Genomic DNA, 72,089 nt, shown 5'->3' with positions numbered 1-72,089 from the left:
ACATTGCTGGTGACCTCCTGAAAAATTCAACTAGATTAGTCGACGTGACCTCACTTTGACAAATCCAGCTGATGCTTGTCTCAGCGATCAATCACTCTGTCTTGAATGATAGATTCCAGTAACTTCTCCATAACAGATGTTAAACTGATGGATCTGTAGTTACTGAGTTTCTCTCTCCCAACCTTAAATAATGGAGTGACTTTTGCAATTTTCCAATTCAAAGGTAGAATTTCTGAATCTAATGTGCTTTGGAAAATTATGTCCCAAGCATCTGCAATTTCCTCACCTTTTTTATTTAAATACTCTGGGTAGGAAACTATCAGGTCCTGGAGATTTGTTTATCTTAAGTCCTATTGTCATTGAGAGACAATGCCCGGGTATCGGTGAGAGACACTTAATTGTATTTCATTGGCTGTAAAGCGCTTTGGGATGTCCTGAGGTCATGAAAGGCGTGATATAAATGTAATCAAAGATTCACCAGACTGATACCTGGGATGGCAGGAATGACGTATGAGGAGAGATTGGGTCGATTGGGCTTATACTCGCTGGAGTTTAGAAGAATGAGAGGGGATCTCATTGAAACTTATAAAATTCGAACAGGACTGGACAGACTAGATGCAGGAAGGATGTTCCCGATGGTCGGGGAGTCCAGAACCAGGGGTCACAGTCTAAGGATAAGGGGTAAGCCATTTAGGACTGAGATGAGGAGGAATTTCTTCACCCAGAGAGTGGTGAACCTGTGGAATTCTCTACCACAGAAGGCAGTAGAGGCCAATTCATTAAATATATTCAAGGAGTTGGATATATTTCTTAAGGCTAAAGGGATCAAGGGGTATGGGGAGAAAGCAGGGACAGGGTACTGAATTTGGATGATCAGCCATGATCGCATTGAATGGCGGAGCAGGCTCGAGGGGCCGAATGGCCAACTCCTGCTCCTATCTTCTATGTTTCTATGTAATTTTTCCTTTAACTCACAATGTGGAGAATTTTGAGCACGAGCTTGTGTGCCTAGCCTCTGCCAGCTGTTCCGAAATTGCCGGATGGTATAACCAGCGATTTATACCAACTTCCCCTCAGTACTGAACTCGCGTGGTCACGGGTAATGAGCCTCCATTGTTGCCAGCAGAGGAGCGAAGATTGCACGTGTCCAGTAGGAGGTGCTACATTTAGCCTCAGTGCCCTGGGCTGGGGAGGAGATAAATCATCCAGAACAACTGCGCCCTATCACCATCCAATGACACGCTGCTGCAAAGTGTGTGTTTGTGGCTGTTGGGAAAGAAAGAAAGACTTGCATTTATATAGCGCCTTTCACAACCTCAGGACGTCCCAAACCGCTTTACAACCAATGAAGTACTTTTTGAAGTGTAGTCGCTGTTGTAAAGTAAGAAACGCAGCGGCCAATGTGCATACATCCAGCTCCCACAAACAGCAGTGAGATAATGACCAGATCATCTGTTTTTAGTGATGTTGATTGAGGGATAAATATTGGCCCAGGACACCGGGGAGAACTCCCCCTGCTCTTCTTCAAAATAGTGCCATGGGATCTTTTACGTCCACCTGAGAGGGCAGACAGAACTTCAGTTTAACGCCTCATCCGATAGACGGCACCTCCGACAGTGCGGCACTCCCTCAGCACTGCACTGGACTGTCAGCCCGGATTATGTGTTCAAGTCCCTGGAGCAGGACTATGAACCCACAACTTTCTGACTCAGAGTGCTACCCACTGAACCACGGCTGACGTTAGGCGAGAATAGGATCGGGCTTGGATGAGATGCCCCCCTTGGTCAAATAGCCTCCCGCCATTAACCATCTAGGAGCAAACATGAAGGATTGACCGCTGGTGCCTGAGGGCACTGGGCACCTGCGGGGCCTCCAGAGAGCAGGGGGTGGGGAAGATTGTTACTTGCAAAAAGACAAGCGTGTCTCACCGTCCTCTGCCGTTCGGCTGCAGAAACCCGTCTCCCAGCCACCGTCCCCAAAGAGTTAAAAGACTTGGAACAACAACAGAAGGGATGGAAGAACGATGAGGAGTATATTTTGTGTCACCGCTCGTAGGCCTGCCTTTCAGAGTCACAGGAAAGGTCGTATATTAAAAATAAAAATGGAAAACAAAAATCCTCCAGATCAGGACAATGGCAGGGTGGTCGGGGGGGCGGAGGTGGGGGTTTGCGGGGGATGGAATCAGCAGCAGTCGGAGTCTTAGCTGAGGTGAGGAGAGCTGAAGCATGCACCACGGGCGGTACAGAAGGAGCTGTGCTGTCACAAGCTGTAAGAGTCACACACGCACGTCGGTTCAAAGCAGTCCGCCGTGAGGTGAGGGGGAGCGGGTGGGTTGGCTGTGGGGGGGCGGAGGGGAGAGGCAGAGGCAGAGACCCCAAGAGGAGATGACTCAGGCAGCAGACGCCACGTTAGCTTGCACACACGCCATGAGCCGCAGAGATGGTCTCTTCCATCTTCCTCCCACACACACACAGACAGACTGAAGTTGGCTTTTTCCCCAAGCCCTGAAACTGGGTAGGACCAGGGTAAGAAAGAAAGGGGGGCGGGGGGGACAAATTCATTGTAGCCCCGTTTGGGACGCTAACTTTTAAAAGTTGAGAAAATTAGCGCCAGGCGCTAATGATTCTAAACTTGGAAAAAATTCGGTTTTGCGCTCCAGGAAGGGAGTGGCACGCTAAATCAAACCCTCCACTTCTTATTTGGAGCGCAACCGGCAGCAGGCGGGGCAGAGACTTCAGCAGCGCTGCTCGCTGGGCCGTGCCACGCCGCCGCGTTCAAAGGCTCCTTCCCTCCCTTAAAGGGAAGGGCCGTCGCTGCAGGTAAAAAAGCACCTACCTGGTCCGACCAAGGCAGCCACGATCCTGCGCGATCAGCCCGGCACTTCAAACGGAGTGCCGGGCTGAACGATCGCGGGCAGGAACCCGCGGAATTAAAACTAGAACAGGAAAGGTAGCGCCGTCGCAAAACACCCGCCGAGTATGGCGGGAGTCGATGTCAGCGCCGTGCCCGGTCACGAAGCCATTTGCCGCAAAGCCACCTAATTTCTCCCCCTCTGTTTTTAGTGATGTCGATTGAGGGATAAATGTTGCCCAGGACACCGGGGATAACTCCCCCGCTCTTCTTCGAAATAGTGCCGTGGGATCTTTTAAATCCACCTGAGAGGGCAGACGGGGCCTCGGTTTAACTTCTCATCCGAAAGACGGTGCTTCCGACAGCGCGGCGCTCCCTCAGTACTGCCCCTCCGACAGTGCAGCGCTCCCTCAGTACTGCCCCTCCAACAGTGCGGCGCTCCCTCAGTACTGCCCCTCCAACAGTGCGGCACTCCCTCAGTACTGTCCCTCCAACAGTGCGACACTCCCTCAGTACTGCCCCTCCGACAGTGCAGCGCTCCCTCAGTACTGCCTCTCCAACAGTGCAGCACTCCCTCAGTACTGCCCCTCCAACAGTGCAGCACTCCCTCAGTACTGCCTCTCCGACAGTGCAGCACTCCCTCAGTACTGCCTCTCCGACAGTGCAGCACTCCCTCAGTACTGCCCCTCCAACAGTGCAGCGCTCCCTCAGTACTGCCCCTCTGACAGTGCGGCACCCCCTCAGTACTGCCCCTCCGACAGTGCGGTGCTCCCTCAGTACTGCCCCTCTGACAGTGCGGCACTCCCTCAGTACTGCCCCTCTGACAGTGCGGCACTCCCTCAGTACTGCCCCTCCGACAGTGTAGCGCTCCCTCAGTACTGCCCCTCTGACAGTGCGGCACTCCCTCAGTACTGCCCCTCTGACAGTGCGGCACTCCCTCAGTACTGCCCCTCTGACAGTGCGGCACTCCCTCAGTACTGCCCCTCTGACAGTGCGGCACCCCCTCAGTACTGCCCCTCCGACAGTGTAGCGCTCCCTCAGTACTGCCCCTCTGACAGTGCGGCACTCCCTCAGTACTGCCCCTCCGACAGTGCGGCGCTCCCTCAGTACTGCCCCTCTGACAGTGCGGCACTCCCTCAGTACTGCCCCTCCAACAGTGTAGCGCTCCCTCAGTACTGCCCCTCTGACAGTGCGGCACTCCCTCAGTACTGCCCCTCTGACAGTGCGGCACTCCCTCAGTACTGCCCCTCCGACAGTGCGGCACCCCCTCAGTACTGCCCCTCCGACAGTGCAGCGCTCCCTCAGTACTGCCTCTCCAACAGTGCGACACTCCCTCAGTACTGCCCCTCCAACAGTGCAGCGCTCCCTCAGTACTGCCTCTCCAACAGTGCAGCACTCTCTCAGTACTGCCCCTCCAACAGTGCAGCGCTCCCTCAGTACTGCCCCTCTGACAGTGCGGCACCCCCTCAGTACTGCCCCTCCGACAGTGCAGCGCTCCCTCAGTACTGCCCCTCCGACAGTGCGACACTCCCTCAGTACTGCCCCTCCGACAGTGCGGTGTTCCCTCGGGAATTTTGATTTTTTTAGATTGCTTTTTCCTTCTTTGCCAATATGTCTGCTCCTGCTGGCCCTCACTCCCTCCCAGGCTAATCACTGGGATCTGCTCCATTCCAGCATGAGCCTTCGTCCCTAGTTTCCTTCTCACCCGTGTGAAAAGCAAACCCGCCCTAGGCCCTGGCCTCTGCCCGCTCGATCCTGGTACCTCCCCTGATGTACAAGTTGGCTGTCATCGCCCTGGTCTTTGAAATAGGTAATAGACACAAATTAAGTAAATCAAGTTAAAGAACATGTGAGAGGCATAGAGAGAGGAGAGAGAAAAGAGAGAGAGAGGAGAGAGGAGAGAGAGAGGAGAGAGAGAGGAGGGAAAGGAGAGAGGAGAGAGAGAGAGGGAGAGGAGAGAGAGAGAGAGAGGAGACAGAAAGAGAGAGAGGAGACGGAGAGAGAGAGGAGAGAGAGAGAGAAAGGAGACAGAGGAGAGAGAGAGATGTAAGAAGTCACACAACTCCAGGTTATAGTCCAACAGTTTTATTTGAAATCACAAGCTTTCGGAACGCTGCTCCTTCATCAGGTGAAGTGGAGAGATGCATAAAGACACAGATTATATAGTCAGAGAATAATGCCAGATGATTACAGGTAATCTTTCTAACTGCCATTTATCACACCTCGGCAGAGAGATAATCACAGCAATCAAAGGTGTGAATGGTGTCCAAACAGGTTAGTCAGGAAAACATTACATCAAAGAACATATAAGCTGTGTCTTTATGCATCTCTCCACTTCACTTGACGAAGGAGCAGCGCTCCGAAAGCTTGTGATTTCAAATAAAACTGTTGGACTATAACCTGGTGTTGTGTGACTTCTTACATTTGTCCACCCCAGTCCAACACCGGCATCTCCACACCAGAGGAGAGAGAGAGGAGAGAAAGAGAGAGAGAGGAGAGAGAAAAAGAGAGAGGAGGGAAAGGAGAGAGAAAGGAAAGAGAGAGGAGGAGACGGAGAGAGAGAGAAGAGAGAGAGGAGAGAGAGAGTAAGAGAGAGAGGAGAGAGAGAGATAGGAGAGAGAGGATGCAGAAAGGAGATAAGAGACAGAGAGAAGGAAGGAAGAGACAGAGGGGAGAGAGAAAAGGAGAGGCATACTGAAAGAGGGTGACAGAACAGCTGAAATTGAATCACAGATAAAGTAATACAGAGAAATTTCTCAAGTGGGAAAGACGGAGAGAGGAAGATGCACAATATTTAATTAAAAAATTGTACATGAGTAACAACTTGGGAGATAACAACATTATTTTAAATGTGTTAATTCCGCCGCTAAAATAGCAGAGAGAGGAATTTCACATAAATGCATTAAGTGTATGCTCACTGGTATCCCAGTGCATAACACAAGGCCCCAGAGCATAATTCAGGGCCTCACAGCCTAATCCAGGGCCTCAGAGCCTAATGCAGGGCCTCACAGCCTAATCCAGGGCCTCAGAGCCTAACGCAGGGCCTCACAGCCTAATCCAGGGCCTCACAGCCTAATCCAGGGCCTCAGAGCCTAACGCAGGGCCTCACAACCTAATCCAGGGCCTCACAGCCTAATCCAGGGCCTCACAGCCTAATCCAGGGCCTCACCGCCTAATCCAGGGCCTCAGAGCCTAATCCAGGGCATCAGAGCCTAACGGAGGGCCTCAGAGCCTAACTCAGAGCCCCAGTTAAACTCAAGGCCCCAGTCATAACTCAGGGCCCCAGGGTCTAACTCAGGGCCCCAGATGCTGCTTCAGAAGCAACGACAGATGTGCAGGAATATACACACACATGCAAGCAGCCAGAGACAGACTGAATCCCACCGACACACAGATTGTGTATCCTAATTTTCTCTCCCCCCCACCCCCCCCAACTCCTTTCCACCTCTGATCGCTAGTCAGAAGCGCCAGGCCCCGTCGGATCGAATCAAACCGCCGGAGCGGAGGGAACGAGCACTAATTGCTGGGGCTGTGGGTGATGCCGCGGGTTATGGATTTTAGATGATAACGCGGTTGGAGGAACACTGTCTGCTGTCACCTATTTACAGCTCTGTTTGCGAGTGGGCCCTGAATCGCTCCGACAGGGCTGGCTGTGATCCGTCAAACGCCCTTCAATTCCCGTCCCTGATAATTGCGAGAAAAGTCCCACAATTTTGCGAAATATCGAGCGCTTTATTTTATTTTTACCCTCTCTGGTTTGTTTTATCTTTCTGCGCTGCGTGTATTTTGGTTCAGGGCCCACAAGCTCCAAAGTGACCTCATTCCAGGCCTCAGAATAAAGGCCCCCCCGCCTCCTGCCAGTTATCTCCATGCTGTGAATTCTTCCTCTTAGTCGCGGATATCAAAGCAATCTCGGAGTGTGGGACAGGGGAGGCGGTGGGGCTGGGGGGGCGGGGGTCATTAGTTGCCCGGGGTATTTGGCAACCCTCCTGGCGGCTGGTGAAGGGGTATCGCTGGTGACATAAGAAAACTACTAGGCACTTGGTCTAAGCGTTAAACAAAGCTTTAATCAACTGTTTTACAACATGGAGGTCTAGTTGTGTCCTTCACTAGTTCCTGTTAAGAATGTCCTGCGCAAGCTGGGCCCGTGCCCGAGTATTTATACTCTCCCTGGACAGCGCCACCCGTAGGCCACTCAGTATTATTTCATAAGTCTTTCTTTCATGAATGACTGATTCATGTCAGCTGGCAGAGGTCTTGGCTGAGGTCACCTTGCCTACGGTGTGATACTTTCAAATTATATTCCCTCTTCTGGAGGTCTCAACTCTTCCTGGGGAGCAATTCTGCGACAGCCCTCCGTTATCAAATGACCATTCTTCACGTGAGATTCTTCCTGGGTGTCCTTGTGCACCAGCCGCTGAAGGTAAGCATGCAGGTGCAGCAGGCGGTTAAGAAGGCAAATGGTATGTTGGCCTTCATAGCGAGAGGATTCGAGTACAGGAGCAAGGATGTCTTGCTGCAGTTGTACAGGGCCTTGGTGAGACCACACCTTGAGTATTGTGTGCAGTTTTGGTCGCCTTATCTGAGGAAGGATGTTCTTGCCATGGGGGGAATGCAGCGAAGATTCACCAGACTGATACCTGGGATGGCAGGAATGACGTATGAAGAGAGATTGGGTCGATTAGGCTTATATTCGCTGGAGTTTAGAAGAATGAGAGGGGATCTCATTGAAACTTATAAAATTCTAACAGGACTAGACAGACTAGATGCAGGAAGGATGTTCCCGATGGCGGGGGAGTCCAGAACCAGGGGTCACTGTCTAAGGATAAGGGGTAAGCCATTTAGGACTGAGGTGAGGAGGAATTTCTTCACCCAGAGAGTGGTAAACCTGTGGAATTCTCTACCACAGAAGGCAGTTGAGGCCAGGTTATTAAATATATTCAAGAAGGAGTTAGATATATTTCTTAAGGCTAAAGGGATCAAGGGATATGGGGAGAAGGCAGGGACAGGGTACTGAATTTGGATAATCAGCCATGATCTCATTAAATGGCGGAACAGGCTCGAGGGGCCGAATGGCCTACTCCTGCTCCTGTCTTCTATGTTTCTATGTTTCTATGAGAGCCTAGGCGGCGAACGGCTATTCGACGTTGGGGTGCATCACATCACAACCGATCCCCGAGCCTGATACTCGCCAACGTGCAACTTTACGGTGGTGGTCACTGGATCGTGATCAGGAGCTGGAACGCTGGCTGGTTTTCCCCCCCCCTCCTTAAAGCCTTCCGAGATCTCTGCGCTCCTCCAATTCTGACCTCTTAGGCATCCCCGATTTCAATCGCTCCACCATTGCTGGCCGCGCCTTCAGCTGCCTGGGCCCTACGCTCTGGAATTCCCGGCCTAAACCTCTCCGCCTCTCTACCTCTCTCTCTCCTCTAAGACGCTCCTTCAAGCCTACCTCTTTGACCAAGCTTTTGGTCACCTGTCCTAGCATCTCCTTATGTGGCTCGGTGTCAAATTTTGTCTGATAATCGCTCCTGTGAAGCACCTTGGGATGTTTTACTAGATTAAAGGTGCTATATAAATGCAAGTTGCTGCTGTTATATAATTCGATAAAAACACAATACCATGCGTCGCACGCTGGCATCTACCTCAGGCCTCACTCCTTCCTACATGCAAATTTCTGCAGCACCCTCACTCACACCTCATTGTCCCAAATCTCATTAACATAAAACAGCAACAAATTACAGCTTAACAGGTAGGTAGCTACCAATCAGCAAAGAGTAAGTAGGAGTGAAAACCGCCAATCTGTGAAGTTCAAGGTACTGCCACTCAAATGGAGCAGTTCGTAAACGGCTACCAATAGAAAAAAGGGAAGGCGAACTGCCTGTCACTTTAATTCTCCGCTCCACTCCCACTCTGACCTCTCTGTCCTCGGCCTCTTACACTGTTCCAATGAAGCTCAATGGAAGCTCGAGGAACAGCACCTCATCTTTCCATTAGGCCCTTTACAGCCTTCTGGACTTGACATAGAGTTCAACAATTTCAGACCATAATCTCTGCCCCCATTTTTCAGGCTGTTTATGTTTTTGCCATCGCCATTTGCAACATTTAAACCACTCCTGCCTCCTACCTTAGCACAGAATGTTCCTTCCTCCCCTCCCCCCCACCTCCCTGCCTCTGCATCTGCTTAAAATCTGTTCCCTCTCTAGCCTTCTCCAGTTCTGACGAAGGGCCTTCGACCTGAGACGTTAACTCTGTTTCTCTCTCCATGGATGCTGCCTGGCCTGCTGAGTGTTTCCAACATTTTCTGTTGTTATCCCTCAAAATATTTCTTGTACCTCCTTTTTTTTCGCTGCCATCTTGAGTTCTTTAGTTAAGTTGAATAACTTGGAAATAAGGCGGTAACATCATGAAGACATTTTAAAAATTACAATTTTTCAATTCATTCGTGGGATGTGGGCCATCCCTAATTGCCGCTTGAGAAGGCGGTGGTGAGCCGCCTTCTTGAAGCGCTGCAGTCCGTGTGGTGAAGGTGCTCCCACAGTGCCGTTAGGGAGGGAGTTCCAGGATTTTGACCCAGCGACGATGAAGGAACGGCCAATATACTTCCAAGTCAGGATGGTGTGTGACTTGGAGGGGAACTTGGAGGTGGTGGTGTTCCCATGCGCCTGCTGCCCTTGTCCTTCTAGGTGGAAGAGGTCGCGGGTTTGGGAGGTGCTGCCGAAGAAGCCTTGGCGAGTTGCTGCACTGCATCCTGTACAGAGCTAACTATTTAAAATAGTACGGAATTGGCAATATCAGAACACTGTTTTGAGCCAAACCAGGACAAAGGGGAAACAGGTTCCAATTTAGGACTGATTTTAGGAAGCTTTTCACATAAAGAGTGAATAGACCTCTCGGGAGAGTAGTTGAGGTAACCGCAAGGCGTATAGCTTTTCTTAATGGATAGGATTAGATGGGCTGAATGGCCTTGCTGATCTGTATCTATTGATCTTGGGGCCAGTGAGCCCTCGATCTGGGAACTCTTAAACACAGGGAATAAACGGCTTTCAGGGAGAAAGAAAAAATGTATAAGGAAACATGGAGACAATGAATGCCTCCGGCAAATACTTTAGATCAATGGTTCCCTGAATACACTCTCTGGGACACCTCCCTCCTCATTTATTCAGGCCAATCTCCTCAACTATTTGCCTCGGCAATCTTGCCGCTTCGCCCATCTCTCGGTCTCAATTCACAGCCCGCCGGCTCTGGGATGGAGTCGGACTCAGGATCCAGGGGAAAGGGAAAGGAAAAGAGAGAGGGGTAGATGTAGATAGATGGCTCACAGCAAGGCAAATACTGTGGGTAAGAGACGGAGATGGATACTTGCGGCTAAAAGAACGCAGGAAATCTGAAATAAAAATAGAAAAATCTGGAATTGCACATCAGGGCTGTGGGGAAAAGGGCAGCGGAGTGGGATTAATTGGACAGCTCTAGCAAAGGACCAGCACAGGCACGATGGGACGAATGGCCTCTTTCTGTGCTGTACCATTCTATGATTCTAGGTCTGTCAGGATGAGACAGGTTAACGTTTTGGGGTGGGGAACTTTACAGTTATCATCCACTCCCCCAGTTCAGATGAATAATCGCTATTCGAAACTTTAACCCGCTGTTTACAGACGCTGAGAGGCTCGCTATACATTTGCAACCTCCCAAAACAAGTGCTCTACTCGGAGCTCCGACACGGCAAGAGAGCCCCAGGTGGGCAGAGGAAACGCTTCAAGGACACCCTCAAAGCCTCCTTGAAAAAGTGCAACATCCCCACCGACACCTGGGAATCCCTGGCCCAAGACCGCACAAAGTGGAGGAGAAGCATCCGGGAAGGCGCCGAGCACCTCGAGTCTCTTCGCCGGGAGCAAGCGGAAGCCAAGCGCAGGCAGCGCAAGGAGCGCACGTCAACCCAAGCACCCCACCCACCCGCCCCTTCAACCACCGTCTGCCCCACCTGTGACAGAGACTGTAGGTCCCGCACTGGACTCATCAGTCACCTGAGAACTCATCTTTAGTGTGGAAGCAAGTCATGCTCGGTAATGAGGGACTACCTAAGAAGAGAAGACATTTGCAAACTTTTCAGTTTTTATTTCATACAGTAGGCTGTGTTGTGTTGTGTGCAATGACCTCTGGTGGTTGAAACTAGGAAATAATTTTACTTTCTTCAAAAAAAACCAGTGTTCAAATTGGGCTTCCTGCTGTGTCCTGAGTCAGAGCCAGCTCACCCCTTGGTGACCTCCAACAATGACCAAAAACAAATTTTAACGTGCACGAAGCAAACATAAAATTCTGAGGTAGGATTGACAGAGTATCTGCTGAGAGGCTGTTTCCCCTGGCTGGAGAGTTTAGAACTAGGGGTCACAGTCTCAGGATAAGGAGTCGGCCATTTAGGACAGAGATGAGGAGGAATTTCTTCACTCAGAGGGTGGTGAACCTGTGGACTTCTCTACCCCAGAGGGCTGTGGAGGCTCAGTCTTTGAGTATATTCAAGACTCAGATCGATAGATTTTTGGACTCTAAGGGAACCAAGGGATATGGGGATCGGGCGGGAAGGTGGAGCTGAGGTTGAAGATTAGCCGTGATCTTATTGAGGGGCCATATGGCCTACTCCTGCTCCCATTTCTTAAGTTCTTAAATACTAATCAACACGCAGATAATCTGGTTTGGTGGTGTTGGTTGAGGGATAAATATTGCCCGGGTCACCGGGGAGAGTTCCCCAGCTCCTCTTTGAAATAGTGGCCGTGGGATCTTTTCCATCCCATGTTGATGGACTTAGTGGAGTGGGAGGAGGGTCGTGTGGAGCACGAGCACTAGCATGGAGCTGAATGGCATGTTTCTGTGCTGTAAATACTTAGTAAGCCCCGCAAGAGGGGGTCCTCGGTTTAACTTCTCATCCGAAAGACGGCACCTCCGACATTGTAGTGCTCCCTCAGTACTGCGCTGGAGTGTCAGCCTGGATTATGCGCTCAAGTCTGGTGCAGTGGGGTTTGAACTCCATGTTCTATATAACTCGGAGAAAAGCATGCAACCACTGAGCCAAGGTAACACTTAAGACTTAAGAGTTCAGACTTGTCAACACTTCTGTTTTGTATTCGCGACTTGGTGGTAAGCAGATGGAGCCTCTGAACAGAAACGATGCCCGTGAATGGGTTAGCATGCCCGATTTAATGCATAACCCCCTAATCACACCATGTTACTTGCTGCAGATCGCAAAGGATGACCAACACATTCTCCTGTCTCTTCCAAAGGATAGAAAATGCCAATGAGTTCAGGCTAAACCAGACTTACAGGATGAATAATACTTAGAAGCAGTGAGACTCGTCATGGTACGGAACCAGCCCAATATCTAAATAAAAATAAAAATAGTCATTGTCCTCAAAGGGTTCATTCACATTCTTGTTTCCAAATCCCTCCACGGCCTCGCCCCCTCCCTATCTCTGTAATTTCCTCCAGTCCCACAGCCCTCTGAGATAGCTGCGCTCCTCCAATTCTGGCCTCTTGTGCATCCCCCGATTTTAATCGCAACACCATTGGCGGCTGTGCCTTCAGCTGCCTGGGCCCTGAGCTCTGAAATTCCCCCCCTAAACCTCTCCTCCTCTCTCCTCCTTTAAGATGCTCCTTTAAACCTACCTCTTTGACCAAGCTTTTGGTCATCTGTCCTAATATCACCTTGTGTGGCTCGGTGTCAAATTTTGTTTGATAACACTCCCGTGAAGCGCTTTGGGATGTTTAACTACGTTATAGGTGACATGAATCTTGTCATTCATGTGGAAATGACTTATGAAATAATACTGGGCGGCCTGCTGGTGGCGCTGTCCAGGGAGAGTATAAATACTCGGGCATGGGCCCAGCTTGCTCAGGACATTCTCTAACAGGAACTAGTGAAGGACACAACTAGATCTCCGTGTTGAAAAACAGTTGATTAAAGCCTTGTTTAATACTCAGACCAAGTGCCTAGTAGTTTTCTTACATCAATAGGCGCTATAATAAATAAAAGTTGTTGTTGTTGTTAATATACCCTTTCTAAAGCAGATTTCTTTCAGGGTCTGATAAGTAACAGGATCTTTGGATGAATCAGCTAGGCTTGTCACTTGACAGGCCTCCCCGACGTTGCACATGAACAATGTTAATTCTAGTTCACCCATGGAAATAGTAGTTGGATCTCCTGCCTCCTGAGCAGCCAGAGCCGCCATTTATACCAGGTGATGTCTCTCCTGTTGCAGCCAATTCCCCGACGTAAACAAACAGACTGTTTAACAGATCCCACACCTTGTGAGCTGGTTGCCTCCATACCTTTCCCTTAATGGTTCAGCATTCAGATTTAGCATTTTCTGTCAATCTGCATATGCTAAACATTTCAAATAAGCTTTACAAGCAAGGATGGTCAGTATATGAGGATGAGCAGTATAGGCAACTGGTGACTATATAAGGATGGTCACTATAGGGGATGGTCACTATAGTTGATGGTCACTATAGGTGGATGGTCACTATAGTTGATGGTCACTATAGTTGATGGTCACTATAGGTGGATGGTCACTGTCGGTGGATGGTCACTATAGGGGATGGTCACTATAGGTGGATGGTCACTCTCAGTGGATGGTCACTATAGGTGATGGTCACTATAGGTGGATGGTCACTATAGGGGATGGTCACTATAGGTGGATGGTCTCTATAGGCAGATGGACGCTATAGTTGATGGTCAGTATAGGTGGATGGTCACTGTCGGTGGATGGTCACTATAGGGGATGGTCACTATAGGTGGATGGTCACTCTTGGTGGATGGTCACTATAGGAGATGGTCACTATAGGTGGATGTCACTATAGGTGGATGGTCACTATAGGTGATGGTCACTATAGGTGGATGGTCACTATAGGGGATGGTCACTATAGGGGATGGTCACTCTAGGTGGATGTCACTATAGAGGATGGTCACTATAGGTGGATGGTCACTATAGGTGATGGTCACTATAGGTGGATGGTCACTATAGGTGATGGTCACTATAGGTGGATGGTCACTATAGGGGATGGTCACTATAGGTGGATGGTCACTATAGGGGATGGTCACTATAGGTGGATGGTCACTATAGGTGGATGGTCACTATAGGGGATAGTCACTATAGGGGATGGTCACTATAGGTGGATGGTCTCTATAGGCAGATGGATGCTATAGTTGATGGTCACTATAGGCAAATGGTCACTATAGGCCGATGGTCACTATAGGTGGATGGTCTCTATAGGGGATGGTCACTAGGTGGATGGTCACTCTAGGTGATGGTCACTATAGGTGATGGTCACCAGAGGCGGATGGTCACTACAGGTGATTGTCACTATAGGTGGATGGTCACTATAGGCAGATGGACGCTATAGTTGATGGTCACTACAGGTGATGGTCACTATAGGCCGATGGTCACTATAGTTGATGGTTACTATAGGTGTTGGTCAGATTAAATTCAAATGCTTGAAAAGTTAATTTCTTACATGTTAATCTTTATTGAATTAGACACTTGTACAGAATAGACACCCAGACAGAAAGTGACAGAATATCTGATGTCACCTTGCGTCACAGCACGGATTTTGAAATGGCAATTTTTTAATCGAACTATCATTTGAAACTTAAACTGAAAAGCACATTCTCGTCCTTTATGTTTTTATTCACCCGACCTTCTCGCTGAGAGACTGCCCGATCTCCGGATTCTGGGGGCCAGTTAAATTCCATGTTAAATGTAATCTGTTTGGGCTGCAGTGAATCACCGCCACCCCGTATCCCTGCTGGGGCAAAGTGCAAGCTTCAGCCGAGCCCCCTCCCGCAGTGATCGGGAGTTCTCCGTGTTGTGAGATACCTTGAGCTGTGGCTCGGCCTCCAAGTCTGTGTGATTTTAGTTATTTTTGAGTACAACTTTTCAAGATAACCAAAGAAGTTGCTGCAATTTCAGTGAGTTATCGGTGCGATTTCAGTCAGATATCGGTGCGATTTCAGTGAGCTATCGGTGCAATTTCAGTGAGTTATCCGTGTAATTTCAGTGAATTATTGGTGCAATTTCAGTGTTATCCATGCAATTTCAGTGAGATATCAGTGCAATTTAAGTGAGTTACTATTGGTTACTGATGGAATCAAAGTTCCTCCCTCCCTCGGTTTCCCCTCTTCCCCGCCCTCGGTTTCCCCTCTTCCCCTGCTCACGGGTGGCTTCCTGGTTCTTGGAACTTCTCGCACAATAGCTGCTGGCACGAAACCACGAGCAAAAATACTCGAGTACAGGGGAGGGGGGACCCAACCCTTATAAGGTAAATGCAGTTATATTTGCAGGCGTCACGTGAGCAGACATCACGTGGTCAGAGGTCCAACCTCCTGGAATACTTCTAACAAGGCGATCCAAAGTAGGGCTTCTCCATTGAGGTTGGGATTGAACTTTATTCCATATCTAAATGGAGTGCTGAGTGTCCTGATATTGGAAAGCACCCCAATCTCCAGCACAAACATCCCCCATCTTAACGGGCACTGCTGACTGTGGATGGCAGAGGATGGGGGCTGGGATGGTTGGGACTCTTTAATTCATCAATTGTTTAGGCTCGCAGACTGGGTAAGAGTCTCTCATGGTTGTTGGTTGATGCTTGTTATAAAATCAGACTGCCTTCTGCCGCGTTAGATTTTCTTGGGTTTCCGTCCAACTTGTATGTAATAGAAAAGTGAAAGGACCCCAAATAATGCGTAACCCGAGAGCAAGACTGCCGCATCCTGGGTGAACGGGCCTTGATCTATAGCTGCAGCCAGCATCACTGTAAGGCAACAGAGAGAGCCAAGAGTTAAAGGATTCCCTGAACTTCACACACATGTCCATCACAGATCTGTAACAAGTGGAATTAAATCGGCCACCATTGCTAAAGCATCCCCCAAGAATATTGTCTCTCGTTTCATGAACACTTCTTTCATTAGCGCTGTGTCAGCTGTGGCTCAGTGGGTAGCACACTCGCCCACTTGAGTCAGAAGGTTGTGGGTTCAAGTCCCACTCCAGGAACATTGAGCACAAAAAACTAGGCCGACACTCCCAGTGCACTGCTGAGGGAGTGCTGCACTGTCGGAGGTGCCGCATTTCGGATGAGATGATAAACCGAGGCCCCGTCTGCTTTCTCAGGTGGACATAAATAGATTCCAAGGCACTATTTTGAAGAAGAGCAGGGGGAGTTCTCCCCCGTGTCCTGGGCCAATATTTGTTCCTCAGTCAACATCACTGAAAAAACAGATTATCCGGTCATTGCTGTTTGTAGGAGCTTGCTGTGCGCAAATTGGCTGCTGCGTTTCCCACATTACAACAGCGACTACACTTCAAGGCTACGGACCAAATGCTGGAAAATGGGATTAGAATAGACAGGGCTTGATGACCAGCACGGACGCGATGGGCCGAAGGGCCTCTTTCTGTGCTGTATGACTCTATCTATGACTCTAAAAAGCACTTCATTGGCTGTAAAGCACTTTGGGACGTCGGGGGTTGTGAAAGGCGCTGTATAAATGCAAGTCTTTCTTGTCTTAACTCTTTTTAGGTCTCAGCCGTGGCTCAGTGGGCAGCAGTCTTGCCTCGGATGTCAGAAGGTTGTGGGTTCAAGCCCCACTCTAGAAACTCGAGCACAAAATCCAGGCTGACACACCAGTGCGGTGCTGAGGGAGTGCTGCACTGTCAGAGGTGCTGTCTTTCGGATGAGACCTTAAACCGAAGCCCTGCTTTGCATTTCGACAGCGCCTTTCACAACCTCAGGACGTCCCAAAGCGCTTTACAGCCAATGAAGTACTTTTTGAAGCGTAGTCACTGCTGTAATGTGGGAAACGCAGCAGCCAATTTGCGCACAGCAAGCTCCCACAAACAGCAATGTGATAATGACCGGATAATCTGTTTTAGTGATGTTTGTTGAGGGATAAATATTGGCCCCAGGACACCGGGGAGAACTCCCCCTGCTCTTCTTCGAAATAGTGTCACGTCCACCTGAGAGAGCAGACGGGGCCTCGGTTTTAAAGTCTCATCCGAAAGACGACACCTCCGACAGTGCAGCGCTCCCTCAGCACTGCACTGGGAGCGTCAGCCTAGATTTGCTCAGGTCAACACTGACCGGAGAAACTTGTGTTGAGAATCTTGGTCTGTGGCAGATGCGGCTTTTCCTGTTTACTAGAGAAACCGCGCTTGCCGTAGGCGGAACCCTAGGACTCAACGCTATAATATTAATGATCTAGAATATATATTAATGATCTAGATGAGGGAACTAGATGTAATATCTCCAAGTTTGCAGACGACATAAAGCTGGGTGGGTGAGTGTGCAGTGAGGAGGATGCCGAGAAACTCCAGTATGATTTGGACAGGTTGGGTGATTGGGCAGATGCATGGCAGATGCAGTATAATGTGGATAAATGCGAGGTTATCCACTTTGGTGGCAAAAACAGGAAGGCAGATTATTATCTGAACGGCAATAGATTGGGAAAAGGGGACGTGCAACGAGACCTGGGTGTCCTTGTGCACCAGTCGCTGAAGGTAAGCATGCAGGTGCAGCAGGCGGTTAAGAAGGCAAATGGTATGTTGGCCTTCATAGCGAGAGGATTCGAGTACAGGAGCAAGGATGTCTTGCTGCAGTTGTACAGGGCCTTTGTGAGACCACACCTTCAATATTGTGTGCAGTTTTGGTCGCCTTATCTGAGGAAGGATGTTCTTGCCATGGAGGGAGTGCAGCGAAGATTCACCAGACTGATACCTGGGCTGGCAGGAATGACGTATGAAGAGAGATTGAGTCGATTAGGCTTATATTCGCTAGAGTTTAGAAGAATGAGAGGGGATCTCATTGAAACTTATAACATTCTAACAGGACTAGACAGACTAGATGCAGGAAGGATGATCGCGATGGCGGGGGAGTCCAGAACCAGTAGGTCACAGTCTAAAGATAAGGGGTAGGCCATTTAGGACTGAGATGAGGAGGAATTTCTTCACCCAGAGAGTGGTGAACCTGTGGAATTCTCTACCATAGAAGGCAGTGGTGGCCAATTTATTAAATATATTCAAGAACGAGTTAGATATGTTTCTTAAGGCTAAAGGGATCAAGGGATATGGGGAGAAAGCAGGGACAGGGTACTGAATTTGGATGATCAGCCATGATCTCATTAAATGGTGGAGCAGGCTCGAGGGGCCAAATGGCCTACTCCTGCTCCTATCTTCTATGTTTCAATGTGTGAGCACTCGGACGTACGCACCTAGAAACTCCACGGTGAAATAGCAGGTCTCCGACAAGAGTGTCCATCGAATAATCGCCTTCTCAGACGTGTAAAAGGCGTTCCATAAGATCAAAGAAATACCTTTAGTCAAAAAGAGAAAAGTTGTATTTTGGGAGCGCACCCATTGGAAACATAGAGAACGTAAATATATATTTATAGATTTATACAGGAGCCGACACTGAGATAGGCATGACTTTCATCGTGTGTGAATTGTTCCCTGTTAGTCTACATGTACTTTACCTGCACAGGAGCAAAGCTGAAACTATACACATGAGCCATGCAGCACTAGACCTTTATGTGTCCTGTACATGCACTACAACAACAACTTGCATTTATACAGCACCTTTAACGTAGTAAAACGTCTCAAGTCACTTCACGGGAGTGTAATCAGGCAAAACAAATTGACACTGAGCCAAAGAAGGAGACATTAGGACAGGTGACCAAATGCCTGGTCAAAGAGGTCGGTTTTATGCATCGTCTTAAAGGCGGAGAGAGAGAGTGGAAGAGGTTTAGGGACTTAATTCCAGTGCTTGGGGCCAAGACGGCTGAAGGCCCGACCGCCAATTGTGGGATGAAGAGAGTGGGGGGTTGCACAGGAGGCCAGAGCTTGGCGGAACGCTGAGATCTCGGAGGGGGTTGCGGGGGTGGGGGGGTGGCTGGAGGAGGTTACAGAGATAGGGAAGGGGGGCGTTTTAAAATCGCGGCGCAGGACATAGCTCTGCGAGATTGGACCCGTAATCCGGCCTGGAGTAGCGCAGTCGGGAAGTTTACGACATCAGGAGTCACGGCCCGCACTAATCAACAGGTGCGGGGAACTTGCGCGAGGATGAGAGGCGTTTCTTAATTCAACATTTTAATCTGTGGCTCACGACCTACTGAGTAATGCACCGCCATAGAGTCTGAGGGACGCTTTGCAGGACAAGCCGGACTCTTCCTGGAACAGCCAACCATGCAGCATTCTGGGAAACGCCAGGGCCTAAAGTAGGAAGAAAATTATACATTAAATCTCAGGCTGTCCAGGGAAAGCAACCCTTTTGTTTTCAAAGTATCTCCCTACCCTTCCCCATCTTTTCCCTAATAAAGATTTGTTCCCCCTCCCCCCACAGCTCTTTTCACCATGGACGTACAATCCCTCTACACCGCCATCCCCCACCAGGATGGCCTGAGGGCGCTCCGCTTCTTCCTTGAACAGAGGCCCAACCAGTCCCCATCCACCACCACCCTCCACCACCTGGCTGAACTTGTTCTCACATTGAACAACTTCTCCTTTGACTCCACTCATTTCCTCCAAATTAAAGGTGTTGCTATGGGTACCCGCATGGGTCCTAGCTATGCCTGCCTTTTTGTGGGATATGTGGAACACTCTTTGTTCCAGTCCTACTCGGGTCCCCTCCCTCACCTCTTTTTCCGGTACATTGATGACTGTATCGGTGCCGTTTCCTGCTCTCGCCCTGAACTAGACAATTTAATTCACTTTGCCTCCAATTTCCACCCTTCCCTCACCTTCACATGGTCCATCTCCGACTCTTCCCTTCCCTTCCTCGACTTCTCCGTCTCCATCTCTGGGGATAGGTTATTGACCAACATTCACTACAAGCCCACTGACTCCCACAGCTACCTGGACTACACTTCCTCCCACCCCGCTTCCTGTAAGGACTCTATTCCATTCTCCCAGTTTCTCTGTCTCCGCCATACCTGCTCCGACGATGCCACCTTCCACACCAGTGCTTCAGACATGTCAAGGTGTGGTCTCACGAAGGCCGTGTACAACTGCAGCAAGACATCCTTGCTCCTGTACTCGAATCCTCTCGCTATGAAGGCCAACATACCATTTGCCTTCTTAACCGCCTGCTGCACCTGCATGCTTGCCTTCAGCGACTGGTGCACAAGGACACCCAGGTCTTGTTGCACTTCCCCTTTTCCCAATCTATTGCTGTTCAGATAATAATCTGCCTTCCTGTTTTTGCCACCAAAGTGGATAACCTCGCATTTATCCACATTGTACTGCATCTGCCATGCATCTGCCCAATCACCCAACCTGTCCAAATCATACTGGAGTTTCTCTGCATCCTCCTCACAGCACACACGCCCACCCAGCTTTGTTTCATCTGCAAACTTGGAGATATTACATCTAGTCCCCTCGTCTAGATCATTAATATATATTGTGAACAGCTGGTGTCCTAGCACCGATCCCTGCGGCACCCCACTAGTCACTGCCTGCCACTCGGAAAAAGAGCCGTTTATTCCAACTCTTTGATTGGGTCCCCTTTCCTGATATTGTTGGTTATGCTCTATGGTGCTATTGGACATTTACTTGAATGATATAAAACACTTGGCCCAAGAAACCCATTTGCAATCACCGGTAATATACAAAAGGTTTGTGTCGAAGAACTTGAACTGACCAGAATTCCAGCAATGGAGAATGTGACTGCAGAGATGAGCTGCCAGTACCTGAAAGAAGAGGCAATGTGAAAGTGGTTAGGTTGCTCACTCTACTTGCACTAGGTTTCTTTCAATTCAGCAAGGTAAGGATCGCTCACTGTGTAACTGTATGGAGCTTCTGTTTATTCAGCAGGGTAAGGATCACTCGCTGTGTAACTGTATGGAGCTTCTGTTTATTCAGCAGGGTAAGGATCACTCGCTGTGTAACTGTATGGAGCTTCTGTTTATTCAGCAGGGTATGGATCGCTCACTGTGTAACTGTGTGGAGCTTTTATTTATTCAGCAGGGTAAGGATCACTCACTGTGTAACTGTATGAAGCTTTTATTTATTCAGCAGGGTAAGGATCACTCACTGTGTAACTGTGTGGAGCTTTTGTTTATTCAGCAGGGTAAGTATTGCTCACTGTGTAACTGTATGGAGCTTCTGTTTATTCAGCAGGGTAAGGATCGTTCACTGTGTAACTGTATGAAGCTTTTATTTATTCAGCAGGGTAAGGATCACGCGCTGTGTAACTATGCAGCTTCTGTTTATTCAGCAGGGTAAGGATTGCTCACTGTGTAACTGTATGAAGCTTTTATTTATTCAGCAGGGTAAGGATCACTCACTGAGTAACTGTGTGGAGCTTTTGTTTATTCAGCAGGGTAAGGATCGTTCACTGTGTAATTATGGAGCTTCCATTTATTCAGCAGGGTAAGGATCACTCACTGTGTAACTGTGTGGAGCTTCTGTTTATTCAGCAGGGTAAGGATCGCTCACTGTGTAACTGTGTGGAGATTTTGTTTATTCAGCAGGGTAAGGATCACTCACTGTGTAACTGTGGAGATTTTGTTTATTCAGCAGGGTAAGGATCACTCACTGTGTAATTGTATGGAGCTTCTGTTTATTCAGCAGGGTAAGGATCGTTCACTGTGTACTTGCTTCGTACTATAAAAATTCCATATTATATTTTTTCGTGTGAATTTTTAGCGAGGCCAAGTATTGTGAATTTAAACTGGATTTCTGTTAGCTGCGCTCTAAAAAAATTGCTCTTGTCTTTGCTTGTGGAGAATGTGAGACAAATACACAGACACGGGAATGATGGGCCGAACGGCCTCCTCCTGTGCTGTAGGTTTCTGGAAATGTCTGGGAGGCAGTCTGCCTCTACATATACTATTGCCTATAAACAAAACAAGGGTGTCAGACTTGGCTCAGTGCTAACCCCGTTCCCGCCACATAATATAAGGGCACACTTCTCTGTTCAGAGGTGGTTCGTTCTGCTTCAAACAATAAATAGAAGACAAAGATGCTAGGGACAAGTCTGAGCTCTCACTCCTAGGTGTCAGCTTGGCTCAGTGGGTAGCACTTGTCATGAATCTTATCATGGCTCATGAAGTAACACTGGGCGGCCAGCTGGTGGCGCCGTCCAAGGAGCATAAATACTCGGGCGTGGGCCCAGCTTGCTCAGGATGTTTCTGTAACCAGGAACTAGTGATGTAACTAGAATCTCATGGTTGTGAAACAGTTGATTAAAGCCTTGTTTTATACTCAAACCAAGTGCCCAGTAGTCTTTTTACATCAGCACTCTTGCCTCGGAGTCAGAAGGTTGTGGGTTCAAGCATCCACTCCAGAGCACAAGATCCAGGCTGACACTCTCGTGCTGCACTGCTGGAGGTATTGGAAAGAAGTCATTTTTTTGTCGTAGAAGTTAAGTTGGGGTTTAGGTAAATTTTCCTTCATTACCTGAGGCCAAATGGCTCATGAAGAGCAAACTTGAATTCGTTCCCCAACATCTGACTGATCTGGGGGAGAAAATGAAAAATATTATTTCAGTTGCAGTACCTACACGACGTGGCTGACTCTTAACTGACTCGCAGGAGTGGCCTTAGTAAGCCACCTCAGTTGTATCAAACCACTACACTTGCAGTGGTTCAATTTAAATGGAGAGAGGTTACAAAATGCTACAGTTCAGAGGGACCTGGGGGTCCTTGTGCATGAAACACAAAAAGTTAGCATGCAGGTGCAGCAAGTAATCAAAAAGGCAAATGGAATGTTGGCCTTTATTGCAAGGGGGTTGGAGTATAAAAGCAGGGAAGTCCTGCTACAACTGTACAGGGTATTGGTGAGACCACACCTTGAGTACTGTGTACAGATTTGGTCTCCTTATTTAAGGAAGGATATACTTGCATTGGAGGCAGTTCAGAGACGATTCACACGGTTAATTCCAGAGATGAGGGGGTTGACTTATGAAGAAAGGTTGAGCAGGTTGGGCCTATACTCATTGGAGTTTAGAAGAATGAGAGGTGATCTTATTGAAACATATAAGATACTGAGGGGGCTCGACAGGGTAGATGTAGAGAGGGTGTTTCCCCTCGTGGGGAAATCTAGAAGTCGGGGGCATAGTTTCAGAATAAAGGGTCGCCCTTTTAGAACTGAGATGAGGAGGAATTTCTTCTCTCAGAGGGTCGTAAATCTGTGGAATTCTCTGCCCCAGAGAGCCGTGGAGGCTGGGTCATTAAATACATTTAAGGTGGAGATAGACAGATTTTTACAAGATATGGGAGGGAAGGGTTATGGGGAGCGGGCAGGGAAGTGGCTTTGCGCCCAAGATCAGCCATGATCTTATTAAGTGGCGGAGCAGGCTCGAGGGGCCGAGTGGCCTATTCCTGCTCCTATTTCTTATGTTCTTATGAGAAGGCCCAACATCACTTCCCAGGCCAAGTAGGGATGAACAATAAATGTCGGCCTTGCCAGCGACACCCACATCCCGAGAATTAATTAAAAAATCTAATCCTGTGAGAGATGTTGACGGCAATGTTCCCGGCCATGCAGCTCTCGGGACCTCCCACGCAGCCAGCTCGCCGGCTTTCCAATTTGAAAGGTCATGCTTACACGTGGTATTTTGAATGGGCCGCGCACCCAAAAACAAAATAAATGGGAACATTGGTTGACGGCCTGATCAAATCATTTGCACAAAACACACTCAAATACACATTGACACTCATGCGCTCTCACACACACACTCACAAACAGACATGAAAACACACTTGCACACAAATACAAACACACGCTCTCACACACATTCACAAATGCACTCACAAACATCTTCTTCTTCTTAGGCAGTCCCTCGGAACCGAGGATGACTTGCTTCCACACTAAAAATGAGTTCTCAGGTGACTGATGAGTCCAATGCGGGACCGACAGTCTCTGTCACAGGTGGGGCAGACGGTGGTTGAAGGGGCGGGTGGGTGGGGTGCTTGGGTTGACGTGCGCTCCTTGCGCTGTTTGCGCTTGGCTTCCGCTTGCTCCCGGCGAAGAGACTCGAGGTGTTCGGCGCCTTCCAGGATGCTTCTCCTCCACTTTGTGCGGTCTTGGGCCAGGGATTCTCAGGTGTCGGTGGGGGATGTTGCACTTTTTCAAGGAGGCTTTGAGGGTGTCCTTGAAGCGTTTCCTCTGCCCACCTGGGGCTCTCTTGCCGTGTTGGAGCTCGCACTCACACAAACACACAGGCACACACTTACAAACTCACACAGGAGCGCCCGAACACAAACACACATGCACACATTCCCAAACACACCCACGCACTTGCAGAAACCCTCCCTCCAAACATGTACAAGCAAAAAAGACAGGACATGCTGTTGAATCCATGCCAGGTACGTTTGAAAAGAACGATGGTTAATTTTAGCGGTGCAACCCTTGGCCAGATGGTCCTGTTTAGCCAGTTGTGATAAAAGGTCATTACTCTCCCAGATGCTGTTCAACCTTTTGTGTTTTTCCAAGAATGTATAAGAACATAAGAAATAGGAGCAGGAGTCGGCCATTCGGCCCCTCGAGCCTGCTCCGCCATTCAATGAGATCATGGCTGATCTTCGACCTCAACCCCACTTTCCCACCCGATTCCCATATCCCTTGATCATCCTTAATATTCAAAAATCTATCGACCTCTGCCTTGAATATACTCAATGACTGAGCCTCCACAGCCCTCTGGGGTAGAGAATTCCAAAGACTCACCACCCTCTGAGTGAAGAAATTTCTCCTCATCTCAGTTCTAAATGGCCGAACCCTTATTCGGAGAATATGACCCCTGGTTCTAGCCTCCCCAGCCAGGGAAAAACATCCTCCCTGCATCTACCCTGTCAAGCCCTGTAAGAATGTTATGTTTCAATGATAATTTTTCTCTTTGGGGACCGATTATCAACATGAATCGATCTCGGGGAAGGTACAGTATGGTTAGATGCAGAGTGAAGTGCCCCCTATACTTCCCAACTATGCGGCTCAGCCCGGACATTAAGATTGGTGGTACAGTAAGAAGTGTAGACTGGAGCATAAAATTACAAAGAGACATTGATAGATTAGGTGAGTGACCAAAACTGTGGCAGATGGATTTCAACGCAGGTAAGTGTGAGGTCATCCATTTTGGAACAAAATAAGGATTGATCCAAGTATTATTTAAATGGTGAAAAGCTAGGAACAGTGGAGTTCTGAAGAGATTTAGGGGTCCATGCACACAGATCACGAAAATGTACAGGAAACTCTCGATTTACCGGCACCCAAACAACCAGAAACCTTGGTTAACCGGCAAAATTCAGGAGTAGGTTCAGTTAAGTTTTTCTTCATATTAGTGGCCGTTTCTTGATTCTTGGCTGTGTAATCGGGGGTTCCTGCACTTGTTGCTAAGCAACAGGGATGCTTGGTCTGTGGCTGGGCTTCTTGCACCTGTTGCTAAGCAACAGGGAAGCCTGGATTTGTTGCTGTGTACTGTAATGATATCAGCAAATAGTGATGGTATTTGCCTGTTTGATTATGATGCCTTACCAGCATGTTTGCCTGATTGATTACTTATGCCTGACCAGCAGAGGGCATGTGAGAGACAAGCAGTTTGGTTTTACTTTCATTTTAGATGGATCTCTAAGATGGTGTCTCCTGTAATGCTGTTAACTGAGTTGAACATACTTTAGATAAAAAGTCATTCTCTTTCATAAATGTCTCGTCATTGAACCCACATACAAATTGATACATGGTGTCAGAAGTGATTGAAAGAGATGAAGAGGAAAAATCTGAAGTTAAATCAGCTCTCCACATATTAGCAAGCCAAAAGAGAACATCGTTACTTACCATTGGAGAATAGCTAACGAAGTGAAAAAATGGAAGGTTTACACCCACCGGCGAAGCTTCAGTTGACAGGTAATGTGGCTGAAAATAGGAGAAGGTTCAAACAACGTTTGGAATTGTATTTAGTGGCAATAGGAGCTGACGAGAAAAGTGATAAAATGAAAGCGTCAGTGTTCTTACATGTCGTGGGTGATGAAGCGCTGGAGGTGTATAATAACTTCACATTTGCTGCTGATGGAGACAAAATGAAGCTAGATAAAATAATGGAACAGTTTGAGGCCTACTGCATACCTAAACGTAACGTGACGTTTGAGAGGCATAGATTTTTCACATGTGTACAGAAAACGGGAGAGACTATTGATCAGTATGTGACTGAACTGAGAAACCGAAGCAAAACATGTGAATTTGGGGGACTGACAGACTTGCTGATAAAAGACAGACTGGTGTGTGGTATTCCAGATAATGGTCTAAGGAAAAGACTGCTAAGAGAGCAAGATCTAGACCTGGGAAAAGCCATAGCACTGTGTAGGGCTACAGAGACTGTGAAGTCGCAGGCAAAGGAGCTGTTCAGTGACAGTAGCTGCAACGTGGATGCAGTGAGTAAGAACGGACACAAACCGTTTAACAAAAAGAGCGCCAATGTGAAAAAAGAGGCGTGGCCAGTGAACAAAAATGAAAGGGACAATCGAAAGTCATGTAGTTGATGCGGTACACAGCATCCACCAAAAAAGTGTCCAGCATATGGTAAAACATGCAATAGTTGCAACAAAAACAACCATTATGCCCGTTGCTGTAAGAACCAAGTGCAACAAAGCAAGGTCCATGCAGTAAATGAAAGCGAGATAGAGGAGTACTATGTGGATGTTGTGTCAGAAAACGAAAAAGAAAAAAGAGACTGGATGTTGACACTAAAAGTGAATGACATACATATTCCATTTAAATTGGATACTGGAGCACAAGTTAATGTGATATCAGAGACCGATTTTAAGAAAATTAGACCCAGACCAAAGATACATGGAATAAAAGTGAAAGTGACAGGATACTCAGGTACTGATATACCAGTGAAAGGAAGATGCATTGTCAAAGTGACACACAAGGACAGAGAGCACACGCTAGCATTAATCGTGGTGCCAAAGGATGTGCAAGCCATACTAGGTTTAAAAGCCTGTGAGAGACTGAACCTGGTAAAGAGAGTCCTCGTTGTGGAAAGCGAAGGAGAGACAGTCTATGATGAACTCATGAAAGAGTACAACGATCTATTTAAGGGTCTAGGCTGCATTCCAGGAGAACACACGATCAGAGTAGATAAAAGTATGCCAACGGGCATACATCCATGCAGAAAAGTTCCGTTTGCTCTTCAAAAGCAACTGAAGGCAGAGTTGGACAGGATGGAAAGCCTGAACATGATTCAGAAGATAGATGAGCCAACTGAGTGGGTGAGTTCCCTCGTCGTTGTGGACAAAAAGAATGGAAAGCTCAGAATTTGCCTGGATCCAAGAGATCTAAACAGAGCAATAAAGAGAGAGCACTTCAAGCTTCCTACACGTGAGGAAATCATGTCACAGTTTGCAAATGCAAAGTATTTCAGCAAGTTAGATGCATCATCAGGATTTTGGCAGATGAAATTGGACGAAGCAAGTTCAAGACTGTGCACGTTCAACAGTCCATTTGGCAGATACAGATTCCTAAGGTTACCATTTGGCATTGCCTCAGCTCCTGAAGTGTATCACAAAACTATCCATATGATCTATGAGCATCTGGAGGGAGTTGATACATCAATGGATGACATCATAGTATGGGGAACCACGAGAACTGAGCATGACGAGAGACTGAAAAAAGTGCTGGAAGCAACAAGGAAAACAAACCTGAAGCTGAATAGAGAGAAATGCCAGCTCGGGGTGACAGAACTGACATTCGTGGGAGATATCCTTAGCAGTGAGGGCATCAGACCAGATCCCAGAAAGGTGTCCGCCATTGAGAATATGCCAAAGCCACAATGCAAAAAGGACGTGCAGAGGTTTAATGGAATGATCAACTACATGGGGAAATTCATATCCAACCTCTCAGAAAAGATGGCGCCACTGAGAAGACTAACTGAAAAGAACATAGAATGGGAATGGAATCATGAGCATGAGAAGTCATGGAGCGATCTAAAGAAACTGCTCACAGAGGAACCAGTTCTGAGGTTTTATGACCCAGCGAGACCCATCAAGATATCATCAGATGCATCACAGAGTGGGCTCGGTGCCGTTCTTCTGCAAAAATATGACTACTGGCAACCTATTGCATATGCATCGCGCTCAATGACAGACGCGGAGACGCGATATGCTCAAATAGAAAAGGAGCTGCTCAGCATCACATACGCCTGTGAAAGATTTCACCAGTTTGTGGCAGGACAAGCAATCAGTGTAGAGACTGACCATAAGCCCTTGATTGCATTGTTCCAAAAGCCACTAAATAGCTGTCCGCTTAGAATACAAAGAATGATGATCAGGCTGCAACGCTATACATTGAATGTTGCGTACACACCGGGTAAGCTGATGTATACAGCAGACACGTTGTCCAGAGCCGTTGACCCAAGTGAGCCTGCAAACACCAAAATGGATGAAAAAGTGAACGCCTACGTGGACATGATCACAAGTGCACTGCCCATAGCAGATGCAAAAATGGAGCTCATAAAGACTGAGACAAACAAAGATGAAACAATGAGACGACTGAGGAAAAGCATCTTGGATGGATGGCCCAACATGAAGCAAGACTGCTCACCTGACATGGCAGAGTACTGGAACTGCAGGGCGGAACTATCAGTGGTCGAAGACATCATCTACAAAGGAAGTAAAATAGTTATCCCAAACAGTCTGAGAAGAGAGATGCTAAAAAGGATCCATGGAGGACATCTGGGAATCGAAAAGTGTAAGAAAAGAGCACGAGAGGTGATGTACTGGCCACGAATCAACCAAGATGTGACAAATGAGGTGTGAAACTGCACAATATGCCTGAAATATCGAGCAAGCAATCCGGTAGAACCACTAAAGCCACACCCAGCGCCAGACAGACCTTACCAGAAGGTAGGCGCTGACCTATTTGTATGTCAAGGGAAGGACTATCTTGTAGTCACAGACTATTACTCCCTGTATCCAGAGGTTTGTAGACTGTACACCACCGCTGCAGATGCTGTGATAACATGTATGAAAGCCATATTCTCCAGACATGGCGTGGCAAGCGAGGTCTTCACAGACAACGGACCCCAGTTTTACAATGCAAGTTTCCGACACTTTGCCAAAGAGTGGGACTTTGTCCACACAACGTCAAGTCCTCACTTTCCACAGTCCAATGGACTAGTGGAAAAATCGGTCCAGACAGTGAAAAGACTGATGTACAAGGCAAAAGACAGTGGAACTGACTTCTACCAAAGCATGCTTGTATACCGCACAACGCCGCTCGAGTGTGGTATGTCACCAGCCCAACTCCTTATGGGACGCCGGCTAAGGTCAAACCTACCCATCCCGGAGAACCTCCTGAAAACAAAAGAGGGGGAGAAAGTGAGGAAGTTCAAAGAACAACAGAAAGAAAAGCAAAAGTACTACTATGACAGGGGAACACAAAACCTACCTGAACTCCACACTGGTGACCAAGTAAGGTTCAAAGACAAAACAAACATATGGACTCAGAAGGGAACTGTCCTGAGTGAAGTTCAACCAAGATCATACACCATTCAGACAGCTGAGGGTGCTGTTCTGCGAAGAAATCGTCGAGATCTTCTCAGGGGACCAGCCACAGCAGGTCAAAAGACTGATACTGTTGAACAACCTGATCACACAGCAGGTCAAAAGACTGATACTGTTGAACAACCTAATCACACAGCTGAGAAATCATCATCGGAGGCAACAACTCAGATTCAAGGACAATCAATCAGAAAATCCTCAAGACACGTGAAGCCTCCTGAGAGACTCATTGAGCAAATTTAAGGACTATTGTTATAGAAGGAAGTAATGTTATCTTATTCTTTCTTCAAGTTCTAGTGTATTTACATATTTCATTTGAACACACAAAGCAAGGTAAAAAAACCTTGATAATGATAATGATAATGTAAGTTCATTAAGTGTTACAGTTAAAATGCAGATTAATACAAAGAAAACATGTTGTTAGTTAAAAGTAAAATACTTTTGTTTTAAGAAAGGGAGATGTAATGATATCAGCAAATAGTGATGGTATTTGCCTGTTTGATTATGATGTCTTACCAGCATGTTTGCCTGATTGATTACTTATGCCTGACCAGCAGAGGGCATGTGAGAGACAAGCAGTTTGGTTTTACTTTCGTTTCAGATGGATCTCTAAGATGGTGTCTCCTGTAATGCTGTTAACTGAGTTGAACATACTTTAGATAAAAAGTCATTCTCTTTCATAAATGTCTCGTCATTGAACCCACATACAAATCGATACATGTACAGCGCTCTCGCACCTTTTAACTATAACTCTCTGTAATCCGGACTTTTTGATAAACCAGCACCACGCCGGTCCCGTCAGTGCTGGATAAAAAAGAGTTTTCTGTAGTAGGACTAGTCAGGTACAAAAATAATCAAAAAGGCTAATGGAATGTTAGTCTTTATAATTAGAGGGTTAGAATTTAAAAGGGATGAAGTTTTGCTACAGTTATACCAAGCTCTGGTTAGACCACATCAGGAGTGCTGTGTACAGTTCTGGGCACCACACCTTAGAAAGGATATATTGGCCTCGGAAGGAGTGCAGCGCAGATTCACCAGAATGTTACCAGGGCTCCAAGGGTTAGATTATGAGGAGAAATTACATAAACTGGGCTTGTGTTCCCTGGAATATAGAAGGTTAAGGGGTGATTTGATTGAGGTTATTAGGATTTTGAAAGGAATTGATAGGATAAATAGAAACATAGAAGATAGGAGCAGGAGTAGGCCATTCGGCCCCTCGAGCCTGTTCCACCATTTATTGAGATCATGGCTGATCATCCAAATTCAGTACCCTGTCCCTGCTTTCTCCCCAAATCCCTTGATCCCTTTAGCATTAAGAAATATATCTAACTCCTTCTTGAATATATTTAATGAATTGGCCTCCACTGCCTTCTGTGGTAGAGAATTCCACAGGTTCACCACTCTCTGGGTGAAGAAATTCCTCCTCATCTCAGTCCTAAATGGCTTACCCCTTACCCTTAGATTGTGACCCCTGGTTCTGGACTCCCCCGCCATCGGGAACATCCTTCCTGCATCTAGTCTGTCTAGTCCTGTTAGAATTTTATAAGTTTCAATGAGATCCCCTCTCATTCTTCTAAACTCTAGCGAATATAAGCCTAATCGGCCCAATCTCTCCTCATACATCATTCCTGCCATCCCAGGTATCAGTCTGGTGAACCTTCGCTGCACTCCCTCCATGGCAAGAACATCCTTCCTCGAATGATTTAATAAAATCATAGATTCCATACCAGTCCGTGTCCATATGCAGCAAGACCTGGACAACATTCAGACTTGGGCTGACAAGTGGCAAGTAACATTCACACCACACAAGTGCCAGGCAATGACCATCTCCAACAAGCAAGACTCTAACCATCTCTCCTTGACATTCAATGGCATTACCATCGCTGAATCCCCCACTATCAACATCCTGGGGGTTACCATTGATCAGAAACTGAACTGGACCAGCCATATAAGTACTGTGGCTACAAGAGCAGGCCAGAGGCTGGGAATTCTGCGGCGAGTGTCTCACCTCCTGACTCCCCAAAGCCTTTCCACCATCTACAAGGCACAAGTCAGGAGTGTGATGGAATACTCTCCACTTGCCTGGATGAGTGCAGCTCCAACAACACTCAAGAAGCTCGACACCATTCAGGATAAAGTAGCCCGCTTGATTGGCACTCCATCCACCACCTTCAACATTCACTCCCTCCACCACCGGCGCACTGTGGCTGCAGTGTGTACCATCTACAAGATGCACTGCAGCAACTCGCCAAAGCTCCTTCAACAGCACCTTCCAAACCCGCGACCTCTACCACCTAGAAGGACAAGGGCAGCAGACGCATGGGAACACCACCACCTCCAAGTTCCCCTCCAAGCCACACACCATCCTGACTTGGGCCTGTATCGCCGTTCCTTCACTGTCGCTGAGCCAAAATCCTGGAACTCCCTTCCTAACAGCATTGTGGGTCTACCTACACCATATGGACTGCAGCGGTTCAAGAAGGCGGCTCACCACCATCTTCTCAAGGGCAATTAGGGATGGGCACTAAATGCAGGCCTAGCCAGCGACGCCCACATCCCATCAATGAATTAAAAAAAACATTAATATGAATAGCAGTGATTGCAAACATCCTTCCTAAGATAGAGAGAAAGTTTTTTCTACTGTTTGGGGGGAGTCTAGGACAAGGGGACATCACCTTAAAATCAGAGTCAGGCCGTCCAGGAGGGAAGTTAGGAAACACTTCACGCAAAGGGTGGTAGAAGTGTGGAACTCTCTCCCTCAAAAAGCAGTAGATGCTGGGGCTCAATTAATCATTTTAAATCTGAGATTGATAGATTTTTGCTATCGAAGGGTATTAAGGGATATGGAGCCAAGGCGGATGTATGGAGTTAGGATATAGATCAGCCACGATCTCACTGAATGGCGGAACAGGTTCGAGGGGCCGAGTGGCCTCCTCCTTTTCCTGACTCCAGAAAAGTGCCCCCGAGCACACTGTTGCGATATTTCTCCATTTCCCACGCCAGTGGTGTTGGGGCCTTTCTGAGAGTAGAGGCAGACCAGTGCTGCGGGCTCATGCCCACCAGGAACTGGACCGAGAATGCCCAATCTCATTTCACACGATCTCATTTCACACGGGACCCTTACAGAGAGAGAGAGAGAGAGAGAGATCCCATCAGTCTGGGCTGGGGTCGAACCCGAGTCGCAGAGGGTGCAAGTTAGAAGGATGTTGGCAATCACTGCTATTCATATGAATTATGGTATGGAATCTATGATTTTATTAAATCATTTGAGGACTAGAGTACAAGGGGGTGGAAGTTATGCTGCAGCTGTACAAAGCCCTGGTTGGACCACACCTGGAGCACTGTGAGCAGTTCTGGGCCCCACACCTTAGGAAGGATATATTGGCCTTGGAGGGAGTGCAGCGTAGGTTTACCAGAATGATACCCGGACTTCAAGGGTTAAGTTACGAGGAGAGATTTCACAAATTAGGGTTGTATTCCCTGGAATTTAGAAGATTAAGGGGTGATCTGATCGAAATTTTCAGGATATTAAGGGGAACAGATAGGGTAGATAGAGAGAAACTATTTCCGCTGGTTAAGGAGTCTAGGACTAGGGGGCAGAGTCTAAAAATTAGAGCCAGGCCTTTCAGGAGTGAAATTAGGAAACACTTCTACACACAAAGGGTGGTAGAAGTTTGGAACTCTCTTCCGCAAACGGCAATTGATGCTGGATCAATTGTTAATTTTAAATTGGAGATTGATAGATTTTTGTTAACCAAAGGTATTAAGGGATATGGGGCAAAGGTGGGTATATGGAGTTAGGTCGCAGATCAGCCATGATCTCATTGAATGGCGGAACAGGCTCGAGGGGCTGAATGGCCTCCTCCTGCTCCTGTGTTCTTTCCTAAGGCCAATTGAGCAGCACGTCCAAAGTCGCTTTACCCCTCAGAAGGCAGCATTACCTTTGATCGATGGATCTCCCCCTCGTCATCTTTCCCGCCGACTCCGAGGATTTTCCTGCTCTTCAGCCTGCTCACGAGATCAGTCTGGCTGTGTTTTTTCATCAGGAAGCTGTGCGGTTTGACTGCCATGCTTGGCCTCTCCCCCTGTTACCCCCGTACTCCAGGTCAAAGGCTGGAACACAGAAAGCAAAGAGATGGCTCGGGGGGTTAATCCTGAGGCACTGTGGTAATAGAGAGTGCATTTATTATTTAATATCAAACTGGTCTATTATTTACAATATTTAGGGACTAAAACCATTAGGCTTTTATCTACAAGCCCCTGAAGTCTTTGCCTTTGCTTTAAAGTGTGACAAAAACGCTATAGCTTTTTAAGAAACTTAGCTGTTTTCTGGGAGTTATATAATTTACAAGTGCTATAGGGCAGTAGCTCCTGTGCTTTGACCCTCAATCCAGAATGAAAAAGCAAATTATTATTTAAATGGAACGAGACTACAAAATGCTGGGTACAAAGGGATCTGGGGGTCCCAGTACATGAAACACAAAAAGTTAGCACGCAGGTACAGCAAGTAATTGGGAAGGCAAATGGAATGTTGGCCTTTACCGCAAGGGGTATGGAGTATAAAAGTAGGGAAGTTTTGATGCAACTGTACAGGGCGCTGGTGAGACCGCACCTGAAGTACTGCGTACAGTTTTGGTCTCCATATTTAAGGAAGGATATACTTGCATTGGAGGCAGTGCAGAGAAGGTTCACGAGGCTGATTCCTGGGATGAAGGGGTTGACGTATGAGGAAAGGTTGAGCAGGTTGGGCCTTTACTCATTGGAGTTTAGAAGAATGAGAGGTGATCTCATTGAAACATATAAGATTCTGAGGGGCATTGATAGGGTGGATGCTGAGAGGATGTTTCCCCTAGTGGGGGTGTCTAGAACTAGGGGGCATAGTTTCAGGATAAGGGGTCGCCCATTTAAGACGGAGATGAGGAGGAATTTCTTCTCTCAGAGGGTCGTGAATCTTTGGAATTCTCTACCCCAGAGAGCTGTGCAGGCGGAGTCATTGAATATATTCAAGGCGGAGATTGACAGACGTTTGAACTACAAGGGAGTCAAGGGGTGTGGGGAGAGAGCGGGAAAGTGGTGTTGAGGACAAGATTGGATCAGCCATGATCTTATTGAATGGCGGAGCAGACTCGAGGGGCTGATTGGCCTACTCCTGCTCTTGTTTCTTATGTTCTTATGTAGACCTTAAACCAGGATACGCCCTCCCTCTCCCCACATTCAGTAGTTTGTTGGACTTACGTTGGTTGCCATGTTTGTCCACATATATAGAATCATAGAACAGTGCAGCACAGAAGGAGGCCATTTGGCCCATTGAGTCTGCGCCGGCTCTTTCAAAGAGCAACCTCTTATATTATTAGCAATACAGTAACTATTAATTCATTGGGGCATCCCGAGGACGCGAAAATGCAATTTTCTTTCTCATCACACCGCTCAGAAAGATCCCAAAGGTCTTCCCAGTGGATTACTGTGAAGTACGACCCACAATTGTATTGTTGGTCAGCTTGGCAGCCATTTTTGAACACAGCATGATCCCACACGCGTGAATGATCAGTTAATGTGGGGTCTGACATGAATCGGTCATTCATGAAAGACTTATGAAATAATACTGAGCGGCCTACGGGTGGCGCTGTCCAGGGAGAGTATAAATACTCGGGCACGGGCCCAGCTTGCGCAGGACATTCTTAACAGGAACTAGTGAAGGACACAACTAGACCTCCATGTTGTAAAACAGTGGATTAAAGCTTTGTTTAACGCTTAGACCAAGGGCCTAGTAGTTTTCTTACATCAAGGTCTTTCCAGGTTCTTGTTGCCCGAGGGTGGCTGTGGCCTGGGACACCATGAAAACCCGCCCCTTTTCTTCAAATAGGGTTCATGGGGCCATTAATGGCCTCGGTTGGATCACAGGAACAAGGGGGAACAGGGTCTCAGGGGTGCCGAATGGCCTCCTTCTGTGCTGCACTCTTCTATGATTCTATGTATGTGGGCAAAACGTGGCAACCAACGTAAGTCCAACAAACTACTGAATGTGGGGAGAGGGAGGGCGTATCCTGGTTTAACCTGACAACACTGCACTCGCTCAGTACTGCACAGGAGTACCAGCCTAGACCTTGAAGTAGGGCTTAAATCTATAATTGTCCGACTCAGAGGTGAAATTTCTACCAACTGAGCCAGGGCTGGCTAAAGTGTCTTGGAGTCTGGAATCCAATATGGAGAAAGAAAAGAAAAAAAAAATAAAGAAAAGAAAGGATAGGAAGGAAGAAAGAAAGAAAAGACTTGCATTTATATAGTGCCTTTCATGACCTCAGGACTGTAGGTGCTTTATCAGTTATCAAAGTGCTTCATAGCCAATGAAGTACTTTTTGAAGTGTATTCACTGACGTAATAAAACTCACTACGCACTTGGTTCGAGTATAAAGCAAGGCTTTAATCAACTTGTTTCAGAACATGGAGGTCTAGTTGTACTTCACTAGTTCCTGTCTTACAAAATGTCCCTGAGCAAGCTGGGCCCACGCCCGAGTATTTATACTCCTTGGACGGCGCCACCAGCTGGCCATCCAGTGTTATTTCATGAGTCGTTTCTTTATGATGATGAGATTTATAACAGTCACTGTTGTAATGTAGGAAACGTGGCAGCCAATTTGCGCACAGCAAGCTCCCACAAACAGCAATGTGATAATGGCCAGATAATCTGATTTTAGTGATGTCGGTTGAGGGAGAAATATTGGCCCAGGACACCGGGGAGAACTCCCCCCTTGCTCTTCTTCGATATAGTGACCGCGGGATCTTTTACGTCCACCTGAGAGAGCAGACGGGGGGCCTCCGAAAGACGACACCTCCGACAGTGCAGCGCTCCCTCAGTACTGGACTGGGAGTGTCAGCCTTGTGCTCGAGTGGGATTTGAACCCACGACCTTCTAAGAAGACAACGCATCCGCAACAGTTGGGGGGGGGAAAAAGGCGCGAGAGGAGAAATCGTTCTGCCTCCAAGTCAACAAAATTCCTCTGGAAATCAGCAATAAAACATAAAAGCGTTCAAACCACCTAACATGCCAAAGGCTGTGGCCCCTTCCTGCTTAACGTCTGAGAAGTGAGCGGGCGAGCTTCTGCAGTGGAAGCGCGCACGATTCAAAGTAATCCCTGGTGAGGATTGAATTCTAAATTCATCGTCTGAAAGAGCTCAGATTAGAACTCTGTGGTATACTACATTGTCTGCGAGCTTCACTCCACCAAACACCACCATCCCTGGGTTTTTGTTTTCCCTTTGTAACTCCATTTCTAAATGTCATGTCTCCTGTCTATCCTTAGTGGTAATTTGGAAAAGAAAAACACACACACAGCGTTGCGCACTTAATGGAGCTTTAGGCAACATCAGCTAGTCGCAGAATCAGTAATAAAGCACCTACAGCACTGACGTTCTGCCAAATCAAATTGCGGCTGTTTTCTAAGCACCCTAATGCTCTTTTATCGTAAGAACATAAGAAATAGGAGCAGGAGTCGGCCACACGGCCCCTCGAGCCTGCTCCGCCATTCAATAAGATCATGGCTGGTCTTCTACCTCAACTCCACTTTCCTGCCCGATCTCCATATCCCTCGATTCCCCTAGAGTCCAAAAATCTATTGATCTCAGCCTTGAATATACTCAACGACTCAGCATCCACAGCCCTCTGGGGCAGAGAATTCCAAAGATTCACCACCCTCTGAGTGAAGAAATTCCTCCTCATCTCAGTCCTAAATTGCTGACCCCTTATCCTGAGACTGTGACCCCTGGTTCTAGACTCTCCAGCCAGGGGGAAACAGCCTCTCAGCATCTACCCTGTCAATCCCTCTCAAAACCTTATGTGATCACCTCTCATTCTTCTAAACTCCAGAGAGTATAGGGCCCATTCTACACAATCTCTCCTCATAGGACAACCCTCTCTTTTTCTTCAAAAATGTTCGCCCCTTTTTCCCTCTCCATTGAATTCTCTTGTTATTCATTCATGGGATGTGGGCGTCGCTGGCAAGGCCAGCATTTATTGCCCATCCCTAATTGCCCCTTGAGAAGGTGGTGAGCCGCCTTCTTGAACCGCTGCAGTCCATGTGGTGAAGGTGCTCCCACAGTGCTGTTAGGGAGGGAATTCCAGGATTTTGATCCAGCGATGATGAAGGAATGGATGATATATTTCCAAGTCAGGATGGTGTGTGATGGAGGGGATCTTGGAGCTGGTGCTGTTCCTATGTGCCTGCTGCCCTTGTCCTTCTAGATAGTAGGGCCACAGACACCAGACACGCCTGGCCATTCTTCACAGGTGAGAGCCCATGCTTCACTGTTCACTTACAGTGTTACTTTCTCAACTAATTTCCTACATTACTGAGTGTGGGATCTTGCTGTGCGCAAATTGGCTTCTGCAAATTACAACAGTGACTACACTTCAAAAAGTACTTCATTGGCTGTAAAGCGCTTTGGTACGCCCTGAGGACGTGAAAGGCGCTGTAGAAATGCAAAATAAAAACAGAAAATGCTGGAAATACTCAGCAGGTCAGGCAGCATCTGTGGAGAGAGAGAAACAGAGTTAACGTTTCAGGTCGATGACCCTCCGTCAGAACTTGTATAAATGAAAGTTTATCTTGTCATTCGCTCCTACTGTGCTGAATTCCCAGGGCCTTGGGGACTGGGTTTTTCCCTCTTAGGTTTGAATCCAGCCCACACTAATGTGATGAAACTCTCCTCTCCCTGGAAGGTGAAGATGAGTTTGCTCAACCCAGTCCCAGTTTCCAAGAGGCGTTAGTCCGTTCATATTTCATACGAACATACAAATTAGGAGCAGGAGTCGGCCCCTCGAGCCTGCTCCGCCATTCAATAAGATCATGGCTGATCTGATTACTCCACACACCCGCCTACCCCCGATAACCTTTCACCCCCTTGCTCACCAAGAATCTATCTACCTCTGCCTTAAAATATTCAAAGACTCCGCTTCCACCGCCCTCTGAGGAAAAGAGTTCCAAAGACTCACGACCCTCTGTGAGAAAAAACTTCTCCTCATCTCTCTCTTAAATGGGCGACCCCTTATTTTTTAAACAGTGACCCCTAGTTCTAGATTCTCCTACAAGAGGAAACATCCTCTCCACATCCACCCTGTCCAGACCCCTCAGGGTCTTATATGTTTCAATCAAGTCACCTCTTACTCTTCTAAACTTTCATCATAAAGTGGCTTACATTTATCAACATTCCTCAGAGAAGCCGTAAGGTTGGCTGGTGTGGGGAATAGGGTCATCACGCTGGTGCGGTGGCGAGTGCTCTTCTGAAGTTGACCTTCAGGGGTCTTGTTGGGGTAGAGCAGAGGGAGCTTTACACTGCACGTAGCCCATTCTTGGGGCCTACAGTTGATGCCAAAAGTCCGCCATTGCCCGGTATTGAATACCTCACTCTGATAAGAAGGAAAGCACTGCCCAACAGTTGCTGGGATCCAGTTACACCGGTGTAAGCCAGCCTACGGGGAGATGGTCTAAGTGGCCATACTTCATGTGTGACCCTAGTTCCTGATGTTAGCAAGCTACTTGACCATGTGGGCGTCAAGGTCGATCCCTTTTCTGTCCTCACCTGATGTCCAAATGCACAGTTTCCAGCAAAGTCATAGAGTTATACAGCACAGAAAGAGGCCCTTCGGCCCATCGTGCCCGCGCCGGCCATCAAGCCCTGTCTATTCTAATCCCATTTTCCAGCACTTGGTCCGTAGCCTTGTATGCTATGGCATTTCAAGTGCTCATCTAAATGCTTCTTGAATGTTGTGAGGGTTCCTGCCTCTACCACCCTTTCAGGCAGTGAGTTCCAGATTCCAACCACCCTCTGGGTGAAAAAGTTTTTCCTCAAATCCCCTCTAAACTTCCTGCCCCTTACCCTGAAACTATGCCCCCTGGTTATTGACCCCTCTACTGGATAGTGATCGGGAGCTGAACTTTTTTAACCCCCGCTCCCTGTCCTAGGGGTACTGAGGCAAATTGTAGCACCCAGCAGCTAGCTCAGTAACAACTGGGGCTTGACCCTGCGAACACACCTGGTCTCAGTACGGCTCGGCACCACACTGGGTAGAGAGAGAGAAAGAAAGAGAGAAAGAGAAAGAAAGAAAGAAAGAAAGAAAGAAAGAGAAAGAAAGAGAGAAAGAGAGAAAGAGAAAGAGAGAGAGGGAGAAAGAAAGAAAGAAAGAGAGAATGAAAGAAAGAGAGAAAGAAAGAGAGAAAGAAAGAAAGAGAGAAAGAAAGAAAGAGAGAGTGAAAGAGAATGAAAGAGAGAATGAAAGAGAGAGAGAAAGAGAGAGAGAAAGAAAGAAAGAAAGCAAGTAAGAAAGAAAGACTTGCATTTCTATAGCAACCTTCACAACCTCAGGACATCTCACAGCGCTTTACAGCCAATTAAGTACTTTTTGAAGTGTAGTCAATTTGTGCACAGCAAGCTCCCACAAACAGCAATGTGATAATGACCAGATAACCTGTTTCAGTGATGGTGGTTGAGGGATAAATATTCACCAGGACACCGGGGAGAACTCTCCCTGCTCCTCTTCGAAATAGTGGCCATGGGATCTTTTACGTCCATCTGAGAGAGCAGACGGGGCCTCGGTTTAACGTCTCGTCCGAAAGAGGGCACCTCCGACAGTGCAGCACTCCCTCAGCCATGTGGCCCCGCAGCGCTCCGGGGGGGGTGGGGTCCTGCTTTTGAACTGAATTGAAAAAAACAAGCACATGCACGAACGTTTGAATGGGTCGCACAGCCCGTTAAAGGGGCCCCTCAGTACTGCACATGATTGGCCCTGGGGACATTGGGGACAGACACATGGTGTGTACCCGAGGTGCAAGTGAGTTACGTTGCCTGGCATCAGTCAGTAGTGTCTACTTTATGAAACACCACTGATCGCCTACCATCCACTCTCCATCCAGCCACCAGAAGGAGTTACCAAAGCTTGCGATAAAGTGGGCAGCTTTTAGATCGAATGAAGAAAAGAGTCTCTCACTGGCAGCTCAGGGTTTTGCTGGCACACTAGACAGTGAGAACAATTAATATAAATATTACATGAGCAAATCAAAGATGTTCTGTACATACCTTTGTACTTGCGGCCAGGATTCCTGCTCAGGTTGTTAATTTATCGTGTTGCAATGATTCTCTTTTGCTCTGTTTCCAATGGCTGGTCTTGCTCTGGGTATTATGTGTGTACGAGACAGAAAGAGAGTGCGAAAACAGGCAGAGACGCAGCCTTACCTTAAAGTATGGAATAGAGGTGCAGGGCAGGATGTTTGGTGAAGTAAATCTTATTAAAGGGACCTAACGTAAGATCTCCAACTTCCCCAATTCCCAAGATCAGAGGCGGGGGGAAATCTGGCAAGTGTTCAACGTGTGAGACCCAGAATAACCAGCACTTCAGGCTTGCCTGTACAGCAAACAAATGAGACAAAATAGAGTCATATACACCTGTGCTCGCTGACCTACATTGGTTCCCAGTTCGGCAACACCTCCATTTTAAAATTCTCATCCTTGTGTTCAAATCCCTCCATGGCCTCGCCCTCCTCCCTATCTCTGTAACCTTCTCCAGCCCTGCCACCTTCTGAGATCTCTGCGCTCCTCCAATTCTGGCCTCTTGCACATTCCCCGGTTTTAATCGCTCCACCATTGGCGGCCGTGCCCTCAGCTGCCTGGGCCCCTAAGCTCTGGAATTCCCCCCCTAAACCTCTCCCGCCTCTCTCTCCTCCTCGTTCCTTAAAACCTATCTCTTTGACCAAGCGTTTGGTCACCTGTCCTAGTATCTCCTTATCTGGCTCGGTGTCAAATTATGTTTGATAATCGCTGCTGTGGAGCGGCCTTGTGATGTTTTACTACGTTAAAGGCGCTATATAAATGCAAGTTGTTGTTGTTGTATAGGATTGTATCGGCTTGTGCTGAAAGGAAATGTGTAATGCATGGTATGAAGAGCGATATGCCTGAGCATGTTACAACCCATTGAGTTATTGTTTACTCCGTAAGTAGCAAGAAGTCTGCATTATCTCTCTCCACAGATCTCTCTGCTGTTTAATGTGCTTTTACTCATTAACTGAAGGTGTTAACTCTCACTCACTGGGGTATGGCTCCATGGGCATTGCCCACCCCCCAATGCCTTGCCCACCCCCCAATGCCTTGCCCACCCCCTGGTGCCTTGCCCAACCCCCAATGCCTTGCCCAACCCCCAATGCCTTGCCCACCCCCTGGTACCTTGCCCAACCCCCGATGCCTTGCTCACCCCCTGGTGTCGTGCCCACCCCCTGGTACCTTGCCCAACCCCCGATGCCTTGCCCAACCCCCAATGCCTTGCCCACCCCTGGTGCCTTGCCCACCCCCTGGTGCCTTGCCCACCCTCTAGTGCCTTGCCCACCCCCTGGTGCCTTGCCCACCAGCTGATGGCTTGTCCACCCCATGATGCCTTGCCCACCCTCTAGTGCCTTGGACAATTGGCCATTCTCCATGTGACCCTCGCCAGTAAGTGCTGGCAAGCTCCTTGACTATAGTGGGGCATTATAGCTGAGCCTGGTTCTAATCCTTACCTGAAGTCCACATACAGGCACTTTCCAGAGGGGAGGTCCAATGGATAACGATCAGGAGCAGGAACCCTGGCTGATGGTCCCCTTTCCAGCTAAGGGTTGATGAGCTCAATGGTAGAAACCCAACCACTCCCTGCTGAGAACATGTTATCTCAGGACAGACAAGGAACCTCGGAGTTAGAAGGTTGCGGACTGAGCCACCTTGAACATCCACTCCCTCCACCACCGGCGCACCGTGGCTGCAGTGTGTACCATCTGCAAGATGCACTGCAGCAACTCGCCAAGGCTTCTTCAGCAGCACCTCCCAAACCCACGACCTCTTCCACCTAGAAGGACAAGGGCAGCAGGCGCATGGGAACACCACCACCTCCAAGTTCCCCTCCAAGTCACGCACACCATCCCAACTTGGAAATATATCGGCCGATCCTTCATCGTCGCTGGGTCAAAATCCTGGAACTCCCTCCCTAACAGCACTGTGGGAGCACCTTCACCACACGGACTGCAGCGGTTCAAGAAGGCGGCTCACCACCACCTTCTCAAGTGGCAACTAGGGATGGGCAATAAATGCTGGGCCTCGCCAGCGACGCCCACATCCCGTGAATGAATAAAAAACCCCCACCAGGCTGGCACTCCAAAGCTTTACTGAGAGACTGCTGCCCTTTGTGTCAGAAGGTAGGCTGAGGTCATGGCTACTTAGTCAGGTGAGTATTCAGAGCTGCAATGGAAAAATGAGAGTGCTCTTACGTGGTTTGTAAGGCACAGTGCTACACTGGGTGGCGTCCACATTGATCTTTTGCTGTTCTAAGATATATAAAGATAATAGAAATCCGCTGGAGCCTCACGCTGACACTTCCAGTGCTGAGGGAGCGCTGCGCTGTCGGAGGTGCCGTCTTTCAGATGAGACGTTAAACCGAGACCCCCGTCTGCTCTCTCAGGTGGACATAAAAGATCCCCTATTTCGAAGAAGAGCAGGGGAGTTCTCCCCGGTGTCCTGGGGCCAATATTTATCCCTCAACCAACATCACTAAAAACATGTTACCTGGTCGTGCGCACATTTACAACAGTGACTACACTTGAAAAGTACTTCATTGGCTGTAAAGCGCTTTGGGACGTCCTGAGGTCTGTGGTGGGTGCGATATAAACGCAAATCTTTCTTTCGTTAAAAACATTCAGAAAGTAGCCATTTAACCTCGTTGAAGGATCAGATTGTAATCTCTGTCATACTATGACTACGACTCTATGACTTTAAATCCAATGGGTTACTGAGCTATATAACACTGCTTTATACATCAGAAAGTCCGAAAACTTGCATTTATATAGCGCCTTTCATGACCATGGGACGTCTCAAAGCACTTTACAGCCAATGAAGTACTTATTTAAGTATAGTCACTGTTGTAATGTGGGAAACTCAGCAGCTAATTTGCGCACAGCAAGCTCCCACAAACAGCAATGTGATAATGACCAGATCATCTGTTTTTGTTATGTGGACTGAGGGATAAATATTGGCCCCAGGACACCTCCCCCATCTCTTCTTCGAAATAGTGGCTGCGGGATCTTTTACATCCACCCGAGGGAGCAGACGGGGCCTCGGTTTAACGCCTCATCCGAAAGACGGCACCTCCGACAGTGCAGCACTCCCTCAGTACTGCACTGGGAGCATCAGCCTAACTTTACATGTTCAAGTCTCTGGAGTGGGAACTTGAACCCACAACCTTCTGACTCAGAAGCAAACAGTGCTACCCACTGAGCCACGGCTGACACAGAAACATTGTAAACCAGAACACGTGCAGCCATCAGAGATAATTTTGCAACAAAAAAAAAACAACCTTCTCCTCTCAGCCACCCCCTTGTCTTGTTATTTTTTTTGTTGTTCATTACTGTCGCAGTGTGACTCTGATCTGAAACCCCAGGCCCGCGAGGGTGTCCAACAGGGAGTTTAGGGAATGTCGACTGTGAGCCAGATTGAAAGGCTGCTGAGATCAGATATCTAGGTCAATGCGGAGAGCTGCAATACCTGCAGAGGTCTAGGGGATAAACCAGATTGAAATTGCTTTTGTTCGAAGTATTAAAATGAATAAAGCAGTCAGAGTCTGGCTCAGCAGCGCAACCGATCGTTTTCTCATTACTAATTTTCAAATTAGTTTAATTTCTAACCACCCAGTGGGTTAGAACATGAAACAAACAACAGCTTGTATTTATATAGCGCCTTTTATGTGGCAAAACGTCCCAAGGCGCTTCACATGAGCGATTATCCAACAAAATTTGACACCGAGCCATATAAGAAGATATTAGGGCAGGTGACCAAAAGCTTGGCCAAAGAGGTAAGTTTTAAGGAGAGCCTTAAATGAGGAGAGAGAGGCGGAGAGGTTTAGGGAGGGAATTCCAGAGCTTAGGGCCTCGGCAGCTGAAGGCACGGCCGCCAATGGTGGAGCAATGGGAATCGGGAGATGCGCAAGAGGCCAGAATTAGAGGAGCGCAGAGATCGCGGAGGGTTGCAGGGCAGGAGGAGATTACAGCGAGAGGGAGGGAGGCGAGGGCCGTGGAGGGATTTGAAAACGAGGAGGAGAATTTTTAAAATGGAGGCGTTGCGGGAGCCGGAGTAGGTCAGCGAGCACAGGGGGTGATGGGTGAACGGGACTTGGCGCGAGTTACGTGCCTCATTCGTTATTTGAGCAGCTTTGCGTTTCATTGCTTCACCGCGTCTTATTATTCTTGCTCCTTGCTCAGGAAATGGGGGTGCAATTGGAGTGAGGTGGGAGTGGAAGGTCAGAGGAAATTCCCACCAGCTCCCAGCGCACGCCCTCCATGAGCTCCATTGCCCCCCACTCGCAAGAGCACAATTTTTCCCTTGCATTTTCTTTTCTCCTGCAAGTAATGACCAGTGCTGGAGTACAACGGCCCCCCCTCCTCCAGCACCTCGGCCTGGGGTCCTAGACGGTGAGTGTTGGATGGCTGTTCAGCCACGGGAGCTTCACAGCCAGCCTTGGATCCTTGTTCACACCCCCGCACGACTTGGCTGGGAGCCAATCCAAAGAACCTCCGCTGCTCGGCTCGGCTCAAACATGGCCGGAGGGAAATCGAGGGATGTGGGGATCGGGCGGGCAAGTGGAGCTGAGGTCGAAGGTCAGCCATGATCTTTGACATGAATCAGTCATTCATGAAAGAAAGACTTATGAAATAATACTGAGCGGCCTACGGGTGGCGCTGTCCAGGGAGAGTATAAATGCTCGGGCACAGGCCCAGCTTGCGCAGGACATTCTTAACAGGAACTAGTGAAGGACACAACTAGACCTCCATGTTGTAAAACAGTTGATTAAAGCTTTGTTTAACGCTGAGACCAAGTGCCTAGTAGTTTTCTTACGTCAATCTTATTGAATGGCGGAGCAGGCTTGAATGGCCGACTCCTGCTCCTAATTCTTATGTTCCTATTTAATTTAGAGCAGCGTGGGCCTGATTGAGAGGTCTATAAAGGGCAATTAGGGATGGGCAATAAATGCCAGCCTTGCCAGCAACGCCCACATCCCAGGAACGAATAAAGAAAATAATGAAAGGGTTGGATAGTGTCTCTATTGATAGATTATTCCAGTTTGACAGATTGGGAAGGACTTGAGGACATGGGTTTAAACTACACAAGAGTAGGAATAGACTGGACGTGGGTCGGGTCTTCATTTCTCAGAGGGCAGCGAGCCCCTGGAATGTGTTGCCGGCTGGTGCGATGGGCGCTGACCCTCTGTATCGCCTTCGAGAGGGAGCTGGACCCGTTCCTGACTGGGGTAGAGGTCGCACCATATAGGAGGTAATAGACACCACCTGGTCCGTGTGATCTCCTGGACTGGCCTGAGGGGGTGGGAGAGGAATTCTTTAGAGTATTTTTTCCTTTATTGCCCCAGGGATTTTCCCCACTGCTTTTTTTTTTGTTTCTCCCCGGAGTTTCCAGGCATCCTGTATCTGCCACACATTGTACTAACTCTGCCCCTATCTTTTTTTTCCATTTTTTCTCTCCCTCTCTCACATGGCAGCTGTTGATGATCCTGCCATCGCCATTTACACCTCCTCTAGAGCCATCTTTTGTTTCTTTACTTGTCCCATTCCCATCTCCTTTTGCCTTGCACCATCATCCCTTTTGTCTCTTAATCTCTCCTGCCTTCCATCCTATCACAGACCTTCCCTTTTGTTCTTTCCTCCCCTCCCCCCTCTCCCTGCCCCTACACTTGCTTAAAAACCTGTCCCATCTCCAGCTTTTTCCAGTTCTGACGACAGGTCATTGACCTGAAACGTTAACTCTGTTTCTCTCTCCACAGACGCTGCCTGACCTGCTGAGTGTTCCCAGCATTTTCTGTTTTTATTTCAGATTTCCAGCATCCGCAGTATTTAGCTTTTGTACTAACTAATCACCTGATTTGATATGCTGGCCCAGTACTGAGCTGGTTTAAATTCTGTTACACAAAACCTTTAAACTTTGATCAATTGCACAGTGGGTTGGGGGTGGGGCGGGGGGGGACTTTAAAGAATATCTCACGATGCTCGAAGCAATAAATCTCAGTTTCAAAGCAGTTCTGCTGTGAGACTCGTCTGTGATCTCCCAGCAAGCTGTGCCTTATTTTGGTAAGGTTTTAAAGCGCTTGCAATTATATCAGAATGCAGAGAAACTTCAATCAACTCGTCTCCGCGGCGCCCCCTCCCCGCCCCTCCCCCGCTCCAGTACAATCCGCGCGTTAAAATTCTGACAGGGCTAGACAGACTGGATGCAGGGAGGATGTTTCCCCTGGCTGGGGGGGGGGGGGGGGGTCTAGAACGAGGGGTCACAGTCTCCGGATACGGGGTAGGACATTTAGGACTGAGATGAGGAGAAATTTCTTCACTCAGAGGGTGGTGAACCTGTGGAATTCTCTACCACAGAGGGCTGTGGAGGCCAAGTCACTGAATATATTTAAGAAGGAGATAGATAGATTTCTAGACGCAAAAGGCATCAAGGGGTATGGGGAGAGAGCGGGAATATGGTATTGAGATAGAGGATCAGCCATGATCATATTGAATGGCGGAGCAGGCTCGAAGGGACGAATGGCCTACTCCTGCTCCTATTTTCCTATGTTACTCTGTTAACCAGCCAGGCCCAGTGCGCCTTCGGAGGATCAGTGGGTGGAAACACGGGCTGGGGATACGGTCAAAGATTCAGGCCCTGAGGAGGGAGATGCCAATTGGAGGTCAGGGGTTAACCACAACAACATAGGAGGGAAACTGCTCCTCAACAACCACACGCCCTCAGGACATTCCCACAGCGCTTTACAGCCAATGAAGTACTTCTTGAAGCGTAGTCACTGTTGTAATGTGGGAAATGCGACAGCTAATTTGCGCACAGCAAGCTCCCACAAACAGCAATGCGATAAAAAGAACAAAGAAAGACTTGCATTACTATAGCGCCTTTCACAACCTCAGGATGTCCCAAAGCACTTTACAGCCAATGAAGTACTTTTTGAAGTGTAGTCACTGTTGTAATATAGGAAACGCAGCAGCCAATTTGCACACAGCAAGCTCCCACAAACAGCAATGCGATAATGACCAGATAATCTCTTTATTGTGATGTTGATTGAGGGATAAATATTGGCCCCAGGACACTGGGGAGAACTCCCCTGCTAATAATGACCAGATGCTGTGCTTTTTAGTTGTCGATTGAGGGGTAAATATTGGCACCTTGCACACTCATTGCGAGGCCTCCAGAAAGTGTTCTTACTGATGAAGATCACGTTACATGGACCTGGGCTCTCAAGTGTAGTGTTTCGACTCAGCGAGGCGCACTCGCAGAATGCACCGATTCATTCACAGAGTGGACCCTCGCTGAATACAGTACCTTCTATATTTGTCAACGTCAGGCCCAATCGTTGCACTGTTTTATTTTCACCACCAGAGGGAGCCCCGTTGCTTTTCCTTCCCGTGGTGCACTCTGGGTAGGAGGGGAACACTGAGGCCATTTTGGATTCTGCAGCTCTGCAATTCAATATCAAAGAATTTTTAATTTTTTTTTTTACTCACAGAAGCAAAGCAAAATGTAATAACCTGGAAACCACCAAATGCCCAAAACTCAAAGACGGATCCTTAAATTCGTTGGGATGTCATGAAGATCGAAGAAGCACCGAGACGCCTTGATTCACCTGGCTAACAGATCTGCCGAAGATAAGACATCTCCGTGTGCGATTGGGAGCGATAATCCTAATTGGTCTTCCCCTCTCGCAACCCAAGGGTTGCCCAGCCTAATTGCACTAGCACAATGGCTGCCATGGCTGAGGCCAGCTGACTTAGCACCGATAGGGAATAAGAACATAAGAACATAAGAAATAGGAGCAGGAGTAAGCCATTCGGCCCTTCGAGCCTGCTCCGCCATTCAATGAGATCATGGCTGATCTTCTGCCTCAACTCCATTCACCAACCCTATCGCCATATCCCTTGATGCCCTTACTAGTCAGAAATCTATCGACTTCTGTTTTGAATATACCCAACGACTGAGCCTTCACAGCCCTCTGGGGTAGAGAATTCCAAAGATTCACCACCCTCTGTGTGAAGAAATTTCTTCTCATCTCAGTCCTGAATGACCTACCCTTTATCCTGAGGCTGTGGCCCCTGGTTCTAGACTCCCCAGCCAAGGGAAACATTCTCCCAGCATCCACCCTATCAAGCCCTGTAATAATGTTGTATGCTTCAATGAGATCCCCTCTCATTCTTCTGAATTCAAGAGAATACAGGCCTAGTTTACTCAATCTCTTCTCATACGGCAGTCCCGCCATCCCAGGAATCAATCTCATGAAACTTCGTTGCACTCCCTCTATGGCAAGTATATCCTTCCTTAGGAATCAGCCAGGGTTCCCACATCCTGAGGGAAATCCAGTGACTCCTTACCAGAGGGTGCCGGGGTGAGGACAGGATTGGACGTGGTTGTATCGCCCTCTTGGTCACACATGCATGAAAACACGCACAGTATACCAGCTCATGCATAAAGAATGGCCACTGTAATATGAGAGAGCTGCCAGTGGCTAGTGGGAACCTTACACCCCCAGTATTGACACCTTCCTGATCCAAATTTACCAACTAAGCCATTGGCAATAGATAGAATGACATAGAGTCATAGAGTCATAATGGCACTGAAGGAGGCCATTCGGCCCATCGAGTCTGTGCCGGCTCTCTGTAGAGCAATCCAGTCAGTCTCATTCCCCCCGCTCTATCCCCGTAGCCCCGCAAGTTTATTTCCCTCAAGTGTCTATCCAGTCTCCCCTGGAAAACATTGAGTGTCTCCGCTTCCACCACTTCCGTCGGCAGCGAGTTCCAGGTCCTCACCACTCGCTGCGTAAAAAAGTTTTTCCTCACGTCCCCCCCTGTATCTCTTGCCCAAAACCTTCAATCTGTGTCCCCTAGTCCTTGTACCATCAACTAGCGGGAACATAGAGGTTTACAGCACAGAAACAGGCCATTCGGCTCAACTGGCCCGTGCTGGTGTTTATGCTCCACACGAGCCTCCTCCCACCCCTCTTCATAGAAACATAGAAAAATAGGAGCAGGAGTCGGCCATTTGGCCCCTCGAGTCTGCTCCGCCATTCAATATGATCATGTCTGATCCCCTATCTCAATACCATATTCCCGCTCTCTCCCCATACCCCTTGATGCCTTTTGTGTCTAGAAATCTATCTATCTCCTTCTTAAATATATTCTGAAATACAACTGTCTGTGGTAGAGAATTCCACAGGTTCACCTCCCTCTGAGTGAAGAAATGTCTCCTCATCTCAGCCCTATATGTCCTACCCCGTATCCTGAGACTGTGACCCCTCGTTCTAGATCCCCTGCATCTACCCTGTCAAGAATTTTATACGTTTCTATGAGATCACCTCGCATTCTTCTAAACTCTAGGGAATATAGCCCTAGTCTCCCCAAAGGTTGTTTCAGCAATCACATTCTGTCTCCTCTATATCGTTTACAGTTTGATGTTTCCCGGGGAGGAGTGTTTAAATGTTTAATTTATTGCCCCCCCCCGCCACCGCCCCAACACAAACAGCAACACGTTTTAATTTCTAGTTACCATGGGGACAAATTTAACCTAATCTGCCCATTGACGAGCTGACCACGGGATCGGGTGCGACGCTGGTTTTGCACCTCGAAGTTAACGGGGAGGAATATCGTTCAGGGTGCAAAATCGGCACTCCACCCGATCCCATGGGTTTCCCACCCGGCGAGTTAGATTAAGATTAACCTCCTCCCCTCCCATCAGTCAAATGAGGAAAGAAAAACAACTTTGATTTCCGGGATGAGAGGGTTGTCCTATGAGGAGAGATTGTGTAGATTGGGCCTATACTCTCTGGAGTTTAGAAGAATGAGAGGTGATCTCATTGAGACATATCACATTCTTAGAGGGATCGACAGGGTAGATGCAGGGAGGCCGGAGAACTAGAACTGGGGGTCACAGTCTCAGGATAAGAGGTCGTCCATTTAGGACTGAGATGAGGAGAAATTTCTTCACTCAGAGGGTTCTCTACCCCAGAGGGCTGTGGGTGCTTAGTTGTTGAGTATATTCAAGGCTGAGATCGATAGTTTTTTGAATATTAAAGGAATCAAGGGATATGGGGAGAGTGCAGGAAAGTGGAGTTGAGGTAGAAGATCAGCCATGATCTTATTGAACAGCGGAGCAGGCTCGAGGGGCCGAATGGCCGACTCCTGCTCCTATTTCTTATGTTCTTTTTTATTGCAAGATCTCGCATTTATATTTTTTAAAGCATTTTTTTAAATTAGTTTTTTGGGATATGGGCGCCCCTGGCAAGGCCAGCATTTATTGCCCATCCCTAATTGCCCTCGAGAAGGTGGTGGTGAGCCGCCTTCTTGAACTGTTGCAGTCCGTGTGGTGAAGGTACTCCCACAGTACTGTTAGGGAGGGAGTTCCAGGATTTTGACCCAGCGACAATGAAGGATCGGTGATATATTTCCAAGTCAGGATGGTGTGTGACTTGGAGGGGAACCTGGAGGTGGTGGTGTTCCCATGCGCCTGCTGCCCTTGTCCTTCTAGGTGGAAGAGGTTGCGGGTTTGGGAGGTGCTGCCGAAGAAGCCTTGGCGAGTTGCTGCAGTGCATCTTGTAGATGGTATACACTGCAGCCACGGTGCGCCGGTGGTGGAGGGAGTGAATGTTTAAGGTGGTGGATGGGGTGCCAATCAAGCGGGCTGCTTTGTCCTGGATGGTGTTGAGCTTCTTGAGTGTTGTTGGAGCTGCACTCATCCAGGCAAGTGGAGAGTATTCCATCACACTCCTGACTTGTGCCTTGTAGATGGTGGAAAGGCTTTGGGGAGTCAGGAGTTGAGACACTCGCCGCAGAATACCCAGCCTCTGACCTGCTCTTGTTGCCACAGTATTTAGGTAGCTGGTCCAGTTAAGTTTCTGGTCAATGGTGACCCCCAGTATGTTGATGGTGGGGGATTTGGCGATGGTAATGCCGTTGAATGTCAAGGGGAGGTGGTTAGAGTCTTGCTTGTTGGACATAGTCATTGCCTGGCACTTCTGTGGCGCGAATATTACCTGCCACTTATCAGCCCAAGCCTGAACACCTTCCAGGTCTTGTTGCATGCGGGCATGGACTGCTTCATTATCTGAGGAGTTGTGAATGGTGCTGAACACTGTACAGTCATCAGCGAACATCCCCATTTCTGACCTTATGTTGGAGGGAAGGTCATTGATGAAGCAGCTGAAGATGGTTGGGCCTAGGACACTGCCCTGAGGAACTCCTGCAGCGATGTCCTGGGGCTGTGATGATTGACCTTCAACCACCACAACCATCTTCCTTTGTGCTAGGTATGACTCCAGCCAGTGGAGCATTTTCCCTCCGATTCCCATTGACTTCAGTTTTACTAGGGCTCCTTGATGTCACACTCGGTCAAATGCTGCCTTGATGTCAAGGGCAGTCACTCTCACCTCACCTCTGGAATTCAGCTCCTTTGTCCATGTTTGGACCAAGGCTGTAATGAGGTCAGGAGCTGAGTGGTCTTGGCAGAACCCAAACCGGGCATCAGTGAGCAGTTTATTGGTGAGTAAGTGCTGCTTGATAGCACTGTCGATGACACCTTCCATCACTTTGCTGATGATTGAGAGTAGACTGATGGGGCGGTAATTGGCTGGGGGTTGGATTTGTCCTGCTTTTTGTGGACAGGACATACCTGTGCAGTTTTCCACATTGTCGGATAGATGCCAGTGTTGTAGCTGTACTGGAACAGCTTGGCTAGACGCATGGCTAGTTCTGGAGCATAAGTCTTCAGCACGATAGCCGGGATGTTGTCAGGGCCCATAGACTTTGCTGTATCCAGTGTGCTCAGCCGTTTCTTGATATGAATCGAAGTGGCTGAAGACTGGCTTCTGTGATGGTGGGGACCTCAGGAGGATGCCGATATGGATCATCCACTTGGCACTTCTGGCTGATGGTTGCAAACGCTTCAGCCTTGTCTTTTGCACTCACGTGCTGGGCTCCACCATCATTGAGGATGGGGATATTCATGGAGCCTCCTCCTCCCCCTGTTAGTTGTTTAATGGTCCACCACCATTCACGACTGGATGTGGCAGGACTACAGAGCTTTGATCTGATCCGTTGATTTTGGGATCGCTTAGCCCTGTCTATAGCATGCTGCTTCTGCTGTTTAGCATGCATGTAGTCCTGTGTTGCAGCTTCCCCAGGTTGGCACCTCATTTTTAGATATGCCTGGTGCTGCTCCTGGCATGCTCTTCTACACTCCTTATTGAACCAGGGTTGGGCCCCTGGCTTGATGGTAATGGTAGAGTGAGGGATATGCTGGGCCATGAGGTTACAGATTGTGGTGGAATATAATTCTGCTGCTGCTGATGGCCCACAGCGCCTCATGGATGCCCAGTTTTGAGCTGCTAGATCTGTTCTGAATCTATCCCATTTAGCACGGTGGTAGTGCCACACAACACGATGGAGGGTGTCCTCAGTGTGAAGACGGGACTTCGTCTCCACAATGACTGTGCGGTGGTCACTGCTACCAATACTGTTATGGACAGATGCATCTGCGACAGGTAGATTGGTGAGGACGAGGTCAAGTAGTTATTCCCCTCGTGTTGGTTCTCTCACCGCCTGACACAGGCATCTTTCTTTGCTAATAAAATTGATGCGCCTCAATCAAGGCTCAAAGTTAACTGGATAAAACAAGGCTTTTATTAGCAAAGAAAGATGCCTGTGTCTTCACCTAGCATTCTGCTGTTCTGCTGCAAGACAAGCCTGGGCTTGTCTTAAGTAGGGCCAGGTATGGGCGGAGCCGACCCACCCAATGGGGAGAAAGGGGGCGGTGCACTATATACAATACAAGGTAAAACACAGGAGCAGGCAATACAATATATGTAGTTAAATACAGAGTCTGATGAATGACATATTTCATCACACTACCGAGCCACTCTTGGTGATGGACATTGAAGTCCCCCACCCAGAGTACATTCAGTGCCCTTGCTACTCTCAGTGCTTCTTCCAAGTGGTGTTCAACATGGAGGAGCACTGATTCATCAGCTGAGGGAGGGCGGTAGGTGGTAATCAGCAGGTTTCCTTGCCCATGCTTGACCTGAAGCCATGAGACTTCATGGGGTCCGGAGTCAATGTTGAAGACTCCCAGGGCCAATTCATCTCAACTGTATCCACTGTGCCGCCACCCCTGGTGGGTCTGTCCTGCCGGTGGGACAGGACATACCCAGGGATGGTGATAGAGGAGTTTGGGACACTGGCTGAAAGGTATGATTCTGTGAGTATGACTATGTCAGGCTGTTGCTTGACTAGTCTGTGGGACAGCTCTCCCAATTTTGGCACAAGTCCCCAGATGTTGGTGAAGAGGACTTTGCAGGGTTGACTGGGCTGGGTGTGCTGTTGCCGTGTCCGTAGCCGGTGCCGAGGTCGATGCCGGGTGGTCCGTCCGGTTTCATTCTTATTATTTTGTTTCGTAGCGGTTAGTGGAACGGACCAAGTGCCAGATCATTGGAATAATCATCAGGCTTGATTCACTAAATCAGTCGTGGCTCAGTGGGCAGCACTCTCGCCTCTGAGTCAGAAGGTTGTGGGCTCAAGTCCCACTCCAGAGACTTGGGCATAAGAATCTAATTTTGAAATAGTTTAGAAACAAATTTAGGAAGGTTCTCTGAATAGATCAACAACAAAAGCTTGCATTTATATAACGCCTTTAATATAGTAAAAGGAGATTGATGTAAGAAAACTACCAGGCACTTGGTCTAAGCGTTAAACAAGGCTTTAATCAACTGTTTTTCAACATGGAGATCTAGTTCCTGTTAAAGAATGTCCTGAGCAAGCTGGGCCCATGCCCGAGTATTTATACTCTCCCTGGACAGCGCCACCAGCAGGCCGCCCAGTATTATTACATAAGTCATTTTCACATGAATGACAAGGTTCATGACAGAGATATTATGGCAGATGACCAAAAGCTTGGTCAAAGAGGGTGGAGAGGTTTATGGAGGGAATTCCAGAGCTTTTAGGGCCTAGGCAACTGAAGGCACGGCCGTCAATTGGCGATGTGCAAGAATGTGGCTGCTTCAGTGCTAACTGGTGGCCTCTGCTCTTGCTCATTGAGGTTAACAGTTGAGCGAATGTTGTGGAGGTTCTAAGCTGCGGTTGCCGTGTTTGGAGTGAGTAGGTGGCGTTAAAAACATGCAACTGAAAACCACAGAGGGATCAGGGCGGCATTGAGCTAGTGTGTGAAGGAAATGTCTTCAGCTGACTTGAGCTTGGTGTCAGGGTGCTAGGGAGCAGCACAAAAAAACATCAGCCTCCGTCACCTTCGGCCTCTGACACGCACTTCATGAAGTTGTCCCCGCCCTGGCCACCGTCTCCGCTTGAACCGGTCTGTTCGAAGCCTTGTGACTCCAAGCTGAGCTTCCGACTCCATATCCTCTCCATCACCAAGACCGCCTAGTTGCACCTCCGTAACATCGCCCGATCCGATCCTGCCTCAGCTCATCTGCCGCTGAAACCCTCATCCGTGCATTCGCCCAGACTTGACTAATTCAACGCTCTCCCGGCCGGCATCCCATCCTCCACACTCGGTAAACTCCAGCTCATCTAAAACTCTGCTGCCCCGTGTCCTATCGCTCGCCGAGTCCCGCTCTGCCCCTCACCTCTGACACCCGGTCTCCCGACATCTCCACTCCAAAATTCTCTTCCTTGTGTTTAATTCATGGCTTTGCCCCTCCTCATCTCTGTAACCTCCTCCAGCCCTTCAACCACCCCCCGCCCCGCCCTCCCCATCCAGAACTCCGCTCCTCCGACTCTGTCCTATTGCGCATCACCTCCCCCGCCCCTCCATTGGTGGCCGTGCCTTCAGCCATCCAGGTTCCACACTCTGGAATTCCCTTCCTAAACCTCTCCACCTCCCTCTGCTCCCTTAAGACCCTCCTTAAAACCTGATGTAAGAAAACTACTAGGCACTTGGTCTAAGCGTTAAACAAAGCTTTAATCAACTGTTTTACAACATGGAGGTCTAGTTGTGTTCTTCACTAGTTCCTGTTAAGAATGTCCTGCGCAAGCTGGGCCCGTGCCCGAGTATTTATACTCTCCCTGGACAGCGCCACCCGTAGGCCGCTCAGTATTATTTCATAAGTCTTTCTTTCATGAATGACTGATTCATGTCAAAACCCATCTATTTCGCTGAGGTTTTGATCTCCCCTCCGAATTCATACTTATTTTGCTCTGTGTCCATTGTACACCTCCGTGAAGCTCTTGGGACATTTTTCTACGTTAACAACAACAACAACAACTTGTATTTATATAGCACCTTTAATGTAGTAAAACGTCCCAAGGCGCTGCACAGGAGCGTTATCAGACAAAATTTGACACCACGCCACATAAGGAGATATCAAGGCAGATTGGTCAAAGAGGGAGGTTTCAAGGAGCATCTTAAAGGAGAGAGAGGCGGAGAGGTTTCGGGAGGTAATTCCGGAGCTTAGGGCCCAGGCAACAGAAGGCACGGCCGCCAATGGTCGAGCGATTAGAATCAGGGATGCTCAAGAGGGCAGAATTAGAGGAGCGCAGATATCTCGGGGGGGGGGGGTTGTGGGGCTGGAGGAGATTACAGAGATAGTGGAGGGGGCGAGACCAGGGAAGGAATTGAAAACAATGATGAGAATTTTTAAATCGAGGCTTAACCGGGAGCCAATGTAGGTCAGCGGGCACAGGGGGAGATGGGCGAACGGGACTTGGTGCGAGTTAGGACACGGGCAGCCGAGTTTTGGATGACCTCAAGTTTACGTAGGGTGGAATGTGGGAGGCCAGCCAGGAGTGCGTTGGAATAGTCAAGCCTAGAGGTAACAAAGGTATGGATGAGGGTTTCAGCAGTGGATGAGCTGAGGCAAGGGTTGAGTCGGGTGATGTTACGGAGGTGAAAGTAGGCGGCCTTAGCGATGGCGCGGATATGTGGGCGGAAGCTCATTTTGGCGTCAAATATGACACCAAGGTTGCGAACAGTCTGGTTAAAGGCGCTATCTAAAAAGTAAGTTGTTGTTGTTGTCTTGGGTAAGGTCCTGGAAAACCATAGGAACAGGAGGAGGCCACTCAGCCCCTCGAGCCTGTTTCACCCATCAATTAGATCACGGCTGATCTGTATCTACCCGCCTTGGATCCATAACCCTTAATACCCTCACCTATCAAAAAGCGATCAATGTCAGTTTTTACATTTTCAATTGACCCCTCAGCCTTAAGAACTTTCTGGGGAGAGAGTTCCAGATTTCCACTACCCTTTGTGTGAAGAAGTGCTTCCTGACATCACCCCTGAACGGCCTGGCTCTAATTTTAAGGTTGTGCCCTCCTTGTTCTGGACTCCCCCCACCAGAGGAAATAGTTTCTCTCTATCTACCCAATCAACTCCTTTAATCATCTTAAACACCGCAACTAGATCACGCCTTAATCTTCTATACTCCATGGAACACAAGCCTAGTCTATGCAACCTGTCCTCATAATTTAACCCTTTTAGCCTTGGTACGAAGGGACGGTGCCTGTAGAACTGTAACCCAGCAACCAGTAGGCGGGTGGGGGGTGAGGATTTGGAGGGAAACACCTATTTCCTAAAAGGGCAAGGTGGGTGGGACAGGCAGGGGGAGGGGGTGGATGGGGGGATTGGGAGGGTGGGAGAGAGTCGGCAGGAGAGGGATCGGGGCAAGCGGGGGGAAGGGGTGATGGTAATAGATTGGGAGAAGGGGAAGTGCAACGAGACCTGGGTGTCCTTGTGCACCAGTCGCTGAAGGTAAGCATGCAGGTGCAGCAGGCGGTTAAGAAGGCAAATGGTATGTTGGCCTTCGTAGCGAGAGGGTTCGAGTACAGGAACAAGGATGTCTTGCTGCAGTTGTACAGGGCCTTGGTGAGACCATATCTTGAGTATTGTGTGCAGTTTTGGTCGCCTTAACTGAGGAAGGATGTTCTTGCCATGGAGGGAGTGCAGCGAAGATTCACCAGACTGATACCTGGGATGGCAGGATTGACGTATGAGGAGAGATTGGGTCGATTGGGCTTATACTCGCTAGAGTTTAGAAGAATGAGAGGGGATCTCATTGAAACTTATAAAATTCTAACAGGACTAGACAGACTAGATGCAGGAAGGATGTTCCCGATGGCCAGGGAGTCCAGAACCAGGGGTCACAGTCTAAGGATAAGGGGTAAGCCATTTAGGACAGAGATGAGGAGGAATTTCTTCACCCAGAGAGTGGTGAACCTGTGGAATTCTCTACCACAGAAGGCAGTAGAGGCCAATTCATTAAATATATTTAAGAAGGAGTTAGATATATTTCTTAAGGCTAAAGGGATCAAGGGATATGGAGAGAAGGCAGGGACAGGGTACTGAATTTGGATGATCAGCCATGATCTCATTAAATGGCGGAGCAGGCTCGAGGGGCCGAATGGCCTACTCCTGCTCCTATCTTCTATGTTTCTATGCAAGAGGAGTGGGTGGGGGAGGGGCAGGCATGGGAGGGGTGGGTGGGGGAAGGCTGGGGGCGGACACTCAAGCTGTGTCATCGCAATTCCTGAGCGAAACATCTGAGCAGAACACACCCACCACCACCAGCCCCTTCGACCGAACATTTGGGGACATTGGGAACACGCCAATGCAGTACTGAGGGAGTGCCGCACTTTCGGAGGTGCCATCTTTCGAATGAGACATTAAACCGAGGCCCCGTCTGCCTCCTCAGGCCGACGTAAAAGATCCTATTTCGAAGAGGATCAGGGGGAGTTCTTCCCGGTGTCCTGGGGCCAATATTTATCCCTCAACCAACATCACCAAAACAGATTATCTGATCATTGCTGTTTGTGGGAGCTTGCTGTGCGCAAATTGGCTGCCACGTTTCCTACATTACAACAGTGACTACACTTCATAAAGTACTTCATTGGCTGTAAAGCGCTTTGGGACATCCTGAGGTCATGAAAGGCGCTATATAAATGCAGGTCTATTTTATTGTATGTAACTTGAAGATGGTCCCTAAGCAATGCTTACGCTGCAATGCTGACCTCTATCTGCGATTGGTTGACGTCTGATGTGACCCTGAGGTACACCATTAACTTCTCACTTCCTGTTGTGTACATGTTTATGCGAGAGTTATTTTTGACATGGGTGGTAGTGAGGTGGCAGATCACTGGCCAATCATTGCTTCTGGTAAGTTATTTATTGACTCCCTCCTTCATTGCTCAAACTGCGATAGCGGCAGCAGGGGTAAGGGGTCGGAGGGTGTCACGGATACGGATTCAGGGCGTGTGGGGTGAGCGCGAAATGGGACTTAGAGGCTGCTGCCCTCCATAGCACACAGATCCCTGGCGGAGTCAGCACCTTAAAGGGAGGGGAGTGGGTGGGGGGAAGGGGGGGAGAAAATTAGGCGGACAATTAAAAAGGAGTTGTTTAGATCCTAATCCAGTGGCTGAAGGGTCGATAACCAGAGGGCACAGATTTAAGGTGATTGGCAAAAGAACCAGAGACGACTTGGAGCAAAACTTTTTTACGCAACGATTTGGAATGCGCTGCCTGATAGGGCGGTGGATACAGATTCAATAGTGGCCTTCAAAAGGGAATTGGATAAATACTTGAAGGAGAAAAAATTTCAGGGATATGGGGAAAGAGCGGGGGAGTGGGACTGATTGGATTGCTCAGTTAGTCCCACTCTCCCAGTGCAGGCTCGATGGGCTAAATGGCCCCCTTCTGCGCGGCACTCTTCTATGATCCTGTGACCTGGGAGGTGGCGAGCGTTGTTGGGGCAGGAGAAGGTGAAATCAGGAGGGAGAGCCGCGCTGTGTGTTGTCTAACGGGTGGGCACCGGGGCGTGTGGGGGTACTGGCACAAGGCGCTGGCACATCCACTGGCAGAGTGCACCGGCTTTACATGTATCAGGAGTTGCCCCAGTGGGTAGATGCACCACCCGCTATGGTACGGCGCCACGCTGACTTGGAGCTGGCAGGTGTATTGGGCTGGTATCTGCCGGGGCAGCGATGGGAGGGTAGGTGGTGAGGTGTTTGTGGGGGGGGGGCGCTATCTATGGTACTCCCCCCCCCCCCCCCTAAATTAGGGAGGGATGTTAGGGAAGGAATAGCCAGTGCTTGATCGCTCTTCACAGGATCGCGCTTGGCATCGACGCTGCCCTCCAAGGTTGAATAGCTTGCATCACTGTGCCTGAGGTGTCGGCAGTGGCTCAGTGGGTAGCATGCTCGCCTCTAAGTCAGAAGGTCGTGGGTTAACGTCCCGCTCCAGACACTCGAGCATAAAATCCAGGCTGACACTCCCAGTGCAGTGCTGAGGGAGTGCTGCACTGTCGGAGGTGCCGTCTTTCAGACGAGACGTTAAACCGAGGCTCCGTCTGCCCTCTCAGGTGGGACGTAAAAGATCCCGTGGCCACTATTTCAAAGAAGGGCAGGGGGAAGTTCTCCCCGGTGTCCTGGAGCCAATAGTTATCCCTCAAACAACATCACTAAAAGCAGATAATCCGGTCATTATCACATTGCTGTTTGTGGGAGCTTGCTGTGCGCAAATTGGCTGCCGCGTTTCCCACATTACAACAGCGACCGAACTTCAAAAAAAGTACTTCATTGGCTGTAAAGCGCTTTGGGACGCCCTGAGGTCGTGAAAGGCGCTACAGAAATGCAAATTCTTTTATCTCGAGAAGAGGAATGTGCATTTCGATTTACTGGGGGCGGCAGCGCCTCAGGAGGACCCTGTAAAACTCAGCCGCTCCACAGTCAGTAGGGTGTTGCTTGTTATTTTAATTAAATTAAAGAGGAACGGCCCCTCAGTGACCCGAGAGGTTTCCTGTTTTGTGCACAGAGTGTGTGTGTTGTATTTCTCATCCGAATAAACATCTGCTCGGCTCAAAGGCAACTTTTTTTGCCTCGGCCCTGCTTCCTTTCACGAGAGCCGGAGGCAGGAAATTCTCGACCCTATCGCTTCCTGGCATCTCTCTCTCTCTACTCTCTATTGCTCGCTGTTTTTTTAAATCCGTGTCGCTTGTTTTTTTGGCTCTTGCCAGCTTTGTGTGTGTTTTAAAAAAAAAATAATCAGTCTCCTCTTTAAAACATCTCAACCACTTGGTTCTTGTGAGGATGTAGCAGAGGCATTTTTAACAGCCTCCACATCAGCCAGGCAAATCCTCAGCAAAGCTCTCCAGGATGGCCTCAGGTAACGAAACCTTATTTCACATTGGGTATAATCAGTTAGATTTCAGTACCGTTAAAAATGAGAGGGGTATTCGTTTGCTGAACTGACAAAGCAACGATAGATTGACAGTCTGGTGAAGATTCAAAGTCTTACTTCCCTGTTTAAAGGGAATTTGCAAAATATCTAATAGCTCGAAATAAAGCAATGTGGCTCGCACAGCACAGTGCAAATTTACTGCTTAACAAACATCAGATCATTTTTATTAAGCTGCTCCCCATTCAGTTGAACTTGAATTAAGTGGACTGCGCTCCTAATATGGGATGCCCCCTTCCGCACGCACCCTGTTTTTGAGGGCTGGTCAGACTCCGGGTCGAGCAGCGCAGTCCGGGAGCTGCGCCCGGTCCTCGCCCCACACCCTGGGGCTGGGCGCTGGGCTGTGCGGCCCCATTGCTGCAGACCCTGTCACCGGGAGGGGAGAGCAAGAAGAAAAAGAAAAGACTTGCATTTCTATAGCGCCTTTCACGACCGCCGGACGTCTCAAAGCGCTTTGCAGCCAATGAAGTACTTTTGAAGTGGAGTCACTGTCGTCAGGCAGGGGAAGGAATGAATCTGAAAACTGAACGCGGTGAGTGCTGTATTTTTTTATTTAATGCTATCTCCTCTCTGGCTTTGATCCCTCGGACATGCGACGGTTTCGGGTGACCATCAGTCGCGTGACGTCTTCACGCGACCCTGGGTCGCGGGACGCCTTCACGTGACCTTGGGTCGCGTGACGGCTTCGTGTGACTTTCGGTCGTGTGACAGCTTCGCGTGACCCTGCAGCCTGCAGAGGAGGGGGCTATCCTGGTCGAACATCCAGAGGGTTCTCGGATCGCCCTACCGACTGCTTGAAGGATCAAAATTGTTTTCAGACCAAAGAAAAAAACCTACCTTTAATGGGCTCAGATGGCGCGAACACAGTGTGGAACGGAGCTAGACTGAGCTGCACGGTCCTCGGCCCGTGTTGAGTTGACCGATCTTAGCTGGAGCTGGTCGAGGAGGGGCTACAATTGGGATCAGCTCCCCTGGGTTAGAGGGGAGCACAAAAAGCAACCACTCTGAATGCTATCGACCACTGCTGCAAAGTGTGTGCGTGAGTGCCAACACTAGACGAGGACAGGATTGGGCTCGGCTGTGATGCCGCCTATAGTCGAATAGCTTCTTGGGCAGGGGCGGCGTTCGCATCTCCGGCGGATTGGCACCCCTATGTTTCACTAGGCAAAGATACTAAATATTCACCGGGGGGGCCCGTGCAATCGCGCCAGTCGCACCATTCCAAAGGCCACCTTGACGCTCGCTGCCCAGGTTCGCACTTGGCAACGTGGTCACCTGGGCCAGGTAACCGAGCGAGGCCTTGGAAGCCCAGCGAGATTCACTACCCGAAGGGGAGCGGAGGAGAGCGGTGGAGGCGAATGGCATAGACGCCTTCAAGGGGAAGCTGGATCAGCACAAGCGGGAGAACGGAATAGAAGGACATGGTGAGATGAAGAGAGGTGGGAGGAGGCTCGTGTGCAGAGTTGCCAACTCTGGCTGGGCTTATTCCTGGAGGCTTCACCACATGACCGCTCACAAAAAGCCTTTTTCCCCCCATCTTCAATATTTTTAAAGCTAACAAACTAAAGTGTTCAATGCAAAATTTTTAAAAAGCACAATTATCTATAACGCCCTCTATGATTTTTCTCCTGGGTTTGCTCACAACTGATTCATCTTCCATTCCTGGAGACTCTAGGGCAACCCTGGATAGTTGGCAACCCAATTATGTGGTGTTTAAAAACACCGGCATCGACCGGTTGGGCCGAACGGCCCACCCCTGTGCCGCACAATCCGATGTAATTCTACGTAAATCTGCCGCAGAAGTGTAAATTTGCTTTAAGCTCTTGTAAACAGAAAACATCCGCTTAAATCCCTCGGGGACAAAGTCCCTCATTGTGTTTTACGTGACACGTGATTTGTTCAAAGACTTACAGCCGAGAAATCCCTGCTGGTAAATGTGTGGCGTTCTTCCCTCTCCGATTTAAAATGAACTAATTAGCGCCTTTTGCAAAAAAAAGAAGCTCTGGTCGGCTGATTTCAGTAACCGTACTTTCTAGGCAGCTTAAGAGGAAAAGAAAAGAAAGACTTGCATTTCTATAGCGCCTTTCACGACCACCGGACGTCCCAAAAGCACTTTACAGCCAATGAAGTACTTTTTGAAGTGTAGTCACTGTTGTCATGTAGGAAACGCGGCAGCCAATTTGCGCACAGCAAGCTCCCACAAACCGCAATGTGATAATGACCGGGATCATCTGTTTTTTCGTGATGTTGACAGCTCTTCATCAATATAGTGCCGTGGGATCTTTTACGTCCACCTGAGAGGGCAGACGCACATCCGTCACGCTCCGAGAGTGACGCGCCAGGCGACAGACAATCTTTAAAAAAAAAATAAGTGAAAGAAAGCCAGTCAATTCATGCTGGGTTTTTCTGACCTGGCACGTGAAATTTGCAAGCCGTGACGATTGTCCCTCGAGCTGATCTCAGGAAATTACAATAAAAGAAAACAAGACTTGCATTTATATAGCGCCTTTCACGACCACCGGACGTCCCAAAGGGCTTTACAGCCAATGAGGTACTTTTTGAAGTGTAGTCACTGTTGTAATGTAGGAAACGTGTCAGCCAATTTGCGCACAGCAAGCTCCCACAAGCAGCAATGTGATAAGGACCAGATAATCTGTTTTTAGTGATGTTGGTTGAGGGATAAATATTGGCTCCGGACACCAGGGAGAACTCCCCCTGCTCTTCTTCAAAATAGTGCCACGGGATCTTTTACGTCCACCTGAGAGAGCAGACGGGGCCTCGGTTTAACGTCTCATCCGAAAGACGGCACCTCCGACAGTGAAGCACTCCCCTCAGTACTGCACTGGGAGTGTCAGCCTAGATTTTTGTGCTCAACTCTCTGGAGTGGGACTTGAACCCACGACCTTCTGACTCAGAGGCAAGGGTGCTGCCCCCTGAGCCACAGCAGGCATTGAAGCAATTTGCTGGCGGTTTCTAGTTGTTAATAATACAGAGCAGAGATACCAGTGGTTTGATGATTTGGAAATCAGTTAGTAACTTGCATTTCAAACCCGACAAGATGCTGCTACAGGAATGGCCACAATGGGACTGAATGCAAAATCGTATTGATTGCAATTTCCCCCCCAATATTTCACATCCGATCCTAACGATCTATAATTAATAGATCAGTAACTACTGGTGTTCCGCAGGGGTCAGTGCTGGGTCCCCAACTCTTTACAATCTATATTAACGATTTGGAGGAGGGGACCGAGTGTAACATATCAAAGTTTGCAGATGATACTAAGATGGGAGGGAAAGTAGTGAGTGAGGAGGACATAAAAAACCTGCAAGGGGACATCGACAGGCTAAGTAAGTGGGCAGAGATTTGGCAGATGGAATACAATACTGGAAAGTGTGAGGTTATGCACTTTGGCAGGAAAAATCGTAGAGCAAGTTATTATCTTAATGGCAAGAAACTGGAAAGTACTGAAGTACAAAGGGATCTGGGGGTCCTGGTGCACGAAACTCAAAAGGTTAGTGTGCAGGTGCAGCAAGTGATTAAGAAGGCCAATGGAATGTTGGCTTTCATTGCTAGGGGGATAGAATATAAAAATAGGGAGGTATTGCTTCAGTTGTACAAGGTATTGGTGAGACCGCACCTGGAATACTGCATACAGTTTTGGTGTCCATACTTAAGAAAAGACATACTTGCTCTCCAGTCAGTACAAAGAAGGTTCACTCGGTTAATCCCGGGGATGAGGGGATGGACATATGAGGAGAGGTTGAGTAGATTGGGACTCTACTCATTGGAGTTCAGAAGAATGAGAGGCGATCTTATTGAAACATATAAGATTGTGAAGGGGTTGGATCGGGTGGATGCGGGGAGGATGTTCCCGATGATGGGTGAAACTAGAACTAGGGGGCATAGTCTTAGAATAAGGGGCTGCTCTTTCAAAACTGAGATGAGGAGGAACTACTTCACTCAGAGGGTGGTAGGTCCATGGAATATGCTGCCCCAAAAAGCTGTAGAAGCTACATCATTACATAAATTTAAAACAGAAATAGACAGTTTCCTAGAAGTAAAGGGAATTAAGGGTTACGGGGAGCGGGCAGGAATTTGGACATGAGTCTAGGTTCGGATCGGTCATGGCCCTGTGGGTAGCAGAGCGGGCCCAGGGGCCGTGTAGCCTGATCCTGCTGCTATTTCGTGTGTCTAATTCTGTTAGATTCAGGAGATGGTTCTGTGATAGTGGATTGGCGGTTAGGATCAGATCAGCCATGATCTTATTGAATGGCGGAGCAGGCTCGAGGGGCCGATTGGCCTACTCCTGCTCCTATTTCTTATGTTCTTAGAAACTATAAAAATTATAATTAATATACCAATCAATAATTACATTCATGCACACTAATTACATCATTAAAAATATACCGATGAATAATGACATAAAATAAATATGATTACCAATAATTAATACATTTTATAATATACGGATCAATAATAAATTATATAAAACATAATGACTGATGTAAAAAGACTACTAAGCACTTGGTTTGAGTATAAAACAAGGCTTTAATCAACTGTTTCACAACCATGAGATTCTAGTTACATCACTAGTTCCTGGTTACAGAAACATCCTGAGCAAGCTGGGCCCACGCCCGAGTATTTATACTCCTTGGACGGCGCCACCAGCTGGCCGCCCAGTGTTATTTCATGAGTCATTGCTCCATGAATGATATGATTCATGACAATGGCTATTAATGAATTGTATAAAACAAACAGATCAATAATTAACTATATAAAATACAATGACCAATAAATTGTACAACTTATGTTCCAGTAAATTATATAAATTATAATGACCAGTAATCAGTTAATATAAGAACCTAAGAATTAGGAGCAGGAGTAGACCATTCGGCCCCTCGAGCCTGCTCCATCATTCAATAAGATCATGGCTGATCTTCTACCTCAACTCCACTTTCCCGCCTGATCCCCATATCCCTTAATTCCCTTAAGATCCAAAAATCTATTGATTTATCGAGATATTCCTCCTCACCTCAGTCCTAAATAGTCGACCCCTTATCCTGAGACTCTGCCCCCTAGTTCTAGACTCTCCAGCCAGGGGAGACAGCCTCTCGGCATCTACCCTGTCAATCCCCCTCAGAATCTTGTATGTTTCAATGAGATAATATAAATATCAAATATAATGAACGATAATTAATGATCTGTCCAACATTAATCTTCTGAAGAAACAAAAGCGAGGGACATTGTTTTAAAAAAAATAAAATTGAAAGAATAACTAATATATAAATGAACTGGTTGCGAGCAGGAGAAATCCAGGCGTACCTTCACCACACGGACTGCAGCTGTTCAAGAAGGCGGCTCACCACCACCTTCTCAAGGGGCAATTAGGGATGGGTAATAAATGCCGGCCTCGCCAGCGACGCCCACATCCCATAAACGATTAGAAAAAAATAAGGATGTGATTGTCAGGGGTCTAGTGTGTTTGGGTATTGTGACATCATTTGCTCTGCTCTCTCACCCTGCCAGTAATGTGAAGATAGAGAGATACAAAATATTCTTAGAATGGCTGTTATGGCCTGTTTATTTTAGATGAAACCTGCTCTGTCCGTCACTGACGACAGTTCCCAGATCCAAACGAGACGGAGGACCCGACTGAGGTCACCAACTCTGATTGGACGTATTCATCACACGACCTCTCACCTCCAACCGCCCCGCTCGGTCAAACAGTCTCTTCTCCCCCAATCTCCAATATTTTTATAACTCATAAATTATTGCCCCTATTATTTTACTCCCTGGGCATTGCCAGCAGCAGCGTCCTCGAGATTAATCTTTATCAATCTACATCAATGATTTGGATGGGGGATCAAATGTAATGTATCCAAGTTTGTTGATGATACAAAGCTAGGTGGGAATGTAAGTTGTGAGGAGGATGCAAAGAGGCTTCAAGGGGATATAGACAGGCTAAGTGAGTGGGCAAGAGCATGGCAAATGGAATATAATGTGGAGAAATGTGAAGTTATCCACTTTGGTAGGAAAAATAGAAAAGCAGAGTTTTTTAAATGGTGAGAGATTGGGAAATGTTGGTGTTCAGAGGGACCTGGGTGTCCTTGTACACGAATCACTGAAAGTTAACATGCAGGTACAGCAAGCAATTAGGAAAGCAAATGGTATGTTGGCCTTTATTACAAGAGGATTTTGAGTATAAAAGTAAAGACGTCTTACTGCAATTATATAGGGCCCTGGTGAGACCACACCTGGAGTATTGTGTACAGTTTTGGTCTCCTTACCTAAGGAAGGATATACTTGCCATAGAGGGAGTGCAACGAAGGTTCACCAGACTGATTCCTGGGATGGGGGGATTGTCCTATGAGGAGAGATTGAGTAGACTAGGCCTATATTCTCTAGAGTTTAGAAGAATGAGAGGTGATCTCATTGAAACATACAAAATTCTTACAGGGCTTGACAGAGTAGATGCAGGGAGGATGTTTCCCCTGGCTGGGGAGTCTAGAACCAGGGGTCACAGTCTCAGAATAAGGGGTCGGCCATTTAGGACTGAGATGAGGAGAAATTTCTTCACTCAGAGGGTGGTGAATCTTTGGAATTCTCTACCCCAGAGGGCTGTGGAGGCTCAGTCGTTGAGTATATTCAAGACTGAGAGCGATAGATTTTTGGACTCGAGGGGAATCGAGGGATATGGGGATAGTGCGAGAAAGTGGAGTTGAGGTCGATGATCAGCCACGATCTTATTGAATGGTGGAGCAGGCTCGAGGGGCCGTATGGCCGACTCTTGCTCCTATTTCTTATGTTCTTTAGTCCTGGAGACTCCAGGCCAATCCTGGTGAGGGTTGGCGACCTGAGACCCGACAGGCACTGCGATGGTCACCTTACGGAAGTGGAGTTTTAAAATGCAAAACAGAAAATGCTGGAAAGCGCTCGGCCAGTCAAGCAGCATCGGCAGAGAGAGAAACGTGCGTTGCCTTCAGCCACTGGCCATTGTCTTCATTGACTGGCCATTGTCTTCATTGACTGGCCATTGTCTTCATTCACTGGCCATTGTCTTCATTGACTGGCTATTGTCTTCATTCACTGGCCATTGTCTTCATCCACTGGCCATTGTCTTCATTCACTAGCCATTGTCTTCATCCACTGGCCATTGTCTTCATTCACTGGCCATTGTCTTCATTCACTGACCATTGTCTTCATCCACTTGCCATTGTCTTCATTCACTGGCCATTGTCTTCATTCACTGACCATTGTCTTCATCCACTGGCCATTGTCTTCATCCACTGGCCATTGTCTTCATCCACTGGCCATTGTCTTCATTCACTGGCCATTGACTTCATTCACTGGCCGACTTCATTCACTGGCCATTGTCTTCATCCACTGGCCATTGTCTTCATTCACTGGCCATTGTGAGAGCTGGGATATTGACATTTTAAGAATTTGCTCCTAATTTTTTTAACATCTGTTTTTACAGATCGACTTCACTGCGGAGATGGATCTGAGATAATCGTTCGGGACCCTGCACACCCAGGGCCGATTGGATGTTGGAGTATTCCAGTGTGACCCCAGATTTGCCACATTCCTGGACATGGATCCTGCTCCCGTTTCCTGGGCAGGCTCTTCTCACACTTCCCTCAGTCCGGGACACGATACAGGAAATAGCTTGTTCGTCTGATAGCTGAGCCACCTCTCACCTCTCACCTCCGACCTCCGACCTCCGACTGCTCTCTCTCTCCATCACAACCTCTCTTGCCTGTATCTATGGCCTCATGACACATAATCGCAAAATTAGAGCCAGGTTCAGGAGTGAAATCAGGAAGCACTTTTTGACACAAAGGGTAGTGGAAATCTGGAACTCTTGACCACCCCGCCCCCCCCCCCACACACAAAAAGGCTGTGGATACTGGGGGTCAATTGGAGCTTTCATGGCTGAGATTGGTGGATTTTTGTTGGGTAAGGGTATCAAGAGATATGGCGCATAGGCGGGTAAATGGAGTTGAGGTGCAGATCAGCCGTGATCTAATTGAATGGCGGAGCAGGCTCAAGGGGCCGAATGGCCCCCCTCTTGTTCCTATTGGACGGTCCTACTCAGCGGTTTCCCAGAATGCCGTGCGGGCCAAGCGCCGCTTCCTGCCAGGTTACTAAGCAGCTCCCAACTTCCTGTCTCACAATCCCGCGACAGAGAGAGTTGAGAATATCAGGGGCATCAATGGGCAAGTTCTTCATTAAGACACCTGGGGCAAGGGCTAAAGCCTCTCGGAGGATGAAAGGAATGAGGATGACAAAGGGGGGAGATCAGGATTGCGTAATGCCGAGCCTGGGCTTCAAGAGCCTCTAGGTTGGAGAAGGACAGAAGACTGTTGGGGATGTGGAGAGCGGAGAGTGAAATAGTGGGAAAGCATGAGCAAGAATAAGATATAGTGCAATGAGTGACAGTTCCAACACAGGGCATAGGATGCATCGGCACATAGGAACAGGAAAAAGGATATACTTGCATTGGAGGCAGTTCAGAGACGATTCACACGGTTGATTCCTGAGATGAAAGGGTTGACTTATGAAGAAAGGTTGAGCAGGTTGGGCCTATACTCATTGGAGTTTAGAAGAATGAGAGGTGATCTTATTGAAACATATAAGATACTGAGGGGGCTCGACAAAGTAGATGCAGAGAGGATGTTTCCCCTCGTGGGGAAATCTAGAACTCGGGGGCACAGTCTCAGAATAAAGGGTCGCCCTTTTAGAACTGAGATGAGGAGGAATTTCTTCTCTCAGAGGGTCGTAAATCTGTGGAGTTCTCTGCCCCAGAGAGCTGTGGAGGCTGGGTCATTAAATACATTTAAGGTGGAGATGGACGGATTTTTGCAAGATAAGGGAGTGAAGGGTTATGGGGAGCGGGCAGGGAAGTGGCTTTGAGCCCAAGATCAGCCACGATCTTATTGAATGGCGGAGCAGGCTCGAGGGGTCGAGTGGCCTATTCCTGCTCCTATTTCTTATGTTCTTAGGAGGAGGCCATTCAGCCCCTCGAACCTGTTCCACCATTCAGTGAGATCATGGCTAATCTTTATCTCAACTCCATGTACCCTCCTTGGCTCCATATCCCTTAATACCCTTGTCCCAGCAAAAAGCTATCAATCTCAGTTTTGAACTTTTCAATTGACCCCCGCCCCCCCCCCCCCCCGCCCTCCCCTCAGCCTCAACAGCTTTTTTCGAGGGAGAGAGTTCCAGATTTCCGCTACCCTTTGTGTGAAGAAGTGCTTCCTGACATCAACCCCTGAATGGCCTGGCTCTAATTTTAAGGTTATGCCCCCTTGTTCTGGACTCCCCCCCCCCCCCCCCCCCACCAGAGGAAATAGTTTTTCTCTATCTACGCTGTCAACTCCTTTAATCATCTTAAACACCTCAGTTAGATCACCCCTTCAATATTCTTGAAAATCATTGAAGGTGGCAGGGCAGGTTGAGAAAGCGGTTAAAAAAACATACGGGATCCTGGGCTTCATAAATAGAGACTAAAGCAAGGAAGTTATGGTGAACCTGTATAAAACACTGGTTCGGCCTCAACTGGAGTACAGGAAACGTTCGATTTACCGGCACCTAAATAACCGGAAATCTCGGTTAACCGGCAAAATTCAGGAGTAGGTTCAGGTAAGTTTTACTTCATATTACTTGCCTTCCTCGATCTGTTGCTGTGCAATTGGGTGTGGCTGCAGCTGTTGCTAAGCTACAGAGACACTTGGAACTTGTGGCCATTGTTCTGCACCCATTGCTAAGCAACAGGGTTTGTTGCTTTATACGGAGCTCTCAGCTCTCCGTATCTTTTACTATAGCTCTCGGTTATCCGGAATTTTTGATGAACCAGCACCACGTCGGTCCCGTCGGTGCTGGATAAAAAAAAGTTTCCTGTATTGTGTCCAATTCTGGGCACCGCACTTTAGGAAGGATGTGAAGGCCTTAGAGAGAGTGCAGAAAAGATTTACAAGAATGGATGAGGGACTTCAGTTACGTGGAGAGACTGGAGAAGCTGGGGTTGTTCTCCTTGGAGCAGAGAAGATTGCGAGGAGATTTGATAGAGGTGTTCAAAATCATGAGGGGTCTGGACAGAGTAGATGGAGAGAAACTGTTCCCATTGGCAGAAGGATCGAGAACCAGAGCACACAGATTTAAGGTGATTGGCAGAAGAACCAAAGGCGATGTGAGGAACAACTTTTTTTACGCAGCGAGTGGTTAGGATCTGGAATGCGCTGCCTGAAAGGGCGGTGGAGGCAGATTGAATTGTGGCTTTCAAAAGGGAATTGGATAAGTACCTGAAGGAAAAAAAATTGCAGGGCTACGGGGAAAGGGCGGGGGAGTGGGACTAGCTGCAGTACTCTTGCAGAGAGCCGGCACGGGCTCGACGGGCCGAATGGCCTCACTCTGTGCTGTAACCATTCTATGATTCTGTACTCAAGGGAATACAAACCTAGTCTGGGCAACTTGTCGTAATTTAACACTATGAGCCCCGGTGTCAATCTGGTGAATCGACGTTGCACCCACTCCAGAACACGGGGAAACGTAGCAAACTTCACCAGCTAAAATGCATTTATCTCTTTTCCTGGTCTTCTCTATCTCTTTTTTTTAAATCTCCCTTTCTTTAGATTTCTTGCTACGCAGCTGTGAGACCGGGAATCGTTTCCCTTGCTTTCTCTCACTGGAGTTTCAGGGAAAGCAGGAGCTAGCGATGGAGGCAGGGCTATCCCATCATTCATAGTGATACTGAAAGCCCTCTATTAGATCTCAGGGGCCTGTCGGTTTAGGTAGAAGACGTTCCCTGAGATAGTCCATCCTCCACAGTGCGCCCTTACTCGCTTTAGCAAAACAGCACAAGCTAAAGACATTTATATAGGACTCTCAGAAAGATCCTAAAGCACTTCACATTTATTGAGAATAACTGGGAGAAAGGTGAACTATCCCTCCTCGTCCTTCTTGACTTGTCTTCAGCCTTTGACACGATTGACCCCTCCATCTTTCTCCAAGTTCCCTTCACCCATCACCCCTGTGCTCGCTGACCTACATTGGCTCCCGGTTAAGCAGCACCTCGATTTCAAAATTCTCATCCTTGTTTTCAAATCCCTCCATGGCCTCGGCCCTCCCTATCTCTGTAATCTCCTTCAGCCCCACGACCTGGTCGCCACACTACAGGAAGGATGTGAACGCTTTGGAGAGGGTGCAGAGGAGATTCACCAGGATGTTACCAGGGCTGGAGCGCTTCAGCTATGAAGAGAGACTGGGCAGATTGGGTTTGTTTTCCTTGGAGCAGAGGAGGCTGAGTGGGGACATGATTGAGGTGTACAAAATTATGAGGGGCATAGATAGGATGGATACTGAGGAGCTTTTTCCCTTAGTAGAAGGGTCAATAACTAGGGGGCATAGATTCAAGGTAAAGGGCGGGAGGTTTAG

At 48.2% G+C, this 72,089-nt stretch overlaps 1 protein-coding gene across 1 annotated transcript; it reads right to left on the bottom strand.

The window, feature by feature from the left end:
• Positions 1 to 14,353: 14,353 nt before the first annotated feature.
• Positions 14,354 to 40,928, bottom strand: LOC147099506 (tumor protein p53-inducible protein 11-like). Its single transcript, XM_085969704.1, has 7 exons — positions 40,448 to 40,928; positions 33,319 to 33,490; positions 22,284 to 22,342; positions 20,524 to 20,572; positions 18,998 to 19,097; positions 18,101 to 18,202; positions 14,354 to 15,651 (listed from the first exon to the last, which is right to left on the bottom strand). The coding sequence occupies exons 2-7, from the start codon at positions 33,445 to 33,447 to the stop codon at positions 15,518 to 15,520; spliced, it is 573 nt and encodes a 190-aa protein (XP_085825830.1). The 5' UTR covers positions 33,448 to 33,490; positions 40,448 to 40,928; the 3' UTR covers positions 14,354 to 15,517.
• Between the last annotated feature and the right edge of the window lie 31,161 nt (positions 40,929 to 72,089).

The sequence above is a fragment of the Somniosus microcephalus genome, chromosome 28 (genome assembly GCF_052327205.1).
Source record: "Somniosus microcephalus isolate GS21.2 chromosome 28, FLI_Smic_1.0, whole genome shotgun sequence".
NCBI classification, from domain to species: Eukaryota; Metazoa; Chordata; class Chondrichthyes; order Squaliformes; family Somniosidae; genus Somniosus; species Somniosus microcephalus.
The sequence above is the reverse complement of the archived record's forward strand: the minus strand, read 5'-3'. Positions and strand labels throughout refer to the sequence as shown.

Bases quoted from the DNA above. Each gene is read 5' to 3' on its own strand.
- LOC147099506 (XM_085969704.1), bottom strand. From the start codon at position 33,447: ATGGCAGTCAAACCGCACAGCTTCCTGATGAAAAAACACAGCCAGACT. The intron at 19,098-20,523 runs GTCAGTTCAAGT...TTCCTACTTTAG, and splicing joins TCTCCATTGCTGGAATTCTG to GCCCTGGCGTTTCCCAGAAT. The intron at 18,203-18,997 runs GTAGGTCGTGAG...TTTTGACTAAAG, and splicing joins CTATGGCGGTGCATTACTCA to GTATTTCTTTGATCTTATGG.